The sequence below is a fragment of the Salvelinus fontinalis genome, chromosome 10 (assembly GCF_029448725.1).
Source record: "Salvelinus fontinalis isolate EN_2023a chromosome 10, ASM2944872v1, whole genome shotgun sequence".
NCBI classification, from domain to species: domain Eukaryota; kingdom Metazoa; phylum Chordata; class Actinopteri; order Salmoniformes; family Salmonidae; genus Salvelinus; species Salvelinus fontinalis.
In genome coordinates this window covers 13,410,786-13,482,874 of record NC_074674.1, presented here as the reverse complement: position 1 = coordinate 13,482,874, position 72,089 = coordinate 13,410,786, and the positions used below count along the sequence as shown (strand labels likewise).

General features: G+C 42.2%; 2 protein-coding genes across 4 annotated transcripts; one reads left to right on the top strand and one right to left on the bottom strand.

The window, feature by feature from the left end:
- Positions 1–21,194: 21,194 nt before the first annotated feature.
- Positions 21,195–32,386, bottom strand: LOC129863646 (LIM/homeobox protein Lhx2-like). 3 transcript variants are annotated; one of them, XM_055935773.1, is made up of 6 exons: positions 31,654–32,386; positions 31,175–31,337; positions 29,736–29,938; positions 28,798–29,183; positions 24,119–24,321; positions 21,195–22,104 (listed from the first exon to the last, which is right to left on the bottom strand). In XM_055935773.1, the coding sequence occupies exons 2-6, from the start codon at positions 31,292–31,294 to the stop codon at positions 21,808–21,810; spliced, it is 1,209 nt and encodes a 402-aa protein (XP_055791748.1). In that variant the 5' UTR covers positions 31,295–31,337; positions 31,654–32,386; the 3' UTR covers positions 21,195–21,807. The 3 variants fall into 3 exon arrangements, with proteins under 3 accessions (XP_055791748.1, XP_055791747.1, XP_055791746.1); XM_055935772.1 differs by lacking the exon at positions 31,654–32,386 and having other exon boundaries at positions 28,798–29,180; positions 31,175–31,630; XM_055935771.1 differs by lacking the exon at positions 31,654–32,386 and having other exon boundaries at positions 31,175–31,629.
- Positions 32,387–51,179: 18,793 nt separating this feature from the next.
- Positions 51,180–56,130, top strand: LOC129863645 (uncharacterized). Its single transcript, XM_055935770.1, has 5 exons — positions 51,180–51,555; positions 51,742–51,846; positions 51,937–52,206; positions 52,310–52,414; positions 52,533–56,130. Exons 1-5 carry the CDS (start codon positions 51,540–51,542, stop codon positions 52,916–52,918), a joined length of 882 nt encoding a protein of 293 aa, XP_055791745.1. The 5' UTR covers positions 51,180–51,539; the 3' UTR covers positions 52,919–56,130.
- The last annotated feature ends 15,959 nt before the right edge of the window (positions 56,131–72,089 follow it).

The window sequence follows — 72,089 nt, the reverse complement described above, 5'->3', positions numbered from 1 at the left end:
ACACACCTCTGAGGAGCACATTTTTACAGACAGACGCGGTGCAAAAAGGACTGCCACCCCTGCACTAAAATTTGTCCCATGGCTCAACACACTTGTCCCTTTCCACCAGAGCCCCCAATCAACTTCATTCACCACATCACTATGCGTCTCCTGCAGAAACAACACATGTACTTTTTTTGTTTTACATATTCACCCAAGACACTCCTCTTTCCCGCATCTCTGGCGCCATTTATATTGAGCGAGCCTACCCGAAGAGTCTCCATAAGAAGTGGGAGAAAAGCCAGCAAAGAAAGAGACCAATAGCAAAGCTCAAAAAGCCCTAAACAGTGTCTGAAGGTTATTGTGACCCACTTCCTAAACCGTTTCCTGGGTGAGAGGACACCATGCCCCTCATTTTTCATAACATGTTGTACTGATCTTACAAACTGTCTCATATCAGAAAAAAAAGCCTCAAGATGAACTTTTTCCCCCTTGGTCTCATTCAGGAACCTTGTCAGTTCTCTCAATGTGTACTTTGACCCCTCTGCTTGACTGGCTGTCAGTCCTGGGCCATTTGAAGAGGAGTCTGAAAAAAATAACTCCTCATACTCACTTTCCTCATCTCTATCCCCCATCCACCCCAACTGCCCTTCCTCTCTGGTCAGGGCATCCCCCACAGCAACAGGCAAAGTTTCCATGGTGCCTTTGACCACGCCCTTTTTCTTTTTCCACTTGACACCCTACTCCTCCCCCCTAGTATCTTAAACTTCCCCACTATACTCTCCTCATCCACTAGCAAAAACTGACTAGACCCAGCCTCCGCTACCCCACCATCTCTAGCCTGACTAGACCCAGCCTCATCTACACCACCATCCATAGCCTGACTAGACCCAGCCTCATCTACACCACCATCCATAGCATGACTAGACCCAGCCTCATCTACACCACCATCCATAGCCTGACTAGACCCAGCCTCATCTACACCACCATCCATAGCATGACTAGACCCAGCCTCCGCTACACCACCATCTCTAGCCTGACTATACCCAGCCTCATCTACACCACCATCTCTAGCTTGACTAGACCCAGCCTCCGCTACACCACCATCCATAGCATGACTAGACCCAGCCTCATCTACACCATCATCCATAGCATGAATAGACCCAGCCTCCGCTACCCCACCATCCATAGCCTGACTTGACACAGCTTCATCTACACCACCATCTATTTCTGACTAGACCCAGCCTCCGCTACCCCACCATCTATAGCCTGACTAGACCCAGCCTCATCTATACCACCATCTCTAGCCTGACTAGACCCAGCCTCAGCTACCCCACCATCTCTAGCCTGACTAGACCCAGCCTCAGCTACACCACCATCTCTTGCATGACTAGGCCCAGCCTCATCTACACCACCATCCCTGGCATGACTAGGCCCATCCTCATCTACACCACCATCCCTGGCATGACTAGGCCCATCCTCATCTACACCACCATCCCTGGCATGACTAGGCCCAGCCTCATCTACACCACCATCCCTGGCATGACTAGGCCCAGCCTCTGCATCGCATTAACCCCAGCACGTTGACTTCGATTTCCCCCACTGGCGCTTGTACCCTCACCTTGTCTACGTTTTTTATGTTTCTTATGCCCCAAATCCCCACACTCAAAACATCGTAGACTATCTGTGCTGGCAAACCCTGCATAGAGCCCCTCCCCATGCCTCACTTTAAAATGCACATTTAGCTGTTGCTCATTGTTATTCAGAAACAAACACTTGCCTCCGGAACAAAACCACGTGCTTAACGGCATCTGCCTGAACCTGCCGACAGTACATGAAAACCCCTAGCAAACTTACCAAAACGACTCAGCTCTTTCCTGATTTGATCAGCCGTAATAAACGGATGCAGATTTTCAACTACCACTCTTGTCGATGGGGTAGAGAGGTGAAATTGGCACCAACATACTCCTTACAAATATTCCGCTAGCAATTAGCCTATCAACCAAATTTGCTATTTTCATAAACACAACCACAGCATTGTTCAATCTAGAAGCAGAATGTATAAATTCAGCTCCTACCTGTTATCTGACTGCGAACAGAACCTCCTCAACCTTAACTCCATTCTCAGTAACACACCTGAATCCTTGCCGTATCGACAGCGTCTCCTCCGCGCTAGGCTGAGAAGCCATCGCGCACACCACACCTTCCAAACCCCAGGAAACTTACTCTGTCCTCTTCCACCCTAACTTTGAAAAAACTGTGGATACCGCTAAAACAAATATTGCATTAACCCTCCACCATAGAAAATAAAATTGAAAGAAAATACCAATAAAATAATCAAGAAAGTTAGTTAGGACAGAGCCCACCACACCAAACACTCATACTCCAAAAAACTCCCAGCATGCACTGCGAGAGAGAGAGAGACCCCTACAGTGCCTTCGGGAAAGTCTTCAGACCACTTGACTTTTCCACGTTTTGTTAGGTTACAGCCTTATTCTAAAATTGATTAAATGGTTTGTTTTTTGTCATCACTCTACACACAATTCCCAATAATGATGAAGCAAAAACATGTTTTTAGAAATGTTTACCTATTTGTTAATAAGAAAAAAAACATATCAAACTTACATAATTATTCAGACCCTTTAGTCAGTACTTTGTTGAAAAACCTTTGGCAGCAATTACAGCCTCGAGTCTTCTTTGGTATGATGCTACAAGATTGGCACACCTCTATTTTGGGAGTTTCTCCCATTCTTCTCTGCAGATCCTCAAGTTCTGTCAGGTTGGATGGGGAGCGTTACTGCACAGCTATTTTCAGGTCTCTCCAGAGATGTTCGATCGGATTCAGGTCCGGGCTCTGGCTGGTCCACACAAGGACATTCAAAGACTTGTCCCGAAGCCACTCCTGCGTTGTCTTGGCTGTGTGATTAGGGTTGTTGTCCTGTTGGAAGGTGAACCTTCGCCCCAGTCTGAGGTCCTGCACGCTGGGGAGCAGGTTTTCATCAAGGATCTCTCTGTACTTTGCTACGTTCATCTTTCCCTTGATCCTGACTAGTTTCCCAGTCCTTGCCACTGAAAAACACCCCCACAGCATGATGCTGTCACCATCATGCTTCACCGTATGGATAGTGCCAGCTTTCCTCCAGAAGTGATGCTTGGCATTCAGGCCAAGGAGTTGAATCTTGGTTTCCTCAGAACAGAGAATCTTGTTTTTCATGGCCTCAGAGTCGTTTAGGTGCCTTTTGGCAAACTCCAAGCGGGCTGTAATGTCCCTTTTACTGAGGAGTGTCTTCCGTCTGGCCACTCTACCATAAAGGCCTGATTGGTGGAGTGCTACAGAGATGGTTGGCCTTCTAGAAGGTTCTCCCATCTCCATAGAGGAACTCTAGAGCTCTGTCAGAGTGAACATCGGGTTCTTGGTCACCTCCCCGACCAAGGTTCTTCTCCCCCAATTGCTCAGTTTGGCCGGGCGGCCAGCTCTAGTAAGAGTCTTGGTGGTTCCAAACTTCTTCCATTTAAGAATGATGGAGACAACTGTGTTCTCGGGGACCTTAAATGCTGCAGGAAATTTTTGGTACCCTTCCTCAGATCTGAGCATCAACACAATCCTCTCTCGGCGCTCTACGGACAATTCCTTCAACCTTATGGCTTGGTTTTTGCTTTGACAAGCACTGTCAACTGTGGGACCTTACATTGACAGGGGTGTGCCTTTCCAAATCATGTCCAGTCAATTGAATCTATCATGTCCAGGTGGACTCCAATTAAGTTGTCAAAACATCTCATGGATGATTAATGCAAACAAGATGCACCTGAGCTCAATTTTGAGTCTCATAGCAAAGGGTATGAATATTTATGTAAATGTCATAACAGTTATTTATAAAAACCTGCTTTTGCATTGTCATTATGGTGTATTGTGTGCAGATTGCTCAGGATGAGTTTTTTATTGAATCCATTTTAGAATAAGACTGTCACGTAACAAAATGTGTAAAAAAATCAAAGGGGCTGAATAATTTCCGAAGGCACTGTATACCTATGGCCTTTAAATCTTGTGCACTGTAAAGTTCATGTGTCGCTAGTTCAATTGATTTATAATGGGCCAACAAGCTCCTGATAAACTACCGGTTTTATATGATTCTTGCGATGGCATTTCTTGTAGTTATCTATCGGACTGGCAACTGATTTGATGAATAGAAATGCTTTGTTTCTCCTGTTTGGCATAGAAGAAATCTATAGAAACAATTGTTCATGGTGCATTCCACTAAGCATGAGCAATGCTAGGTAAACAGCTAACAGCTAACGCTATCCTGTAAATACTGTGAAACAACTAAATCTTGACCATTCTAAAAACCTTTGGGTGTATTCTCTAGTGTACACTACATCAAACCGTAGAAAAAAAATTGCAACCAAAATGAGAGTTTCTAATTGGACAAATTCAGGTTGGTTCCTCCATGTTTCGCCCCGTTAGCTTCCGTTTGGTGACTAGAGAATTCATCCGAGCTTGGAACCCCTGACTCATTAGTATCTGAGCTTTGTGTCTGTATTCATAAAGCGTCTCAGACTGGGAGTGCTGATCTAGTATCAGCTCCACCCTGTCCGTATAATATCATTCATTATGATCTAAACTGCAAAACTGATCCTAGGTCAGCACTCCTAATCTGAAACCCTGAGTTTGGGCCCTGGCCTTGGTGATGTCATTCACCCAGTAGACCAGTAGAGGGCATCTCAACACAGCCCAAAGACAACACTACTGCCTGCAGCTACTGGATGATACACCACCATGCAAGAGGAGGCTTTCCACGGCAGTGTTTCTCTACTTCACCACCATGTTGCAACAACAAAAAAATCTCCAGCTCAGCACTAATACACGAGACGTCACTAATGACTGAAGGCAGGGAACAGTGGGAGAACAGAAGAGTATGGACAAGCATAACAACTCTGTGCATAACTGGATAGACACAAACACCACGTACAGTGTCAACACACTTCTCAAACCAATGCATGTGGTATGAACTATTGTGTGTAGAAAGGATTCTAATCTGTTAGCCATACATGCAATGCCAATAATTATGGTATTGCATAGACGTTATTGCGAGTGGACAAAAAAATCACAAGCAAGCAATGTCAAGATCAAAGCATAGCAAGAAAAAACTGTAGCAGACATTCTGATAGCATGCAGATAAATGTGCAAGAATCCACCTCTCCTGTGCAAAAGTGACCGGACCCACACCCTACTGGTTAGCTAGGTATCAGCGTAGTCCAAAATAGGGTGCGTTCCCTTAGTCCCTTACAGGAATGGCCCACTCACCTAATTAGGCATAATTGCCATTAACGAAACACTGCCTCCCCTCCTAGGGTTCAGTCCCACTCGGAGGGCCACCGCGATCACTTGTCCCGCCCAGAGATTGTCATCGATATGACAGGAGGGTGAATCGTAAAACTGCTTGGCTGTGTGCCAAAAACCAATTTATCATTGTCATTTTCTCAAGGCTGTATGTATGCATCACATAACCCTATCGCACGTGTTTGTGTTTCTGGGTTGTAGGTTGGAGCACGTCTGTGTGTGTGTGCGTGCCTACTTGGGGTCTCTAATTAATGAACCCAGGGGTCAGGGGAAACCTTCGGGGGCTTGGAGGATAAGAGTCCTAATCGCCACTAAATGGTCAGTTAATGGCCTCGGCCCCCTGATCTGCATACACCCTCATTTTATCATCACGCATTAGACTCCAGGACCCAGTCCACCCCCTCTCTCCCCTCTTCTATGAGCACAGTCAATTGGGCGGCCAGGGTTTTTAATTGCTGGGGCCATGCTCTCTTTCCCTCTCTCTTTTCCCTCATACTTATATACACATGATTGGGGCCCAGTGGACAGTGAAGGGGTGAAGGGATGGGGGGGGGGGGGGGGGTAGACTCTTCAGCTACATCTGCGTGCTTGACTGACAATGCAGATTTACCCCCCCCCCCTAGTGTGTGTCCTGTAGTGTGTGTGTGTGTGTGTGTGTGTGTGTGTGTGTGTGTGTGTGTGTGTGTGTGTGTGTGTGTGTGTGTGTGTGTGTGTGTGTGGGGTGGGTGCTTCTGTGTGTGTGTGTCTACACTATACCATGGCCCCCATCCGCTACACAAAGCTACACAATGGTAGTAGTGAGCTGAGACCTAAGGCTCAGTGCATTTCTAATGTCCAGTCTGTTCTCCTTTCTTGCCTCTGAACTAGAGAGTTTAACATGACAATAGGCTTAAGGAGATTTGCATTGATTTCATTCTGTCATCTCTTTCACCCCTGCTGTGTATTGGTTTTGAGATAGAACATAGAGCGGAATGGAAAAGCTAAGGATACCTGAAACCATCGAGCACAACATGCTAGGCTAGTTAGAATGCCGTTGAAAATGCGGTGGAAATGTGCTTGATTATCTCATTGTTGCAAATACAAAATTATTGTCATACCCCGATGTTTGGATTTATGGTAATGTGCATATAAGATAAACATATTGTATGTAGCTTAATCTTAGTTAATCTCAGTTACTAGCTAGGTATCAGAGTACTCCAAAACAGGTTGCGTATTGATTCTTTGATTATATCCCAATACATTCTGTAGGCTACCGTTAGCCTACCCATTGTCACATAATTAACGGTGTGAAAACCGATATGCTACTGTGTTTCCCTGGCTGAGTTGATGAGCTGATTTGGGCCATCAGTTGATTGACAGATGTAGGCCTACTGTAGAACGATAAACTCTACTCCGGTGTGGATGCTCTTCCACGTTTTATAGTTAGGCTATGTATAATTTGTCAATATGGTTAAGGATCTTTGGTGTGCATGGCCCTTACAGTAGGTGTAATTTCCATTGCTAAGCTGTTATGCATAGGCCTATTGCACTTTCAGTTTGATGCCTGCATTTGAAGTCATCCTTGTTGCGGATTGAAAGCCTGTAATGGGTGGCTTTAATATTTCATTTCATAAAGGTGGTAAGATGTTTATGCATTTGAGCCATTCCAAAGATGATTTTGTTGAGCTGAGACACCTGTAAATGATCAGACTATTGGTTTTACTTATTAAAAACAGTTAAATAAATGCAATTAACTTGTGGGCCTAATGTAGGCTATAGTCTCTCTAAACTAATTTAGGTAATTATTTTGCTTTTTTTTTGAAGAGACGGATGTTGGAAAGACAGGGGGAGGTGAGTCGAAGGGCAGTGGGCCAAATTCGAACCCATGCCAACTCTGGCATATGTGTAGTGGGGTCAGCGGCTGTAACCGCTAGACCACACAGGCACCGAGGCCACCCATGGTTTGCCTTGAACATACTGTATATTAAAAGTTGAGTCTCCCCTAACGAGAGATAAATCTACCCCCTACAAATACGTGAATTTATTATAATCCACATAAGAATTCACACGAGATGCACTGTAGCCTGCATGTAGCCTAAATATCATAGGAGACTGGTGGGAGGAGTTATAGGAGGATGGACTCATTGTAATGGCTAGAATGGAATAAATGGAACGGAGTCAAACGTAATTTCCATATGTTTGATGCCGTTCCATTCATACCATTCCAGCCGTTACAATGAGTCCCTCCTCCTATATAGCATCCTACCAGCCTCCACAGTTACATTAGCTACTTGGCGCCCAGTGGACTGCTTCCAGCTGCCCCCTGTCGGTGCGTCTAAATATTTCTTCAGATATTCAAATCCTCCTGCTGCAGGATTATTTTCCTCCTGCGACGAAACGGGTCAAATTAAGATCCGACATTTGTATATGATGATACTGAGCAGAAGACCAATTAAATCCTAATGAGAGGTTATATAGCATTTTTCTTCACTGTTGTTCTCTGGATGTTTCCACAGAGTATGCTGATGGACCTATAGTCATATATTACAACAGGAGATGTCAGCCTGGTATCGGTTTACATGCATCACATGTTGAAGCTTTTGAAAATGATATGCCCAGATGTAGGCCTGACAAATTGCAGGTGTCTGTCTTCACCTTACAGCTCTCTACACCTTCAACAAAGAGTGATCCACAGGAAGCTGATACAGAATGTTTTTCAGAATAGAATCCTACTTCTTCATAATCAGTTTACATTTCAGAGCTTACTAAATGGCACCGCTGCCCAAATCATAAACTCCCCCTCCAAAGTCCCCAAGCATTTTAAAACCCCATTTGTGACTAACCGGCTCGATTCGGTCATATGTAGTTGAAACTGTGTTTTTTTTTACTTTGGATAAAAGTAGAGGCTCAGAGATAGAAAATGGTATATCATACACTGCAGTTGAGGAACAATGGGAAAGTAATTCTGCTTTGATAGTTGATAAACTTGTAACTTCACTTTTGAGAAAATGTCCCTTGAATCTTTTGGTACCTACTGGAGAGCACTGTTTACACCCATTCAGCATCGTTCACACCCTTTTAACCTTTAGCCCCACCCATCTCTTTAAGGATTCACATGTGAGGCTATGCACTAAAAAAAACAAAGATTTCAAGACTAAAGGCTGGTTTATACTACGGGTGTGTTTGTACATTTCATCTGGAGTGCCGGAGTGTGCTCTGGGCATTCGTAAACTCAGAGCGTTGTCAGATTGGTTGTTCTTAAATTCAGAGTGTTTCGCTCTCGGGGCGTTCAGAGCGCACACTGGATGCTCTGGGCGAAAAGTAGGATTGATCAGAGCGTTCTGACCTAACAACAGCAGTCAGGCACCGAAGCTAACTGGCTAACATTGGCTAGCTTGCTAGGTACTTCCAGACACAAATGATAGAACAAAACAAATCAAATCAAATTCAAATCAAATGTATTTATAAAGCCCTTCTTACATTAGTTGATATCTCAAAGTGCTGAACAGAAACCCAGCCTAAAACCCCAAACAGCAAGCAATGCAGGTGTAGAAGCACGGAACAGCTCACTAGAACAGCCCACAATGACCATTTTACTTGCCTTAGTAGAGCTGGTAAGGCTGTTTTTATTGTCATGTTAATTATCTCATCAACTAACTTTGTTTAATTGTTACCCAATTAAATTAATCATGTAACAATTAACTCATTAGGAATTTGGGGCACCATGAGAGCGGTTGTTTAAAGAGTTACCATCTCCCGAATTAAACTCTAAAGGTCTTTACTTATCACATCCATTAAACAGTCAACGTATTAATCATAACCTTGTATCATATCATCATTCTGAACAGTTGTAACCTCCTGCATCTGCAAAAGAAACAGCCTTACTTATGATTCAAATCAAGTTTATTTGTCGCGTGCGCAGAATACAACAGTGAAATGCTTACTTACAGGCTCTAACCAATAGTGCAAAAAAGGTATTAGGTGAACAAAAGGTAAGTAAAGAAATTGAACAACAGTAAAAAGACAGGCTATATTGATAAGGGTATTTATATGTTTAAAGTAATAATAAGATAATCTGAATGACATTAAGAGTAATGACTAAAGTATCTCACCCTAATAGTTACAGAAGCTTAGACAATGTGTTTAGACATAATACTAGAATATTGTGAGATTGTGGGAACATTGTGTTTGTGTGTGATAAAGAGGAACTGACAACAGACATGTTTTGGTACTGTGAGACCAAGGACAGGAGATAAAGTTCCTCCACCCAGGGAGGACCAGATGCGCTTGTAGACTTGTAGGAGTTATATAAAAGCCTATGCGCATTATATGATTTTTAGAGCTCTCATGAATAAACTACAACAAACCTTTTGCAGAGTCTTTGCCTAATTCTTATTAACCCTAGCTTTACAACCTAGGGGAAATTGGTCAAAGCTATAGTGATTGTTATCATCATTGGGTTTGAAAATTCTCGTGACATATATACAGTAGGGAGGCTATAAAAGTAGCGAGGCTACACACAGACACCGGTGAGTCAGGCTGATTGAGGTAGTATGTGTATGTAGATATGGTTAAAGTGGCTATGCATATATGATGAACAAGGAGTAGCAGTAGCGTAAAAGAGGGGTTGGCAGGTGGTGGGTGGCGGGACATAATGCAGATAGCCCGTTTAGCAAATGTGCGGGAGCACTGGTAGGTCGGGCCAATTGAGGTAGTATGTACATGAATGTATAGTTAAAGTGACTATGCATATATGATAAACAGAGAGTAGCAGCAGCGTAAAAAGAGGGGTTGGGGGGGCACACAATGCAAATACTCCTGGTAGCCATTTGATTACCTGTTCAGGAGTCTTATGGCTTGGGGGTAAAGACAGTTGAGAAGCCTTTTTGTCTTAGACTTGGCACTCGGGTACCGCTTGCCATGCGGTAGTAGAGAGAACAGTCTATGATTGGGGTGGCTGGAGTCTTTGACAATTTTTAGGGCCTTCCTCTGACACCGCCTGGTGTAGAGGTCCTTGATGGCAGGCATCTTAGCCTCAGTGATGTACTGGGCCGTACGCATTATCCTCTGTAGTGCCTTGCGGTCAGAGGCCAAGCAATTGCCGTACCAGGCAGTGATGAAACCAGTCAGGATGCTCTCGATGTTGCAGCTGTAGAACCTTTTGAGGATCTCAGGACCCATGCCAAATCTTTTTAGTTTCCTGAGGGGCTTTGTCGTGCCCTCTTCACGACTGCCTTGGCGTGTTTGGACCATTATAGTTTGTTGTTGAGGTGGACACCAAGTAGTACAAAGTACTACACAAATTGGTTTAATTATTAATTTACTAACTAAATGGTAACACAGGATAAACATACACAATTAATACATTAAATCAGGTCCCTAGCGGACCGACTGTAACGATGTTCCTCCTCTTCAGACGAGGAGTATGAAGGATCGGACCAATGTGCAGCGTGGTACGTATCCATAATATCGTTTAATGAGAATGAATACAAAATACAAAAAGAACAAGAGAATCAAAATGAAAACCGAAACAGTCCCGAATGGTGCAAACACTGAAACGGAAAACAATCACCCACAACACACAATGGAAAACCGGCTACCTAAATATGGCTCCCAATCAGAAACAACGATAAACAGCTGCCTCTGATTGCGAACCACACCAGGCCAAACACATAGAAAAACAACAACCTAGAAAAAAGAACATAGACTGCCCACCCTAACTCACGCCCTGACCAAACTAAAATAGAGACACAAAAAAGGAACTAAGGTCAGGACGTGACACCGACACAATATGACGGCTTGTTACATAAGAGATGGAGAGGGCAAGAGAGAGAGAGAGAAGGACACGAACCACTGACCGTTTGGAGTAAGAAACCATGCATGTATTTAGGTGTAAATGCCTTAGTTCTCCGTGTCCCGCTGTCGGAACCAAGCCTTCTTAGAAAGGGGTTTGGTTGGGCTTTTCCGTGGCATGCTTGTAATGCTCTGATTGTCCAAAAGGTGTCCCCACCCGTCTTCTACTGTTGTCCTCCTCCGCCGTCATCCGGTATCCGTTGACTTGTCGTGTAGTCCTGAACAGAACTATAGAGCTTATTCTACTTTCCATTTGCTCCTGAAGCTGATTATTGAAGATAGGCTACCCAGCCGTGTCTATGGTTCCCAGTGGGGTGATGAGAGTAGTAGAATATGATGGTTTGAAGATAGGCGTAGAATGGTCCCACTTAAATTCACTTCTCGCCTCTACCGTTGATATTCAGAGTTCGAACAACTTTTATATGTTAATTCTTAACTGACCGTTTATTACAGTTCATTCAAAAGTGGTGGTTCGTGAGGCTGACACACTCTCTGACCTCACTCAAGGGGCAGTGACTACTCACTTGTACAGTGATTGAAACAATTGTTTATAGTTTCCAAGATAACATCCCTCTCTTAACAAAAACACTTTCATAATGTTTAATATTTCATACACAACCTAGAGGATGGGGACTTCGTACATGTAGTGTATATACTTTTCAAGTTACAGTATTCCCTTTATAACATTTTTAATGACATCACAAAATAACAACCGAAAATACATTATTATGCTTTAGATCACCTCTGACCATTCCCCCCGTTCTATTTTAGAAATATTGTTCCACTATTCACTTTAGAGTTTAGGCGGGCGGGCAAACGTCTGTGAAACAAAGGCACATTCCTGTGTGGATTTGGAGAGGGAGATAGCTGAAAGTTCTAATTCTGGATTTACAACAGGGTGTGAGGGGGTCTGGCTGAAGTTATTTATTGCCCATCTGGATCCTCACAGGACAGTCATGACAGTCCCCATCTGGTGGGTTCAATCTTGGAAGGATTCTGCAAGTTGACACGGGGTAACACGACACGATTGACACGGGGTGTTATAATGGCGCCCGAGGAGATGGCTGCCGTTTTACGATCCACTAACCAATTGTGTTATTGTGTGTGATTTTTCGCATTATTTGTAATGTCTGGCCCTGCGGCCTTGTGAATGTTGTTCTGTTTAAAGGTCTTACTCACATCGGCTACGGAGAGCATGATCACACAGTCGTCCGGAACAGCTGATGCTCTCATGCATGTTTCAGTGTTACTTGCCTCAAAGCGAGCATATAAGTAATTTAGCTTGTCTGGTAGGCTCATTTCACTGGGCAGCTCGCAGCTGTGCTTCCCTTTGTAGTCTGTAATAGTTTGCAAGCCCTGCCACATCCGACGTGCATCGGAGCTAGTGTAGTCCTGTATTGATGCTTTGCCTGTTTGATGGTTTCACTAACATTTTCAACCTGTCCTTAACTGACTCTATAATACAAACAAGTTTCAAGCAGATACCACCATTGTCCCTGTGCCCATGAACACTAATGTAATCTGCCTAAATGACTACCGACCCGTTGCACTCACGTCTATAGCCATGAAGTGCTTTGAAAGGCTGGTCATGGCTCACATCCACACCATTATCCCAGAAACCCTAGACCCATTCCAATTTGCATACTACAACTCATCCACCACACTGATCTTCAACACGGTGGCCCCTCAGGGGTGCGTGCTCAGTCCCTTCCTGTACTCCCTGTTCACTCATGACTGGCCAGGCATGACTCCAACACCATCATTAAGTTTGCAGATGACACAACAGTAGTAGGCCTGATCACCGACACGGTGAGACAGCCTATAGGGAGGAGGTCAGAGACCTAAACGTGTGGTGCCAGGACAACAACCTCTCCCTCGACGTGATCAAGGCAAAGGAGATGATTGTGGACTAGAGGAAAAGGAGGACCGAGCTCACCCCCATTCTCATCGACAGGGCTATAGTGGAGCAGGTGACCACGTCAACAACAAACTATCATGGTCCAAACACACCAAGACAGTCATGAAGAGGGCACGACAAAGCCTATTCCCCCTCAGGAGACACAAAATATTTGGCATGGGTCATCAGATCCTCAAAAAGTTCTACAGCTGCACCATCGAGAGCATCCTGACTAGTTGCATCACTGCTTGGTTTGGCAACTGCTCGGCCTCTGACCACAAGGCACTACAGAGGGTAGTGCGTACGGCCCAGTACATCACTGGGGCCAAGCTTCCTCCCATCCAGGACCTCTATTCCAGGCGGTCCCAAAAAAAGTCCCTAAAAATTGTCAGACTCCAGCCACCCTAGTCATGGAATTTACTCTCTGCTACCACATGGCAAGCGGTACCGGAGCGCCAAATCTAGGTCCAAAAGACTTCTTAACAGCTTCTACCCCCATGCCATAAGACTCCTGAACAGCTAATCAAATGTCTACCCAGACTATTTGCATTACACCCCCCCCCCCCCTTTCACACCGCTGCTACTCTGTTTATTATCTATGCATAGTCACTTTAACTCTACCTACTATATTACTTCAATTACCTTGACTAACCGGTGGCCCCGCATATTGATTCCGTACCTGTACCCCCTGTATGTAGCCTCGCTATTGTTATTTTACTGCTTCTCTTTAATTATTTGTAACTTTTTTTTTAAATTTACTTATCTTATTTTTCTTAAACTGCATTGTTGGTTAAGGGCTTGTAAGTAAGAATTTCACCTGCTGTATTCGGCGCATGTGACAAATAAAAATGGATTTGATTTGAATGTTACCAAACTATTACAAGAGGCTGTTGTTTACAGTGTGTAGTAATATTGCATGGCTTCCTCTTTGGGGTTTTAGGCTGGGTTCTATATAAGCAATTTATGACATCTGGTGATGTAAAATGGCTTTATAAATGCATATGATTGACTGATATGGTAGGATGGGTGTTTAAGAAGGCCCTCTCTAAGGATTTGGATCCACTTAAATTAGAAATCTACCTCATATTATGGATACCAAGGAAGTAGTCTATGGACCCCGATTGTTTATTAGACACCAAATGGAAGACTGACTACCTGGACCCTCAATTTTAGTTTCCAGTTGCGTTACCTAATGAACACAGCCTTGGTGAGTCAGCTATTTGTTTACAGAGTGCAAAACAATGGTAGTGGTACTAACACCTGTCTACATTTTTCGGGAGCAGGAAGCTGGTTTAACCCTACTGAAACAACTAGATTATACAAATTAGACCTTGAGATATATCATTGCTGTTCAGCTGTTTGATAGCTGCAGTATCAGCCATTTCATATTAAAAATGTGTTGTTTTGTTTAACATCTCGCTTGACATGGACCTTCATAATTACAACCATTGGTACACTAGCCAATTAAAATGTTGTAATCACGTTTGCTCAAGTATATGCATTAAGGCCAGAACAATTGTGGAGATATTGCTGGATTCAGCACAGAATAAAAAAGAGGAAGATGACAATCTGACCAGGGATCAGAAGACAAAAGGGTAAAATCACAATTTACTGTACGTCCAATAGCTAGACATGAAGACCGCCATTGTGAGGCAAAACACAATGCCATCTAATGTCATTGTCACGAGCCAAATCCAGGTTAGCTAGAACTTTCTGCCTGTATGAAATGAGGCTGCCTGAGTACAGTGGCTGACAATGAAACCAGTAGACCCTGTGGCTCTCGGGGCTCAAATAAAACAACCTACTGTGGTCTCTGCACATTCAACTATTTATGTCACTTTAATGTCAACTGCGACCACATACACACGCATGCACACGACTGCACACAGACATACACACGCATACACTCAGTCTATGGAACGCTGAAAGTTGAGAACCACAATAATAGCCCTCTAAACTGCATCAACCCATCCTCCCGGTGCACCACTCAGGGTGGCATCAAAACACCCTGCACTTGGTGTATCATTCCCCCACAGGAGTGTGTGTGTGGAGCAGGGATCACATCACATTTGCTGTGATCTGAGCAGTGCTTATCACTATGCCCCCTCGCCTCCCCCATCAACCACACTGCTACCCACACCGTCCAGGCCCGGCGTATTCTGAAAATATCTGTCACACGGGAAATGAGGCGCTCCTCCTCCACCCCAATGCCCTTTCACTAGGAATCAAGGGCCAAGGCAAGTGACGTGAAACTTGGACGGGGCTCAAAGTCTCTCCAACCGCCAGTCACCCTGGGTAATTAGAGGGGGGGGGGGGGTTGGGTGATAGTGTGTGTGTGAAAGGGTAGGAGGACCGGGGGGTGGGGTCCTTCCCTCTCTCCCGTTCTTCATCTGCTCCTCATCCTCCTGCCCAGTGTCACGCCCTGACCATAGAGAGCTTTTGTTCTCTATGTTGGTTCGGTCGGGGTGTGATTTAGGGTGGGTCATCTAGGCGTTTATATGTCGATGTTGGCCTGTTATGGTTCCCAATCAGAGGCAGCTGTTTATCGTTGTCTCTGATTGGGGATCATATTTAGGCAGCCATTTCCCCTTTGTGCTTTGTGGGATCTTGTGTTTGTGTAGCTGCCTGTGAGTAGTCCAGAACGTCACGTTTCGTTTGTGCTTGTTTGTTTTGTTTGGTGAGTTTCTATTTATTAAAATATGTGGAACTCTACGCACGCTGCGCCTTGGTCCATTCCTTATGACGAACGTGACACCCAGTAAGATCCCAGCTAGCACATAACGTTCTGAGACCCATATGTTTCTTAGAGCTGATGAGAGAGTGGTTGTCCTATGGTTATTTATTTAGCATACAACCTTCCCTCAACTTTCTGGGAATGGTGGAAGACAGTTGCTTCGTTTTGGAACGTTCTCAGAACATTTAAGCAACTTAATAAAAAAAAACATTTTTGGGGAATTTCATTATCTCGTTCCCTAAATGTTCAAACATGGTTACATTTCACTAACATTTTGGCAATGTTCTAGGAACGTTCTCCAACTGGTTTGACAATGCGATAGCTTGGGACTTAAAGGTGTTATCTGCATTTTGTCAAAATTGTGTTATTGACATAGCCTTGTTCTGTTCAATGTTCTCTACCTACAGTATATAGTACTCTAAACGAGAAGAAACAACGTTCTTCTGTGGGAATTTCAACACTTCAGCATAATGTTTCCTACAGGTTTCCTCATGGTTATATTTAAAGTAATGTTCTCAAATTGCTCCAAGAATGTTAAGAAACAGCGTTTTTCTGTGGGAATTTAGGTCCTTTAGCATAACGTTTCCAAGAATGATAAGAAATTACGTCAAAGACGACCCGAGCCACAGCCTGCTCACCCCGCTACCATCACAAACACAAGCACAACCCCATTTCAATATCTGAAACTTCTCGAGACCACACCCATGTACATTTTGGGGAGGGGGGGGATAATTAATAGTCAATGTTAACTTTTTTTATTTAGGGTTATGGCAGTCAATTGAAAAAAGTCTAACAGTATTGATGATTGTCTTCTCAACTCATCATCACATACTTTTAATGTGGGGCAGTCAATTGCAAATGAGTCTGACTGACATAAGAGACATTATCTCACCACCACTAATGAGATGGGTGTGCTTGATGCATGTTGTGTCGGGCCTTCTCAAAGTCAGGGGATTGGTCAACAGTGCGCACCTCTTCTCTGCTGTCACATCCAACCGGGATCGATATTTTGTTTTAATGCAGACGAGAGCACTGAATCCAGCTTCACACAGATATGAGCTGGTGAAGGGTATCCTACCATGAGTTTCATGGCGCTTTCAAGACAACTGGGCACTCTGAAAAATATGAGGTCAAATCATGACGTCAGTGATCTGTAGGTCGGAAAGTCAGAGCTCTAGAAAGAAGCCTGAGTTCCTGACTTGGAATTCTGAGTTGGATGACCGTTCAAAAATATTTTTCCCAGTCGGAGCTCGTTTATTTCCGAGTTCCCAGTTGTCTTGAACTGAAGTTCGATGTCAGAAATGTCCAAGTTCCCAGTTTCCAGTTGTTTTGATCTCAGCAATAATGCTTAGAGGGAGAGGGCAGAGTATTCCCTTTGAGTCAGGAACCAAAACTCCTCCGTTGTGACCCGTGAATGTGTTGTCCGACGCATTCGGCCATATGAGAGCTCGATCAGCTGTTCGTTTCCCCTAACCAGCAAGTCAACTGAGCCAGGATCACAGTCAAATGGATTGGGAAGTAGGTCCATCCCAAACTGCTCTTCCAAGCATTGGAGGTGACCAGTCATCACTCCGCGGCACACTTCCTGATGCTGTTTTCTGGGATTTTATTTTCATTACACGGAGAGTCAACAAGTCCGTTTTTTTACACATCAATTGTGAATGGCAAGAGTTTCTCTCTCAAAGCGAAAAATCTTTCCAACACTCCCCCTCGATAACCGCCAAGCCTCGGTGCGAAATAGAACATTGTCCTGCTCTGATCCTATACCTCCCACATCGTTTTTCGAACAGGCGCACGCAGTGGATGTCGTGTGATGTCGTTTACAATCAACGTTACCTGCTGCAGTATATCTCCGAGTTCTGCGCTTTGCTCTTTTGTCGGCAGTTGCTCTTGGTGTATCATACAATGGCAGAGGGAGACACATTCATAACTAGAGGTCAGAGACCTGCCCGCAGTCCCGTGATAGATGGAACCCCATCTGTGCAAAAGCCCACCATTCAATCCCATATGGAATCTGTTTTTGGTCAATATAGCCACGCAGCACACTGCACCTCCCCAATGCTGTTTCATGCTTGGGAATTGTGAGACAAAACAATATGTCCTCTTAAATAGCATCCCCCGACATGTATAGCGAACAAAAGTCAATGCATGGGTATCTCGGCCCTCACAACTAACGTCCATTTGGAGAGCATAAGCTGGAGAGCTTTGGAGATGTTCAGACAGAGTTTCCTCTTGATAGCTAGCAATATAACACATTACTTAACTAACAATGGTACTGACGTGAGTTTCTGTGCCTTTGCCTCCCCACACATTGTTTTCAAATCAAATCAAATCAAGTTTATTTTATATAGCCCTTCGTACATCAGCTAATATCTCGAAGTGCTGTACAGAAACCCAGCCTAAAACCCCAAACAGCAAGCAATGCAGGAGTAGAAGCACGGTTTTCACCATATCAATTGGGTCAGGTAATATCAAAGTCTCTGCAATAGTGTGTGATTTCATAGCGTAACGGGCCAAGGCTAGTCATTCACTGTGGAAAAGACGCAACGGTCAAGTGAGACCTTTTGGTTGAATTTTGTCTATTGGATTTGAATAATTTTCATTTTTAAGGTTAACTACACTACAATGATTTTGAGATACATAGACAATATTAGATACAGTTGAAGTCGGAAGTTTACATACACCTTAGTTCAATACATTTAAACTCAGTTTTCACAATTCCTGACATTTAATCCTAGTAAAAATTCACTGTCTTAGGTCAGTTAGGATCACCACTTTATTTTAAGAATGTGAAATGTCAGAATAATAGTAAAGATAATTATTTATTCAGCTTTTATTTCTTTCATCATATTCCCAGTGGGTCAGAAGCTTACATACACTCAATTAGTATTTGGTTGCATTGCCTTTAAATTGTTTAACTTGGGTCAAACGTTTCAGGTAGCCTTCCACAAGCTTCTCACAATAACTTGGGTGAATTTTGGCCCATTCCACCTGACAGAGCTTGTGTAACTGAATCAGGTTTGTGGACCTCCTTGCTCACACACGCTTTTTCAGTTCTGCCTACAAAATTTCTATAGGATTGAGGTCAGGGCTTTGTGATGGCCACTCCAATACCTTGACTTTGTTGTCCTTAAGCCATTTTGCCACAACTTTGGAAGTATGCTTGGGGTCATTGTCTATTTCGAAGCCCCTTTTGCGACCAAGCTTAATCTTCCTGACTGATGTCTTGAGCTGTTGCTTCAATATATCCACATAATTTTCCCTCCTCATGATGCCATCTATTTTGTGAAGTACACCAGTCCCTCCTGCAGCAAAGCACCCCCAGAACATGATGCTGCCACCCCCGTGCTTCATGGTTGGGATGGTGTTCTTTGGCTTGCAAGCCTCCCCCTTTTTCCTCCAAACATAACGATGGTCATTATGGTCAAACAGTTCCATTTTGGTTTAATCAGACAGGAGGACATTTCTCCAAAAATTACGATCTTTGTCCCCATGTGCAGTTGCAAACCGTAGTCTGGCTTTTTTATGGCGGTTTTGGAGCCGTGGCTTCTTCCTTGCTGTGCGGCCTTTCAGGTTATAGCCATATAGGAATTGTTTTACTGTGGATATAGAATCCTTTGTACCTGTTTCCTCCAGCATCTTCACAAGGTCCTTTGCTGTTGTTCTACAATTGATTTGCACTTGTCGCACCAAAGTACGTTCATCTCCAGGAGACAGAACACGTCTCCTCCTGAGCGGTATGACGGTTGGGTGGTCCCATGGTGTTTATACCTGTGTACTATTGTTTGTACAGATGAACGTGGTACCTTCAGACGTTTGGAATTTGCTCCCAAGGATGAACCAGACTTGTTGAGGTCTACAATTTTTTTTCTGAGGTCTTGGCTCATTTCTTTTGATTTTCCCATGATGTCAAGCAAAGAGGCACTGAGTTTGAAGGTAGGCCTTGAAATACATCCACAGGTACACCTCCAGTTGACTCAAATTATGTCAATTAGCCTATCAGAAGCTTCTAAAGCCATGACATCATTTTCTGGAAGTTTCCAAGCTGTTTAAAGGTTCAGTAAACTTAGTGTATGTAAACTTCTGACCCACTGGAATTGTGATACAGTGAATTATAAGTGAAATAATCTGTCTGTAAACAATTGTTGGAAAAATTACTTGTGTCATGGACAAAGTAGATGCCCTAACCGACTTGCCAAAACTATAGTTTGTTAACAAGACATTTGTGGAGTGGTTGAACATTGAGTTTTAATGACTCCAACCTAAGTGTATGTAAACTTCCGACTTCAACTGTACATGTGTGCGTTTGTCATATGATCATATCCTATAGGTATTAACTTTTTTTTAAACAACAGAGACCAGGTCAAGTCTTGCTCACCATTTTACAATTTGAAATAAATGAATGTGTAGCTGCACATCAAAAAGTTGCAACTCTACAAGAATGGGAGGACAAACAAACAAGAGACTGTGGTTAAAGGGATGATGAATCCCAAACAGCAGTTCTCCATGTACACAAGGGTAAAGATTAAGTAAGAGCACCCTCCTCATCCATGAGTGAAGGTGATCACAGTCAAAAGGAAGGCAGCTTTATTCTCCATGTCAGAAAACCTCATAGTCCTACAAGCTTCCAGGGTAATATTCTGTAGGCACCAAGCGGAAGAAAACAGTTTGAAACAAGGAGGTACTATCTGAATTTGTCCAATAAGAAACACTCATTTACGTTTTCCATTACAAAACATGTTGCTACTGTACGGTCCTAATGAGCATGACCCAGGTAAAGTTGGTTTATTTGCCAACTACACAAATCGCTGATTAGTTTCTCTGTACCAACACCAATATACAGGCAGGTCCCCACAAGGAACAGTTTTGTAGGGACAATTCCAAATAAGTATTTAGAAGTGGTCTCTTGGATTTATTTTGGATTGCTGGTACCATTGCTGGATGCTCCCATACAGCATCTAAGTTTTAAATGCATTTATTTTGTGTTAAATTCCTACATTGTATGGACTTTTAGAATTTCAAAATGTGATACCACGCAAACAGAGCCATAACCTTGGTATCAACCCAAAATCAGAGTGCTGGGTTTCAGAAGCAAGAACATAGAAAGACATTTAGACTGAGGTAAGTATGGTGTGTGCGTATGCGTGCGTGCATGACTGCCGTGTAGAACTGCATCTGGTACACAAGTGCTGAAACAAACTACAAATGCAGTAATGAATGTGACAATACTCAAATAGCCAGACATTATTCCACAATCTAAATCCATATGTTACTCCTATCAATTCATAATCCAAACAGTGTGATGCTCGAAAAAGCACTAGATATGTTGTAATAGATATTTTTGCTTAAAATGTATATGTGTTACTGAGATATTAAATGGTGACTGCAAATAGAATCAACGCAATTCCATCAGCAATGAGTCAGATATCAATATATATTATATCTCATTTCTGTGTATGACAGTTTATTGTTACAAAATATTCAAGCAAAGTCTGAGTCTAAAGGATAGTGATCATGATATCTTTATATTAACTGTCTCCGTTTAATTCTAATTCTCATCTATGCTATCTCTATCAATATACATGTTCTTGTTGACATCAGCCCCTTACTCTGTACAGACTGCATTGTAAAGTAGATCAGCTTTGATGGCCACGTCGTAAGCAAATGCAGTTGTCAGTGGGGCAACCGTCCTTTCACAAAATCCTTTAAGAAATATGCCACCTAGATTAGACATTTATCAGATCAGGGGTTCCTCAGTGTGGTTCAAATGTATAAGGCACGCTAGAGTCTGCCGGATAACCTTGCTACAGTACTTTGCATCTGCATTTTACACTCCCCAATGCTTTTACCTTTTTTTTTTTTTTTTTTTTTTTACAAATCCCTACCTAGAAACAGAATGGTCAGGATGGAGTGACAGGGTAGAAGCCTAAGGTCCAGGGTCCAGGGGGAATATCATTTATATAAATGACTCCCTCTTGAATGAGCTGTTGGATGGGTTTAGGGGCGGTTCGGGTGGGGTGGGTGACATCAGAAAAGGCTGGTAAGGGTGTTCTGGGAAGGGCTTATTCTCATGGAGTCATGGGGGTCCATGCCCCCCGGCACGGCGGTCAGTACAGGGTTAGCCGATGTCATAGAGGGGCTGGTCAGGTCCGTGAGGGTGGTATGGGTACTGGAAGGGCTCATTGAGGAGTTGGACAGCTCGGAGGGGGGGCCTGAAGGCGACCCCCCTGATAGAGTGGACCCATCCAACAGCTTGTCCAGCCCTGTGCTCTCCTGACGTAGAATGTTCCGTCGAAACTTGGCCCGGGCGTTTTGGAACCAAACCTTCAAAGAAAGAAAGAGAAAAGATGCTCAATAGATAGTGTTAGTGTGGTGAACCGAAGCCTGGGCTGTGGGGGGAAAGGTTTAGAAACAGAGAAATACCGAAGGAAAGGGGGGTTCAAATCAAAATGACAAACATGAAAATGGAATTCATCAAAGCAATTTCAGTTTGTTCATTAAATCCGTGTTTTACGTCTGTTTTTTTCAATATACACTGCTCAAAAAAATAAAGGGAACACTTAAACAACACAATGTAACTCCAAGTCAATCACACTTCTGTGAAATCAAACTATCTACTTAGGAAGCAACACTGATTGACAATAAATTGCACATGCTGTTGTGCAAATGGAATAGACAAAAGGTGGAAATTATAGGCAATTAGCAAGACACCCCCAATAAAGGAGTGATTCTGCAGGTGGTGACCACAGACCACTTCTCAGTTCCTATGCTTCCTGGCTGATGTTGTGGTCACTTTTGAATACTGGCGGTGCTTTCACTCTAGTGGTAGCATGAGACGGAGTCTACAACCCACACAAGTGGCTCAGGTAGTGCAGCTCATCCAGGATGGCACATCAATGCGAGCTGTGGCAAGAAGGTTTGTTGTGTCTGTCAGCGTAGTGTCCAGAGCATGGAGGCGCTACCAGGAGACAGGCCGGTACATCAGGAGACGTGGAGGAGGCCGTAGGAGGGCAACAACCCAGCAGCAGGACCGCTACCTCCGCCTTTGTGCAAGGAGGGGCACTGCCAGAGCCCTGCAAAATGACCTCCAGCAGGCCACAAATGTGCATGTGTCTGCTCAAACGGTCAGAAACTGACTCCATGAGGGTGGTATGAGGGCCCGACGTCCACAGGTGGGGGTTGTGCTTACAGCGAATTTGGTCGGGTGTCCCAAACAGTTACATGTTGCAGCTTTAAGTTAAGTATTACTGTAGATCCTACAGTCAGTTGCATCGTTAGCATCCAAGCTGTTTCCCAAAAGGAACATTGTTACACTAAACTAATTCCTTTATTGTTATACTGATTAATCACTTTCTCTCTGTGTGAATGCTGTGTGTTAGTAGTTAAAGGGATAGTTCACCCAAAACTACAAAATCACTGTAAGCAGTCTATGGACAAGTTATGACAGCACTCCATGCGTTGGTTTTGTTTAACTGGACATTGTTTCCAAATACTAACTTTGCTGAGATACACAATCCATTTTAGATACTTAGGGATCAATTGGACATGAAGTGCAAAAAATGCTAATATAGTGACTTGCATTGGATTGTAATGATGTAATAAAAAAAATTAAATGGTATATTTAATTAGATGGAATTTTGCACTAAACCGAAACATACAGATATCCAGAGCAAAAAATGATGATTTACAGTATTTGTAACTGGTGAAATGCGATGCAGATTTCATTTATCCAAATGAGCATCAGTGCAAGTATTCGTCTCAGAGTAGGACTGCTGCTCTAGGATCAGGTCCCCCCTATCCATATCATCTTATTCATTATTATCTAAAAGAACAAACTGATCCTACTCTGAGACACTTTTTCAATATGAGCCCAGAAGTGGGCAATAATATACAAAAATAATAGAAACACCAAAATAAAGGAAACACCAACATAAAGTGTTTTAACAGGGCGTTGAGTCACCGTGACCGAGAACAGCTTCAATGCACCCTGGCACAGATTCTACGAGTGTCTGAAACTCTATTGGAGGGATGCGACACCATTCTTCCACAAGAAATTCCATTCTTTTGTGTTTTGTTGATGATGGTGGAAAACGTTGTCTGAGGCACTGTTCCAGAATCTCACATAAGTGTTCAATTGGGTTTAGATCTGATGACTGAGTTGCCAATGGCATATGGATTACATAGTTGTCATGCTCCTCAAACCATTCAGTGACACTCGTGCCCTGTGGATGGGGGCATTGTCATCCTATGGGGACATAGCTATGGTAGCCATTATTTTGGCAGTTACCATTACCTGTGGGTAAATAATTATCCTTATGGAGGGAATCTTCTTTCTCACCTGCAGCACGCGTTTGGAGAGACCCGTCTTCTGGGACAGCTGTTTCAGGTCCTTGGCGTCTGGATTGTGGTTGATGGCAAAGTAGGACTTCATGGTCCTCAGTTGGTGGTGTTTGAAGGAGGTCCGCATGCGCTTGGACTTGGCGCTGGAGGAGTAGTGGGAGTCCCGGTCCAGGTGGTCCCCATCCTCATTGCAATTTAATGCTGGAGGGGAGGGACAACACACACGGGTTAGTTTCTGGTTAAGAGATGATACAATTCATTACGGTACGATACAGTACAATATGACACAATACTTTGGTGACCATTTTCATGGAATTTAGTTTAGGGTTACGATCATGTCGACATTGGGATTACGTATTCAGAGTATCCCTAGGTGTTGTTTTGTTGCCGTTGTGAACGCTATGGCAGACGGACCGCGTGTCTTATTTGTTGACAGGAAAGCTCATGACGGATTGGACTTTACAAGGTTGTGGTTAATGGAGGCTAAATGGACACATTCATCAAACTGAAATATTTTTGATTCTTGTGCGATTAAAATGTAAAATGAAAATGTAAGTCAAAATGAGCAAGTGATGCATTAAAGGGGTACTTTTACAGTGCAATCTATGCACTAGAATATTTTCTTTCTAGCTAATCAGATTATATTATTATCATTATTACTTGTATTGGTAACAGTACAGTTATCTATATCTATAAACTGTTGTGCTAATTTCAATGAATTCATAATGACAACGTTTGTATCAAATTGAATCAAAGCAAGAGCATGACCTATATGTTTACACTCTGTAGTTTACAGCAGGGGCAAAACTGTCTGCAAAACACTGACAAAACATCTGACAATCTACCAGTACTCCGGAAGCTCGAAATTAGCAAGCATGTTAGTTGCAAAACTGAATGCAAAAAGAATCACAATGTGATTACTCCTAAATACCCACAACACTGAGTGAAAATAACAAAATAAATCAATAAAATGTGAACCCACAAGATTGACTGGACACAACAAATACCTTACCATTAGTGTTCTTATTACTTTGTAAGTAGTGCAGTGTTAAAAGTATCGCATTTGCTCATTATTGGAACTCACTTTTTCCCTTTTTTGCTTCTGTAAGTACAGTAAGTATTGTATTTACTAGAATAATGACTCTAAAGTGTTACTAATAATTCCTTAAAAAACGGGGACAACAAATTCATATGTCAAAATATTCAAGTGAGTAAAAAAAAGAAGTAAAATGTCAATTGCATGTCAAGAACTTTTGCCAATAGTTATGGATGCTGGAATTCACCACACTATGAACAGAAAAGCACTGGCTGGTTCCCCTCTCTCCACCGGGATTCTCTGCCTCTGACCCTATTACGGGGGCTGAGTCACTGGCTTACTGGTGCTCTTCCATGCCGTCCCCGGGAGGGGTGCGTCACTGGAGTGGGTTGAGTCACTGACGTGATCTTCCTGTCCTGGTTAGCGCCCCCCTCGGGCTCACGCCGTGGGGGAGATCTTCATGAGCTATACTCAGCCATGTCTCAGGGTAGTAAGTTGGTGGTTTGAAGATATCCCTCTAGTAGTATGGGGGCTGTGCTTTGGCAAAGTGGAAGGGGTTATGTCCTGCCTGGTTGGCCCTGTCCGGGGGTATCGTCGGGCGGGGCCACAGTATCTCCCGGCCCCTGCTGTCTCAGCCTCCAATATTTATGCTGCAGTAGTTTGTGTCGGGGGGCTAGGGTCAGTCTGTAATAACTGTCTTATCCGGTGTCCTGTGTGAATTTAAGTATGCTCCCTCTTAATTCTCTCTCTCTCCCTCCTCTCCCAGAGGACCTGATTCCTGGGACCTTGCCTCAAGACTACCATGCCTGATGACTCCTTGCTGTCCCCAGTCCACCTGGTCGTGCTGCTGCTCCAGTTTCAACTGTTCTGCCTGCGGCTATGGAACCCTGACTTGTTCACCGGACCTGCTACCTTGTCCCGGACCTACTGTTTTAGAATGTCTTTCTCTACCGCACTTGCTGTCTCTAACTCTGAATGCTCGGCTATGAAAGGCCAAATGACATTTACTCCTGAGGTGCTGACCTGTTGCACCCTCTACAACCACTGTGATTATTATTATTATTTGATCCTGCTGGTCATCTATGAATGTTTGAACATCTTGGCCATGTACTGTTATAATCTCAACCCGGCACAGCCAGAAGAGGACTGGCCACCCCTCAGAGCCTGGTTCCTCTCTAGGTTTCTTCCTAGGTTTTGGCCTTTCTAGGGAGTTTTTCCTAGTCGCCATGCTTCTACACCTGCATTGCTTGCTGTTTAGGGTTTTAGGCTGGGTTTCTGTACAGCACTTTGTGACATTGGCTGATGTATATAGGGTTGTATAAATACATTTGATTGATTGATTGCATAATATATTATATAGGATAAAATTGGCATGTATTTTCACAGTGTTATGCAGTGCAGTCAGGGTTTGATAGAAAACCTGCCATTCCAGATGATAGTGAAAGGAATGCCAACACATGCCCTCAGGTGGCAGCAAAGCTCCAAAACAGACAGAAAGGAAGGTGAAAGAAAGAAAGAAAGAAAGAAAGAAAGAAAGAAAGAAAGAAAGAAAGAAAGAAAGAAAATGCAATATGTTCCTCTCCATTGTGCCTTATTCAATATTTTATAACACTGCAGGCTATAATTTAATTCGAATTTCATTAGATATGAGATTTTGGAAAAGTGGGTAAAAGTTATCTTGGACAATGCAAAATAGTATGCGAAGAAAGATAGGTCTAAGCCTATATACAGTATTAGTTGGTTTAAGATTGAAATCCTTATTTTATTTGATGTAATTAGGCTTTCTTCTTTTATATGTCGTTTATTTATGTTGGCTATTTTAGATTTGGAGGGAAATTGTGCAATTAATCCTTCCCATTTGTGTAACCATTTACCAGACAACCCTGTCAAAAAAGGAAGTTGTTTATGAAACAGTCCTTGACAATAATGTATAAATATTGTAATTACATTTGCATGCTCATAGTTATTGAAGCACACTCAGAACGGTACATTTCTAAATGTTTATGAAACGATAATCCAATTTCTCGTTCCCCAAAGCGGAATGCAGAGAACGGGCCTAATATTTTAAATATTAGCCGTACCATTCATGTTTAACTCACGTGCTTACTAAAGCTTTCTGCCATTCGCCTTTCTTATTCAAATCACCATATGCCACCACAATATGGAGCTATAGCGACCTGGAATTGTATCATTAAATCCTTTATTCTCGAAAAACCGACAGGTTTATACCAATCTAGCCCTATCCTTATTAGGCCTATCCTTGCCTACTCCTACTCATATTATTAAAAGGAATGACAATACGCCTATAACAAGTATAAACACTGCTTAATGCCTAATCATAATACCAAGATGTCAAAGTAATCTAGTGTTTCTCTCGCACAAAAGTACTACACACCAAGAGCTTCTCGCTCAAGTCGGTCCTTTATTTATGACGGAATAACATATTCCTGGCGGCGGGAGACTTTCTCTCGAAACCTCACAGGGGAGTGTTTTATTCAGGATTCTACACAGGTTCTCCCATGTTTTACAAGGAATCCGTCATTGATTTCCCGACCCCCGATTTTTTTTTTTACCCAAAAACCAAACAAACTGCGAGACTCAACAAGTGAAGTGGGACTGGGGAAAATTCGATCATCTCTCTCGCTCATCATTTTTGAAGTCCTAGCCCCCATCTGAGCTATTTTCCACTTGTCTGCTTCTGTCGTCTTCTAAAAAATCTTTCAGTACTCTCTTTTTCTATGTAGCCAAGTTCTAAGTTTTGAGATGGGTTTGACAAGACTAAATTGACTGTGTATGTGCTTGCAAATGAAATGTTCAGTGGGAAAAGTGAAACTTTTTTTTTTTAAAGAATGAAATGGAGTGTTTCAAGAGATGTTGTTATTACGCAAGCCGTCTCTCTGTAGCCTATAATGGGACATGCAGAGTTGGGTAGACAGTCAGAAGCAGGTTCTTCTTGAATGCGTTAGTTAGTGGTCTGTGCGTGTTCATCTAGCATATTTCTCTTATGATATGTTATCTAAATATATTAGATTGGAAGTGGATCAAGCGCTCCCATTCCACAAATCAACAGAGGCCTCCATTGAACTTCTCACTTTTCCCTCACATCTTTGAGCAAACATTAAATCTTGTTAAAATGACGCTGTCTCAGAAAGGTGAATTATTCAATAAATCAACATATACATATCGATCCGTTTTAAAAACATGTCAGGCCTAGTCTGCGCATAAACACGTCCAAAGCACAACGTTGCGCAATACATTTGCTATGGCGTAAAATATTTTTGTTTTGAAAAAATAAAAAGTAACCATTTAGTTTATCAAACTGATTAACTTTGTTTAAAAATGACAAAAAGCCCATTCTAAATTTCCCAAAACGGTGCAGACAAAATAGGCCTGTAATTTTTGATCGAAAGTAAGTAACCCAGTCCTATCGAAATAAGGGTAGATTTAGAATCAAACCAAACTATTTGAAATTAGTCCAACAATCCACTATTTTGCGCGTTATCTTTCATTCCAATAGAGATATCACACACACTGTGAAATAAAATAGGGTCCTACAATAGTGAGATTTTATTTTCGTGGCACTTTTTGTAGATTTAAATGACCATAACCATTAATGGCTAACCGGTACAAACTCGTCCTACCTGCGTTGTAAGCCACGATATCTGCTCCAGGCCCGGGACTTTTCCTTTTCCTCGGCCTTCCTTTCTGCACCGTCCGGACGCCGTTGTAGTAGGGCAGCCCCGGGGAGTTTCCCGCGATGCCCGCGCAAAGTCCTTTGCCCGAGTCTACATCCCCCGCGTGATTGAAATGCTCTTGATATTCCCCTTGTATGAGTGTCTCAAAGTGGAGCCGGCAGTACACAAGACTGTCCCGCATTCCGAAGTGGTCTCCGGTCGTGAGCATTTTGTTGCAGCTTGTACAGGTGAAACAGCTCAAGTGATAGACCAAGTCCCTCGCCCGCATGACCATCTCCGACGCCGAGATCCCGAGATGGCAACGGGCGCACCTCTGGACGGAAAACCTCCTGCTTGGGAGAAGAGAGCGGATGACACAAACACGTACAGAATATAGATTCAATCCAGGGTCAACAAACTGTAATTCGTGCACATTCTGACGAAGAACGTTGATGTAAAGCTGTTATTAAGCAATACAGGCATATTCATGATCACGCGTTAAATGCTAAATGCCTTCTTTTCTTCATATTTTTTTTGTTTCATTCTTGTCCTTTTGCCACTTCAAAATATGATGCTTTGGTTTAGACTAAGTAGAGCATCAAAAACAAGAATAGGCCTACCAGAGAAATGGAATAGTAGCATATTGGCTAATTTGTTGTAATTTGTAAATAATGTATGGCCTTCGTGCATAACAAGCTACCATGTTTTGGGAAGATTAGCCTACCAGCACTGACTATCTGAAATTGGTTTCAGGATTGTAAATGGAGTAGCAGCAGCTGGGGAGTTGCAATAAGTAGCCTAGATAGGTCTAGGCCTACAGCTAGTATTCTAATTGGATATCTCTCGTTTCTATGCTTGCTTGGCCAGTTGTTGTTGTTATAGCTGTAGCCTTGTATCATGGTTACCTGTAGTAATCTTCTTTGCAATAGATGCTGCCGTCTTTACTGAAACAGGTAAGCTCGGACTCGAGGTTGAGTTTGCACTCGCAGCACTTGAGACAGCGCATGTGCCACTGTTTGTCAACCGCAAGCAAGTAGTAGCGGTCAGATATCTTCCCCCCGCAGCCCGCGCATAAGGCCACACGGCCGCTGTTGATGGACCTCATACCCTGAAGAGGGAAAGGGAAATCAGTTGTATGTTTACAATAAGAACACTTTCGATAGTATGCCACCAAGAGACGTCAAGGCTAATACTGTACAACAGTGGATATTTTGCGCACACATATTCCATACGTCTGTCTACTTGCAGTCATGAAAGCGATAGATAAAATGGGAACACTCGATAGAACCTAAATGTGGCATGACGTAACACGTAGGCCTAACGTGTAGCCGCAATAGAAACCTTAATTTTATTGAGGCATGTCCAACATGTATTATAACAACTAAATAAAAGGAAAATGTCAAATTCAAATATTTTTCCTACGCGCATTTATTCACGTGAAACACTTAATATTATCATCAATTAATGAATCTTGTTGACAGCCAAAATATTGCAAAAACGTATTTGATTAGGCCTAATAAACGAATAAAAAAAATCATCACAGATTAAGCATTATAATTCTAATGCTTCTGTGAAATAAACGTATTTTTGAATGGACATGAGCATGTCCAACTTTAAGACATGTTTTAGTGGACAATCGACGTGAGCTAGGCCTATTGAAAAACGATTTGTTCGTTTTTTCACAACAAACGAGAAGCCTGTTTATGTTTTAGAAGTTACGCCTATATGTTTCGTGCCCTGCTAGGTTCCCCTTATCAATGACAGTGATTGCCTGTATCCTGCGATAGCAATAGGCCTAGATAACATACATAAATAGGCTATCGAAGTGATCAAGATTATCTGTTGGAATGAATTATTGGGTTATGAATGAACATGCATGGCCTTAAAACGGGCAGACATATACAGTAAAAACTCCGAACATTTGATTTTACACTGCATGGTATGTCTGTCTGCCCGTTTTAAGACCATGCATGTTCATTCATAACCCAATAATTAATTCTAACAGATAATCTATGTCTATTTGTTTTGTTATCTAAGTGGGCCTATGTAGTCTACATGCATCTGAAAGGAAACTTCGTGAATAAAATTCTAAAGTTATTGTAACATGTTGTTTCGTAGGAATACGAAATAGTAGCCAGTAGCCCATGAATAATTACACTTTACGCACACACGGTTAGCACACGTGAACCCTAACATGCAAGCAATGTACTGCTTTCTAGCTTATGAATAAATATATTTGAATCGCAGTTTACTTTCTGACCGTAGTGCCTCGAAATGAACGTTTTATTTGTGCTTTCACATGTTTGAACAGCACAGGTCCTTCTTTAATAAAGCATTTACCCACCGTCTCCGTTTCTCCCATGTCTATAGCCGAACTGATGGCGGTAGAATCGCCCTTCGCCCTCCGGCCCATCTCGTAGATAACCCCCTGCATCTCGCCTCCGAGCAGCCCGTGGAAGAGCATCGTGGAGGCTGGAGAGCTACACTTGCAAGCGTCTCCCTCAGATCTGCAAGCCAAAACTTCCATGAGACGCAAATCTCGCCCATGCATTTAAAGTGAATGGCTCCCATCTACTGGTTTAGGAAGTCAAAAAATCCAAGCCAAGAAAGATGGTAGGCTACAAAAAACATATTTTCCTTTCCAACACTGTGATTTCGATTCTTATTCAAATATAGGCCTTTAATTTCAGACATGATTATAGTAAATATTACGTTTTCTATATGGCGTATAGGCTATAGTTTACACCATATTTGAACAAGCGATCAAATACAAAATAGCCTACTATTTACAACCAATAGATGAGAAGAATTAAATAAACATACCAGCAAACCCCAATGTGAATTCTGAATCAAATAATCTCTCTCAATTTGCAGATTTCAGGATGCACAAAAATGCACCAATTTCACTCTGTCGTCCGACAAAAGTGGTCGAGAGCTATTGCAAGCGTTCAACTTGCATTAGGACAAAATGAAGGAGTAAATAAGTATTCCAAGAAACAACAGAGAAAGAGGGGGACTAAAAACACGGCAGAATTGTAGATGACTTGTGGTGGGTATCCTGGTCTCCACTCTTGAGTTGCTCCAAGCCTCGAATCATAACAGCGACGTTCAATGCTACACGTGGATGCTGACGCAAAACACCCAAAACGAATGTCAATCGAAAATAAAAGAATAGCAAAGACGACGAACGAATGCATAAAAACACACAATTGTTCGAATCCAAGGGCTATTGCAAAACATACGTTGTTTTCCTACGGGTATCCAGCTCTTCAGCAAGGCGAGCACTGAGCCCTACGTGTGTGTGCAATTTAGGGGGAGGAGTTCACTATTGATTCGATGTGTACAAATCCCTTGTCAAGACTCACGGAAAGCGGTCTCAGCTTCGTTTTGCTTCGCACCTCCGTACCTATAACTACACTCCGCGCCTTTCTACCGGGACTCGTAGACTACGTCACGTAGCCCTTTCAGTCGTTCATTGGTTTACAAATGTCACCAAAACGATCCTTATTACATGTGCTGTAGCTCGAGCGGCTGAATCAAAAGCGACTGAATCGATAAAGCAAATTCTTCTTTTGAAAACAGCCTATGTGGTGGCATCGATGAGTCAGAAACCTTTATTAGGATTTCTATAATAGCATAAGGATCATTGTTGTGTTTTGACCATTTTCAAAAACTTGTAATTTCATGAAATTTAATCTCAGGACGTTTAGACTAATGTTTACATTACAATGAATACAAGTTAGCAAACATTAATAACCTATTCAAAACATGTATTTTGCGCGTAAAATATAATGGTGATGTCTCGTTCACTTATTGGAAATTGTGTGGCGTCAGAACATATATTTGCAACACTTACAGCAGAAACAATGTTTGTTTATTTAATTATTTGTTTAGATATGGACTGTACACTGCAATTCAGCTCGTATAGATCGCCAATGTGTATACCGCCATAACGATACACTAAACCAAAGGCTATACATATTAGTAATTTATAGCTGCTAGAATTCAATCACACTCCCATTTGTGTCTTTGTCTAACTACACTAGAGGCATATGAGGGGTCTAACTAGTCTAGAAATAGACTTACGAACAATTGTATTTGACTGAAAATAGAATACTGTTTACAGTGAGTTCATATCAAGCCTACTGATTGAATTTGAACCCAGAAGACTCTGATTCAAATTGGATGTTATCACGCTTTCTGAGCTTATCATCTTGGACGGTGAGTGCACTATATCATGGCTGGCACAGTGCCGTGGACCGTGTGTGTGTGTGTGTGTGTGCTTGACTTTCGCTTGTCTTGTTATGTCATTGTAATTCATATTACCGCTACATTATTAATAACACCATTGCTGTTTGAATTACTTTAAATAATGATGCCTATTTGTACCTTTGTAGCCAACTGATTGTGTGATAGAAGACTGATTCAAAAATCGAAATTCAACTATAGGGCAGATTACACCCCAGACAAACGGCCAGTGTCTGACTCCACGGTGGAGCGCCATTCATCTCAACAAAAAGAAAGTGACAGGTGAACAAATCACAGGTCTTCCATTACCTCACTGCACCTCTTAGCAACGTCATCCTCTCGCTGCAGCCGCTGACTCCTGTACCATCTGTTAGCAACCCCGACCAGCACATTGGACAACACAATGCCTGGACCAGCGCCTTCGCTACAGCCGTGACTAAACTCTAACAAAGAACAACGCCTTCGGCCGCAGGGGACAGGGCTCTCTGTCACCCCAGACATTTTACCACCAGCGCGGAGGCTGCAGCGGAATACTTTGTTTAATCCATGTAATAGCCATTGAGCGTTGCCTTACACTGGTTTTACCTCCATATTTCTTCATCTGTCAGAGTGGCTATATTGGTGAACTTTTTGGGACTCATGGCCAAATGAGTCAATGACATTAAAAACGTTTTTTTAGTTTTTTTTATTATAATTTACATTGGTACGTCAGTATGCAAATTAACTTTCATTTCATTTGATGCACATAAACATTGCCTATAAGCCTATTGCCTGTTAATGTCACTGTCATGTTGTCTCTATTGAGGATTATTGCAGAGGAAGGCCCGAAAAATGGCCAAAGACGTCAGTCACCCAAGCCATCACTCTGCTACCGTCCCGTCAAACGGTACAGGAGCATCCGCTCTCGGACCGACAGGCTCCGAGACAACTTCTACCCCCAAGCCATAAGACTGTTAAATAGTTATCCCTCCTGCTGTGTTCCGGTCGAACTGGACCGATTTACAAGTTTTCTCTCTGAAAAATGTAGTTCATTTAATGTGATTGTCATAAGGTTCCATGACTTTGTACACACGGAGCATCTGAACACACAAAATACATTTGGATGATTTTCATTACATTTTGAGTGTTTTATTTAAATTTTGTACACCTATGGAGTTCACGGTCAAAAATGACCAGTCATTAGAAATGAATGGGTGAGACTACAATTAGTGTATAAAATTGAGTTCAGGCACATGCCCATTCATCAGATGGACACACTTCCTCTCCCAGACCCTCACATGCATGTGTGTTTGAGCGCACACTCACACACCTCACTCCCCTTCTTGGCTTCCATGGCAACCCCCACGGGAACCTTTCCCAAATATACTCTTTCCTCCACTGGAACCATTCTCACAAACAATTGCAACATTGTTTCAATAATATATAGAACTTTTCTCGCAGCTCTGGTATATAAAGCTTTTTTGAGGCCTTGCTCACAATTCATTCTGTGGCAGCACAATGACCAAACGATATACTGTATGTGAGGCTCTTGATCATATCTTTGATCATGACACTGGTGAGGAGGAGAGAGTCCTTGTTAACTCTGACACAAAATAGTCTGTGATATATAGCACAATATATTTCATCTGAGTATTTGTTATACTCAAAATAATGCTTTTTTTACTCAAAAATGTGTTGTATGAGCTCAGGTCAATTTTTTAAAACAAAAAATAAAAGATCAATGTGGCCTACAGGCCATAAATAGCAAATAGAAGTTGAAAACTTGTAATGTTCACAAGAACTTGATAAGTTGATAAAAAGATCTAACACAACATTAGGTGATAATATATGTATTATTATGGATACATAATCAGCTATAATAGGGTGGTCATTTTGGACAGGAACACAGATTTAATTAACATGAAAGGAACACAACAGGAGGGTTAATGAAATGGTTACCCGCACTGGCTGCATTGACCCTATCTCGCACTGACTGTGCACACTCACAATACTATATATACACACTATGCACACTCACTCACACACACTTCACTGACACGCTCACACAAAACCCACACACATTCACATGCATACCGAAACACACGCACACACACACACACACACACACACACACACACACACACACACACACACACACACACACACACACACACACACACACACACACACACACACACACACACACACACACACACACACACACAATGCTGCTGCTACTCTGTTCTTTATTTTACTGTTATACTGTATTAATTGTCCATCCTGGTGCCTAGTCACTTTACCCGGGCCATTATGTACATATCTACCTCAAAAACCTTGTACCCCTGCACATTGATCGGGTACTGGTATACTCTATATACTCCCTGGATATAGATAGCTGCATTCCTGTGTATTTTATTCCTCTTTTGTAACAGTTTTAATTAGTTTAAAATCTGCATCATTGGTAAGGGCAGGTAGCAAGCATTTCATGACAAGTTTACACCCGTTATTTTCGGTGCATGTGACAAATAACATTTGATTTGAAGAGTCCTATCACTCAACCAAAAGGTGTTACTTTGCTTGATATGTGAGGATTAGTTTTGTTTAGTCACGTGAGGCTGGGAGCCTACGATTGACACAAACGCGCTCGTGTGCCAATTTAGAAAAGTGTAGTGAACAAAAATATAAACGCAACATTGAAAGTGTTGGTCCCACTTTTAATCAGTTTAAATTTTAAAAATCCCAGAAGTTTTTCACACACACAAAAAGCTTTTTTCTAAAAATGTTTTGCACATATTTCTTTACTTCCCTGTTAGTGAGCATTTCTCCTTTACCAAGACAATCCAGCCACCTGACAGGTGTGGCATATCAAGAAGCAGATGATCATTACACAGGTACACTTTCTGCTGGGGACAATAAAAGGCCACTCTAAAGTGTGCAGTTTTGTTACACAATACAACGCCACACATGTCTCAAGTTTTGAAGGTTCGCAATTGGCATGTTGACTGCAGGATTGTCCACCAGAGCGGTTGCCAGAGAATTTAATGTTCTCTTTTCTCTACCATAAGACACCTTCAGCAGTACATCCAACCGGCTTCACAACTGCAGTCTAGGATCTCCACATCCACTTTCTACACCTGCAAGCTCTGCCCCAAATATAATTTAAATTGTACTACATATATTAAAAACGGATTAAATGTTTTCTCTCTAATCTTTAGGCTCCCCTAGCGGTATATATTAAAACATATATTGATCTAACTTCCTTAGATAAAGATATATATATATATAACTTTTTCCAAATGACAAAATATAATATCAGTGTACCTCAAAATCGTTTTGTTGGAGTGACTTAAAATGTTGAGATGAGACAAATTCCATTTTTAGACTAGTGGCATCCAGGGAAAGTGTTGAAAAAAATGTTGGTGACATAATGTGGTTTCTGTGAGAATTACAGGAGGGAGGTTGGGCATTTAACCCTAAGCCATTCTAGCCTATACAACACCTAGCATCAACTACAAACCAAAATGTACGACTTTTTTTTTTTTTTTTAGAATTGTACTGTTTGCATTTTGATTGCCTTGTAAGGTAGGCCTATAGGGAAGATATTCTTCAATATCAACATCTTCACATGGCCTATCTTCTTTTTAAGTTCCTAACTTGTTTTTTAAGAATAGTACAGATTTTCTCAGGGAACGCCAAAAAAAGACCCCGAGTTTGCGATCCACTGTACAAACCTCTCTCTGCTTGCGTGTAGCTTGCCTCAGCGCCCCCCCCCCCCCCCCCCACCCCTCCACCCCCCCTGTTGTAGCCTACTCTCCGTAAAGCAAAGTTATGTGAACTTAGTACAGTAGCATATTTTTTGCTCCTGCTCAGATAGGAGGCTCCGTTTAATGTCAACTTTAGCTTCTTACTTCGTTCATCCTTCTAGCTGGCTAAGTAAAGCTAGCCAGACCCCTCAACATTACTGCAATAGAAGTCTCTGCCGGAAGCTAGCCACCTGACTGACATACTGTATCTTTAAGCGACTATTTACCAGTTGTGCACTCATTCTCCGAGAGTCGGTTTTTCTTTGTTTAGGGGATGTCTGTAGCCATGGCAGCAGTCGCAGTATGGTTTTAAAATTGTCTTTTGTCCAGCATCTTGCCAACAAACTCTCACCAGCGTCTCAAGGTATTGAGCCAACCGCAAACTGGGGTTGTTCGTTTTACATCTCAGGCTCTCGGTCTGTGCCGCGAGAGGGCGGAGTAAACCGTTTGAGAGAGTGGTGAATGTGCTGCAAAAAAGGCCAATCATCCGCAGGGGAATATAACGAAAAACCACTGATCATGATATCCCTTGTTTGCAAAGGCAGGCGCGATTAGTACTGTCAGATTGAGAATATAAGCGTTCTGAGTTTTGATCAACGCTGGGAGCAATATTTTGATGTTGTCCCGTCATTTATTTTCTTTGTGTACAAAATATATAGTTATATTATTATTTATATATATTTTTAAATTAGAAACAATTACAAATAAATAACATGTTACATTTCAGTAGATTAGATAGATTAGGTATTTCTTTAGTGTCTGATTTTTCACAGTTCTGCTATTTGTTTTACGTACAAGAAAATGCACTGCGATAGGAAACGAATTCATGACATAAAACATTCACATTCATGAACAAACAAAAACAGAAATTGACATCTCAAGGACTTTTACCCCTCCTCTCCCTACACCATAACTTATTTGTACAACCACCATTATTTCATGTGCTCAATACTGCAGTCCCTGAACATTGCACATACGGCTACTTCACGACCCTGCTATCTCAATATCCATGACCTTGCATACCCTTTAAATTGCAATTAGTTACATTTCACAGAAGCGACCACAGTCAACACAACGACTCATAAAGATAATAGTTTCAGCATACTAATCGCTGATAATATCCATCATATTCTACTAATAGCTAATAACAATTTTGTTATAACAAAATCTACTTAATGAAACATCGGCTTTCAATAGCCTATAGTAGTAGATTATATTTATGTATTTCCATGTTATAGCCTATTTATTTGCATGGTTATGCTATAACCAAACTTATCGGCTAATTTGCATTATTTTCTTACAGTTTCGTGGTAAATAAATTAACAGCGAGGCATAGTTCGTATTTTGCTACTTCATAATTCTCAAATTAATCGAATATTTTGAAGATACCCCATCATCTGCCTTATACAGAATCTAGGTCAATTTAATGTCACATTAAATATCATGTCCTATCATACATCTAGCGGAAAAAAACACACACGAGACATTTTCCCTATATCACCACTGTAATGACTTGCTCCAGTAGGCTATCAACATTCAAGTATTTAATGATGTATAGTATATCACGAGCGTATCAGGGAAGCTATAGCCTAGACTACAACATGAGTTTCTAATTGGGGTCATTTTCATATTTACATCGTCCATGTCATGACATTAAGTGATTCTTGAAGGATATAACTTATAAATGCCTCATGAGTTTAGCTCAACTGTTGTAACCCATCAGAACCCCAAATATAAGCTGGTTTTATTCCAATGTTTCTAAACAAAGTAAATATAAACACGGTGAAAGCTATCATTTTAATTGCATGGCTAGTTAGTCCTTGTATCCTCTATGAATTTGAGAGTGGTTACATTTCTCCAGCTCCAACGCTCAGCTTTTTACCAAAACAGTGGCAGTGGCAGTTATTGTTTAAAAATGCAGATTGCCACTTTAAATGTGGATTAATGTCAGTTATGTCCACCACCTTGTTTACGTTTCTTCTACTCTCTTCAAACTCAGAAACGTCACCTCTCAGACAATATAAGCTAGAGCTCGAGCCTCCTTAGTGGCCTGTGTGCCGCTCCGGTCCTTATTTATCAGGTCTCGCGCTTCAAGCAGGATCTGTGATCTTGCGGGGAAGTGGGGTATTAACTTCCTGCATATTTAGTCAACGTCGATCTAGGGAAGATTTCCCGTCTGTGAAGAGAAAGAAAGGGCGGGGAAACGCAATATGACGTTTTGCCAAATCACTGAGGAAAATGTTGCTGAACTAGCCTATTTGTTTGGTTGAGCCTATTCAAGTAGGCGTGGTCGGTGTCAAACGAGAGAATTGGTCTGTGATGTGAATGCATTGATAGGTTACACGTGTTTTTGATTCTGTGTTGCTCCGCAGGCATAACATTTAAGCATGTCCAACACATTCACTTTGGCAGGCTTGGAGTCTTTGCGCTTGCCAAAGGGCGCTAGTGCATGCTGCCAGTGCCAAGACTAGCGAAGCACATGCCATATTTTAGGTCGTATATTCAAAGGATATGTTATTGTGTATCACTTAACCTCCCCCGAAGAGTCTGAGAAAATAACGGCGTTGGAGAAGGATAAAACAAACAAAAATAATGACTCGTGAAGCTTTTATCCAACCATTCAACACAACAAGAGTTAGGCCTACCACACTTTACTTGGGTTTTGATGTAACAATGATGTAGTTTTGATGTGGCAATACATTTTTTGGAACTAATCCTTAAACAAACAGCTTGATGCAAATTACACTTATTTTTTGCCCTTAATATGTCCTGTGTCTTGAGGTTTCCAAATCGACGTGAACTGACGTCTTTTTGTAGCTTATCATTTCCCTCTTCATTGAATACTTCAACCACTCGTTTCTGACATGAATAATTACTGCTTGTGTGTGTGTGTGTGCGTGTGTGTGAAGCAACAGCGTCACCCACTGAACACAGGGGTGAGCCCTGGCATAGGAGGCTGGCATCGGAGACCAGATCTGCGGGGGCCAGCGGCTGGATTTCTCGCTCATAAGGAGTGATATTGCGGAAATAGCTGGCTGCTGCAGGATGCCAAATGACACAGCATGGATTATTTAAATTATTGGATTTGTTTCAAAACATAATGCATGTTTGTTTGCATGATCGAATATTCATTTCATCCTACTCTGTATGTTAATTCCAAGACACGAAACGTGTGGGTCTATATCGCGTTTGTGGTTTTTTCATTGATTGGCTAAGCCTTTGAATGTGAGATGTTAAAAGTCATGTGCGTATTTTCAGCTATCAACTAGTCTACTCCGTAGTTTAAAGAGGGGACAATAAACTAAAATATGGAATAATGTCAAGTTTGACTTATTAGGATAAAAGTTGGCCTTGGAAAGACGTTGCAAAACAACAAACAAAAACCACTTGATGCACGACGGATTTTTTTTTAAAGCAAATCTCTGATTAAACTGAAATAGCATTTCGAATCCTTTCCACTTGTTTGAGGTAAAAGGGACCCGGATATCACTTGCTAATGAATTAACTCTATGTTCAGTCAACAATATGTAGTATAGCCTATTACAACAGCTTATGCAGGCAGGCTTAACAAAGAACCCAATGAAGAACAGTGGAATACATTAACCTGTAACAATGAAACGAGAACAGTTTAAAAGAAACCGTCACAACATTTCTAAATGACTTTACATTGAATACCTAAACTCAAATACCTCGTGATTTCGACGTGTATGAAGGTGCACCATGGTAGGATGTAGTTACACATAGAGCCTAGAATCTATTCAATTAAAACAGCGTGGTGCAGAAAAGGCCCCGTCGCAGCACAATCACGAAAGAGCCTTGGTACGTCCTAAATCCGTATGCAAATAAAAACTCATGTAATACCCTTAATTGAATAAATGCATATTTATCAACTACGTCGTCTGTCTGGAATAAGCTCATGCATTAAACAAAGCGTTGCCCAGCACGTCTGTGCTCATGGATGAAATATGATATTGTGAGGTTCACTTGAACAGAGTTTAGTGGTATCTTGTATCCTCGCTTTCCGACATTTGCTCTTGTCTTCTTTAAATAAATAATCACCTGTGGATAAACGAGAGACTACCTCGGTCGACCTTTACACACGTCACCCCAGCACCACAGTAATAGCTTCGTCTCCTGTTTGTCAGTTCATGTGTTATTGGTAAAAGTATAACGTTCTTTCAAAAACCGTTATTCATGTATTCTATGTATTCATGTTGCTGTTTATCTCTAGTGATATTGCTTTGTTTAATCTCTCAATGCGTGTGTTCAAAAGGCTTGCTCTGATCTCCTTTGCGCTAGAAGTCAAAGTCAATTTTGATTCCCTTCGCGCGTAATTTGCGATGCACCTTGGCACCAAGGCTTTAGCAAGGGGTCTGTGGATTCATGATGACCGCGTGCGCGTTTCCACTCCAGATATGGCACAGTGGCAAGGTCTGCGTCGAGTGTATTCGTATGTCAGTTGTACTATTCCGATGCTAATATATACTTTATATTTCTTCATATGGAGATTCTAATTAATAATAACATACTCATAACATACGGAATATTCAACGATTTCAAATGGAATAAAAAATACATCAATTAAATGTACTGTATTATCAACGCCGGGAGCCACCTTTTTTTTTGCTATAAACTAGCCTAATTTGCTTAGGTTACAATCAGGAATCAACTCAACTCTTTTGTTTGTAGGCCTAAATGACATTGACTAGGTTACATCCAGATATCGTTATTCGATATGTATGTTTTCTTTAATTGATTAACTCGTTTGTGAGTGAATCTAAAACTGAAATGAAGGAACCGTTGGATTGATGTATCTCTCTCTGTGTGTGTGTGTGTGTGCTGTGTGTGTGTGTGTGTGTGTGTGTGTGTAAGAGAGAGAGAGAGAGAGAAAGAGAGTGACATCGTAAAAAACTAAACAATGCATGCAGAGCACAGTTAGGCCACTACCCGCTAATGATCAAAATCCAGAAAAGAGCTGTTCAATTCTACAACCATCTAAAAGGAAGGGATTCCCAAAGCTTCCATAACAAAGCCATCACCTACAGAGAAATGAACCTGGAGAAGAGCTCCCTAAGCAAGCTGGTCCTGGGGCTCTGTTCACAAACACAAAACAGACCCCACAAAGCCCCAGGACAGCAACACAATTAGACCCAACCAAATCATGAGAAAAAAAAAAGATAATTATTTGACACATTGGAAAGAATTTACAAAAAAAACAGAGAAAACTATAATGCTAATTGGTCCTAAACAGAGAGTACACAGTGGCAGAATACCTGACCACTGTGACTGACCCAAACTTAAGGAAAGCTTGACAATGTACAGACTCAGTGAGCATAGCCTTGCTATTGAGAAAAGCTCCAAAGGCAGACCTGGCTCTCAAGAGAAGAAAGGCTATGTGCACACTGCCCATAAAATTAGGTGGAAACTGAGCTGCACTTCCTAACCTCCAGACAAATGTATAACCATATTAGAGAAACATATTTCCCTCAGATTACACAGACCCACAAATAATTAGAAAACAAATCCTTTTGATAAACTCCCATATCTATTTGGTGAAATACCACAACGTGCCATCACAGCAGCAAGATGTGTGACCTGTTGCCACAAAAAAGGGCAATCAGTGAAGAACAAACACCATTGTAAATACAACCTATATTTATGTTTTTTTATTTTCCCTTTTGTACTTTAACTATTTGCACATCATTACAACACTGTATATAGATAGACATATGACATTTGAAATGTCTTTATTATTTTGTAATGTTTACAGTGTATTTTTTATTGTTTATTTCACTTTTGTTTATTATCTATTTCACTTGCTTTGGTAATGTAAACATATGTGTCCCATGCCAATAAAGCCCCTCATATTAAATTGAATTGCGAGAGAGAGAGAGAGAGAGAGATTGCGAGAGACAGGGAGGGAGAGGTAGGGAATGGAAAAAAGAGAGATGAGAGAGAGGGACTAATGGAGAGAGAGGGGGCATCTTGGGGGTGGTGGGTGGGTATAAGCGCACAAACAATGCATTTATTAAGGGTTAAATATATATGCATATGTTTAATTGTTTAACGTGACGCTCCAGAACATTTGTATCATTTCAGCCAGTAGTTTTTAAAATGGAACTCATTAGCCAAAACGGGTCATCTGACTCATATGATATGTTAGGAATTTGTTGTGCTTAAGATCCCGGACTGCATCGTTAATATAAGATAAAAGCCAATTAAGTATGATCACATCCCATTTGTACTATTTTTCCCTGATTTGCACTGTAAAATGATCTAATTTACGTGCAAGTACTAAAAAGTATACATTTTCATCAATAAACTGGCATTAGAAACAAGGTCCTATATCCCTTCATATGAAATGTGCATCTTCAAAGCCTATAACCAATTTACAGTTGAATTCATATTCGGACAGAATAACAGACTGTACACCAATGTCGATTAAGGCAGCCCCCCCAGCACCTCTCTGATTCAGAGGGGTTGGGTTAAATGCGGAAGACACATTTCAGTTGAACGCATTCAGTTGTACAACTGACTAGCTATCTCTCTTTCCCTTACCATTTGCATGCCACAAGAGTAGGCTACCAAGCCACAATTGCAGAATATGGACCAATGTGCATTTGATTTAGATGTTGGCAGGGTAAAAAAATTCAGCCCTGGCATTTTAACCACGCCAGCCCACATCACATCACCCCCGGTATGGAGACTAGTGAAAGTAAACAAAGACAGTGGTTAAGACAGTAAAATAGAATCAGTCAATGTCACATTTTATTAGTGTTAACAGTATGTAAATGGTAATATTAGTGGCTTTCAGATAGCACTCTAACAATCCAATGCTTTAGTAATTTGAAGAAGTAAATGTTTCAATGCAAGGTCACATGACGAACAGAGGGATTGAGAATCGGGACTGATATAATTTTAGAGGCTGCCACCTGGTGTTTCGGGTTAAACCTCTTAAATGTAAAGTCCCCATTTTTTGGGAGGACCCTATTATATATTTTTGATTCAATTCAGTCTGGTATGAGAACGGTAGCCCCTGTCTGCAAAAGCAGGTTGTCTGCGGATAGCTGAATATCTTGGCTTATTGATTGGGGCCTTCAAATCTTTCGTGTGACGTACTATCATATATGGGCATATGAATGTATAAGGGCAGGCCGAGCCAATGACCTAATTTCAAGATAGCTGCTACCTACATTCTGGTTAGCGTTGTGAAGCGTAAACAAAATAAACACGGAATAGTTTGATACACACTGAAAGCCGGGCCTCCACAGATCATGAGGATATCTTATTCATCTGCCTGTGACCTACCGTTATTGATCCCCAATAGTCAAAATGTTTATTTTACACAATGTTTTCACCAAAGAGCAAACATCTTACAAGGTAAGCTTCCATTTGGTCTGTGTTTGAGATATAGATACAGTGGGGAGAACAAGTATTTGATGCACTGCCGATTTTGCAGGTTTTCCTACTTACAAAGCATGTAGAGGTCTGTAATTTGTATCATAGGTACACTTCAACTGTGAGAGGCGGAATCTAAAACAAAAATGCAGAAAATCACATTGTATGATTTTTAAGTAATTAATTTGCATTTTATTGAATGACATAAGTATTTGATCACCTACCAACCAGTAAGAATTCCAGCTCTCACAGACCTGTTAGTTTTTCTTTAAGAAGCCCTCCTGTTCTCCACACATTACCTGTATTAACTGCACCTGTTTGAACTCGTTACCTGTATAAAAGACACCTGTCCACACACTCAATCAAACAGACTCCAACCTCTCCACAATGGCCAAGACCAGAGAGCTGTGTAAGGACATCAGTGATAAAATTGTAGATCTGCACAAGGCTGGGATGGGCTACAGGACAATAGGCAAGCAGCTTGGTGAGAAGGCAACAACTGTTGGCGCAATTAGAAATTAGAAATTAGAAAATGGAAGAAGTTCAAGATGACGGTCAATCACCCTCGGTCTGGGGCTCCATGCAAGATCTCACCTCGCGGGGCATCAATGATCATGAGGAAGGTGAGGGATCAGCCCAGAACTACATGGCAGGACCTGGTCAATGACCTGAAGAGAGCTGGGACCACAGTCTCAAAGAAAACCATTAGTAACACACTACGCCGCCATCAGTCTTTGAATGATGCTGTGTCTGCACGTAGGCCTATCTATTATAATGATGCACTTCTACCGTGTTTACCAATCCTTGCCCTGGAACATCATTGATTACATATTGTAACTCTGCAGTAGACTAGAACACAGTGGACTATAACTAGTTAAAGGCTGATTTGTGATGGGGAGAGTGTGAAAGAGTGTCAAACACAGACAAAGGGAAAGAGGTAAGAACAGAGGAGCAGGGAAGACAGCGTATGAGGAATGAATCACAGTGCTACTAAACTTCATATTCTCTCAGGTCATCACAATTACATAATAGTGTCTCTAGAGGTGTCTCCTAACCAGCCTTAGGCCCCCAGTTGGCCCGAGGGTTATCTTTGGTGGCGATGACAGGACTGGGGATTGGCATCATCCACATCAAAACACACCTGCAGATGAGAGACAGATGGAGAGAGCTGGCATGATTAAGCCTTCATTAAGCTGTCACTGTCAGTCATCATAATCATCACAAGGTGCACAAATGCAAAACTCACCTTGGACATTAACTCTGGGACTATTACATCTCTATTTGTATTTCAATGTAAAGCATCTCTTTTTAATAATACTTCCTGTTGGACCAAACCAAGTGACCTCTGACCTCTGATCATGCTGTGCCCTCTATGTGTCAGGCAGTTCAGAAGCAATAGGGGTTCACCGACACAGCTGATATAATCTAGAGGATTTAGGGAGAAAGGGGGAGAGGGATGAAAGGAGGGGTGGGAGACTGTTTATTGAAAAAGGTAGTTAAAGTGTGTGTGTGTGTGTGTTTGTGTCCTCACCTGGTGTCCACAGTGTCCACATTGAGTGGCTGCAGAGTACTTTATACTGAAAAACATACACAGACACACACACACATACAGCATATGAACACAAACAATATAGTTATATAAATAATGGAGTGTCTTACTATTCTCCATGTTTGGTCCTCTTGCCTATTCTTGGAAGGTGGAAGAAGCCACAGCCCACACACCTGAGCCTCTTAAAAGAGCCTGTTTTGTTTTTGTGCAGCATCACCCTTACCTGAATGCGATGTTTAAAACGATGAGAAATCGCAGAATGGTGATTTTACTAAATGACTGAAGAGTTTGACTGTGTGATATTAGGTGGCTTCTTGTGTAAATATTTTCCGTCTGGATTTTAATGATTTGTATGTCAGATGGGCGCACCCTCAACTGAGAAGTAAAAATCAAAGGGAGGGAAACTGGGAATTGAATAACTGCAGTTGACATAGCATTCTTCCATGTACTTAGCTATTTTATTGCAATGTGGGTGGCTCTTAAAAGAGCCTTTGGTTGTGCATAGTGTAGTCTATGGCCTGACCAAAGGCAGAGTTGGCCAGAGTGCCTGCGTCACTCGTCCTTCCGTAGCTGCCGAGATCCACTTCCTGGAAAAGGTAATTGGAATTCACAACCGCCAAGAGGACAATGGAAAATGTCCCCTTGTAGTTGTGGAACAGGGAGCAGGAGTTTGGGGGCCTTGCAGGAACACATTCTTGCCATCCACTGATTCCAGACAATGAGGAAAGTTCCACCATTCTTCAAAGCCAGCAGCGATAGCCCTCGAGTCGTCCTTGGTTGGTAAAGGCATGAATTCCCACACAAGGCAGTCCCAGACGCCCATGGTCACACTCGCAATGAGGCACCCAACTGTGCAGTGCCATACATGGTAACTGTAGGCAATCGTTTTGAAGGAATCTCCAGTTACAAGTTACAGTGCCCTTAGAAAGTATTTATACCAGTGGAGGTTCCTCAGATGAGGAAGTGGAGGACTATCTTCCTCAGTGAATTTCATACAAATAAAAATGTTAGAACATTGAAAAAGTTATCATTTTTATATAAAACTATAAGAAATATATTCACGTCACCAAATTATTGATTAAACAGTACAGTAGCCTCAACAGCACTCTGTAGGGTAGCACCATGGTGTAGCCGGAGGACAGCTACCTTCCATCCTCCTCTTGATACATTGACTTTAATACAAAACCTAAGAGGCTCTTGGTTCCCACCCCCTTCCATGGACTTACATAGTAATTATGACAACTTCCGGAGGACGTCCTCCAACCTATCAGAGCTTTTGCAGCATGAACTGACATGTTGTCCACCCAATCAAAGGATCAGAAAATGAATCTAGTACTGAAAGCATAAGCTACAGCTAGCTAGCAAAGCAGTGCATAAAATGTGGTGAGTAGTTGACTCAAAGAGAGAGAAAGACAATAGTTGAACAATTTTCAACAAATACATTTCTTCAAAAATGAAGGAGAAGCAAGAGAGAGATAGATTTTGTCATTTTTTCACTTTCTTTTTCACTTACTTAGCTAGAAAATGCAGCTGGCTAGTTTAGTTACTAAAACACCCAGCTTAAACAGAGGGATGCTATGTTAGCTACTGGCTATGACTATCCAACCCCCCACTGGAACTCTTCCAAGTCAAGGTAAGTTTTTGGTTTTATTAATAAATTGCCACCGAGGATTGCCGGTGTAACTGCTAACTAACTATACATCCTACTGTTACTACATGATTGTAGCGGGTTTACTAACACATTAGCTATGCTGACTAGGACATTACTTTAGCTAATATGGGGACAACGATGTAGGCTGTGTGTAGCGGTTATGACATGGTTTGGCTTGGAAAGGTGTTTTCACCTGGTAACATACAGCTGATGTGTTGTGCATTGAAGTCCACAAACAAAAGGAAGAGAAGGAATACAACCTGGCTGTTATGAGAGTGAACTGTGTTAATGCATGATCAGGGTTGTATTCATTCCATCGATTCTGTTGAAAGACGCTTTTTAAACGAAAGCAAACGAAACGGAGATAAAAACAGCCGAATTTGTCCAATAGAAACTCTCGTTTGCAGCTGTTGGACTAATGATTACACCCTAGATCAGCTAGATGCAGGCAAGAGTGTGCAAGGCAGTAGTGAATGTGTCACTGTCTGTCCATGTGTCACTGTCTGTCATCTCAAATTATTCCCTCGGCCTGTGTGCACCTACGTTGTAAATTTTCATTTATAGGCTAGGTGGTAGCAACCTCATGATGGGTATAGGGAAAGTTTGAGTATGATGTAGTAGCCTAACCCTATCACTGTTACATTTAACTGGGTAAATGGAATATGAATGAGAGTCATCCAATATGCTGCAATAGAAATAAGGCCATGCTCATGAAAAACAAATGGTCCTCCCTCATCATAAACGGCACTGACTGATTTATATCCCTTGACATACTGTATTTCACATTTGGTTGTGTTACAGCCTGAATTCAAAATGGATTAAATCGATTTTTTTCTCACCCAATCTACACACAATACTCCACAATGATAAATTGAAAACATGTTTTTAGACATTTTTGCAAATGTATTAAAAATGAAATACAGACAAATCTAATTTACAGAAGTATTCACACCCCTGAGTCAATACATGTTAGAATCCCCCGGGCAGCGATTACAGCTGTGCGTTTTTCTGGTTAAGTCTCTAAAGCTTTGCACACCTGTAGTGTACCGTATTTGCACGTTCATCTTTTTAAAATTATTCAAGCTCTGTCAAGTTGGTTGTTGATCATTGCTAGATAGCCATTTTCAGGTCTTGCCATAGATTTTCAATCCGATTGTCACGATCGTCAACGGGACTGAGAGAGGACCAAGGCGCAGCGCGTGGAAAGTACATCTTTTATTTTAAAGAAGGAAAAAACAAACCAACAAACAGAACACCGTGAAGCTATACAAACATAAGTGCTGACACAAAACACTTCGACATAGACAATTCCCCACAAACAGCTAAAGCCTATGGTTGCCTTAAATATGGCTCCCAATCAGAGACAACAATAACCAGCTGTCTCTAATTGAGACCCAATTCAGGCAACCATAGACTTTCCTAGAACCTACACTCAACCATAGACACAGCTAGACACATTCACTCAACACAAACCCATACACTACACCCAACACCCCCTTTACCATATAACCACCCAAAACCGACAAAACACAAACATTCCCCATGTCACACCCTGACCTAACTAAAATAATAAAGAAAACAAAGAATACTAGAGAGATTAAAGTAGATGTCACACGTCAAGATTTGATGGATGACCCTATGTGAGCCTATGTGACCGCTATGTGAACCTAAGGGGCTGCCTGTCATGACATCCTGGCAGGGGTGGGGGCTGGTTGGGTAAGGGTCCAGTTGTCAGGTCAACCGGTAATGATTTATGACCCCAGCCTGATTTATGACCCTATGTAATGATTTATGACCCCCCTGATGGTTAGGTGGGGGTCTTTGGGTAAGGGTCCAGTTGTCAGGTCAACCGGTAATGATTTATGACCCCAGCCTGATTTATGACCCTATGTAATGATTTATGACCCTATGTCCTGTTGTAGCAGGCATGCCCATATTTGGGCTTCCGGTCAGGACATCCTGGCCGGGGTGGGGGTCTTTGGGGTAAGTGTCAAGTTGTCAATGTCGTAAATCAGAAAAAGATCATGATTTATGACCCTATGTAGTGATTGATGCCCCAATGGTTTGTAGAATCTCGGATCTCCCGGGTGGCGCAGTGGTCTAGGGCACTGCATCGCAGTGCTAGCTGCGCCACCAGAGTCTCTGGGTTCGCGCCCAGGCTGGGCTGGGTTCGCGCCCAGGCTCTGTCGCAGCCGGCCGCAACCGGGAGGTCCGTGGGGCGACGCACAATTGGCATAGCGTCGTCCGGGTTAGGGAGGGTTTGGCCGGTAGGGATATACTTGTCTCAGTATGTAAAATGTAATGAAATGTAATAAAAAATGTATGCACTCTACTGTAAGTCGCTCTGGATAAGAGCGTCTGCTAAATGACTAAAATGTAAATGTAAATGTAGAAGGGGGGCATGCCCATATTTGGGCTTCCGGTCAGGACATTCTGATGGTTAGGGGGGGCTTTTTGGGGTAAGTAAGTGACCAGGTGTCATGTCAAACTGTTCCTGGATGTCTAGTGTTGGGGGTTGTTAATGAACATTTCAAAGAGGCTGGCTTTGCAGAAGCCTTATAAAGCCCCAAAACAATGCATGTTTAAGATTGTACAAGATAAACCCCCTGAATATTAAACAAAAATGACCCAACTGGCAATTTATGGTATGTTATGCTCGGCTTGTCATGAACCCAGTGAACAAAGCATTGAGGAAGTTCTGTGTGAAGCTCCAGAATGTTTTAAAGGATTTTTGGGTACGAGTGAGGGCCATATGTCTTACATATTCCAGCCGGAGGATTCTACGGTAAAGATCTTCAACGCCAGTGGCCCCAAACCCGTTTATCAGGCAAAACCTGGGAGTTTTTCTCCTGCTCTGGGCATGAGAGAATGGCTAAACATCAGGCTGGCTCTTTGTAAAATTGAACAGGTCCTGAGTGGCACAGCTGTGCCAGGCTATGCGTTGGAAGAACAGGTCTTCGGACGCAGTGATCTCAAGGCTCTAAGAATTGCTTCAATGGACTATAACCCGGACAACAAAGTGACAATTTTAGCCTGTCAAGTTTATGATGCGGGTAATGCTACAAAGTCTGTCAATTCTCCAGTAGCATCCAGAGCATGCAAAGATGTCAACTTTTTTATTCCTGTGTTTAGTTTTAAATGGGTGGATTATCCAATTTTCATAACACTTATGAATAAGCTGGACATTCTCTTCAAAAATCGCGAACAGTTAAGGCGCTGGCCTCGACTTTTCTTGAGACATAGCCAGGACCAAAAGGCCCGACGTAGGATGTACCCCTGGAGTGAAAACTTACCAAGTGTTGATGAGCCTGGCAAGAGATCCCGGCATTTTGATGACCAACTGGACACTGACAATGGGGGGTGGTTGCATCAGATCCCTGGATCTGTAAGAAAGGCTTCGTAAAATACCTTAAGAATGTAAGGCTATAAAATGTATGTACTAAATATTTTGAATGAAATAAAATGGTTTTAAAAGCAGAATCTCACCACGTTATGAACTCTCGCGTTTGTTCACTCTTAGCGCAGTCTGTCCCTGAGAAAAAAAAAAAAACTTGCGCAATGTGCGCGCGTATGGGCGTGCGTGTGCTGTAGTGGCTGTGTGTGTGTGTGTGTGTGTGTTTCAAAAACAGAAAAAGGGGGCGATGTGTTTGTTAAAAAAATACCCTTGCATCTGCGCTCAAGGCTCTCTCTCTCTCTCTCTCTTTACACTATCAGGCCAAACAGATGTCTAAAAGTCATTCAGCCCAGCCCTGTCGAGACCTCCCCACCCCAGCATCTAGATGCTAGCCCCCGGAGATTTTAGAATATCAAAAGATACCTAATGTTTAGACACCACCCAATACCCTATGTTTGAACCAAATGGCTGGTGTTTGAACCACATGCCTTAGGCTTCAAAGATAACTTTTAGGCTGTTTTTAGCGCGAAAAAATACGACACCACGCGAGTCATACGGCTACAAAAGCTAAGCAAAACAGGTCCCCCCTGTTAGCTTCGTTTTCGCGCATTTACCCTACAGCATTCCCCCAGGAATAGTTATCGGACGGACCCCGTTAAAAAAGATCATCTGGTAAAAACCCTCCTCATGGATATTTCTCAAGGTTAGTTCTTGAAATAAATATTTACATATGTTATATATTAGATTTGTTTGTTCTTGGGAATTGTTTGAAAACGTTGTATGTTATAGAAATATTAAACAGGCCTTAGGGCCCGGATTCTTAACGTATAAAATGTCAATATTAGCTAAAATGATTAGAGCTTTAATATTATCTAATGTTTTTTTTTAGATTCTCAAACCTTCACTCAGATTCTCCGAGATATAACTGAACTCGAACCGGCCGTAGGGTCTCCGGAACAAATTGCTTACATCCCAACGCCGACCCTGAATTGTAGTAAGATTCAAGAATTCCGTAAGAATATTTATACCTTAAAAACAAAAAGTATCGGCATCTTATATTAAAAGTTATTTTATGTGTTTACAGCGGAAATACCTCCTAGAACGGGTGCCATAGGGAGTCTACACGGTTTCTGTGAAGGATATGCCTACGAGACAATTGTGCCCTACTCCCAGGATGTATTTACACACAAGCCGCAAACAGAGACTTTAAACGGCCTGTCAACTCCCCTGACCCAGGACCGCTGGACGCCCCCTATTAAACACCAACGGACAATCAGGGCCCAGATCCACAGGTCCGCTTCACCCGAACAATACTACTGGGAGGGTATTCACGAGACAGCGTTACAAGGACAAGGTATGAATCAATTATAATTTATATATATATATTTTATTTTTATGCCTGAATATGTTTAAACATGTACTAATGATGTTTTTTTTTTTTTTTTTTTAAATTTCAGGCTCACAAGCTACAGACCAGGCAGATGCTATAATTAGGGTTGCCCAAAGACATGTTCCCGAGTTCTCAGAGCTTCTTCAGAACAGCCCTCTTCAAAAAAGCCGAGGTATTTAATTAATGTATTGTTAATATATAGGCTTATATCTGAAATGTATTTTACATTTTTATCAAACATATTTTAGGGTTAATAACCTATTTTTCTGTATGTATTATTTTTAATGCAGACTCCTCGCCTGCTTATAAAGACCTCCAAGAAGCTACACATCTAGATCCCGAGGAGGCGCCAAAGACCCCAGTCACCAGAACAGCGAAGCCTGATGATTTCAAAGTTTTAAATGACATTTCTGAGGTAGACGATTTGATGTTCTGTGAAGTGGCCAACCTTATTGAAGCGGCCAATTCTGGTGGGGCAACAGCCTCTTGTGAAATAGACCAAGCCGTGCTTTTCAAGGCTTTTACACAGGGTTTAAAATCACGAAAGGCTTTACTTCAACGTCGTATGGGTATTCTATTCGAACATCAATACAATCAGGATGTGTCATTCTGGCGTAGAGAGCTTCCCCGCATGTTAAACAACAGTAGGGTTAAAACAAGCAAATACCTCCGTTAAAAAACACATATGTAAAAAAACACAAGCACACACATCCTTAAGTAGAGAAATGGCGCCCCCTATAGACCTAAGCGAGACAATTGAAACCCTCTTAGCGGAAATCCCTACAGAGCTCCAAGATATAATTAACCATATGAATGATTCTGGGCTAATTGACATAGGGGCTATAGATGAAAACCTATTATCACAGATTCCCTCCGAACTCATTGAAATTATTACACGTATGAATGAGTCAGGGTCTGCAGATGAAAACAGGTTATCACAGATACCCGAATCAATCATATCTTTAATTACCCAGATGAACGAGAGCCCAAGGTTTAATTCTGCACCCCCTACACCTCTAAGCCATCCTTTAACACCCTTGTTCGAAGAGGAAACCCAATACGATGTTTTTGAACAGCTGAACAAATGTCTATCAAATCTGGAGCGGGAAGGTCTTGATCACAATGTACAGAACGAAAGCCCTAGGTTTAATTCTGCACCACCTACACCTCTAAGCCAGCCTTTAACACCCATGTCTGAAGAGTCTGAAACCCAATACGATGTTTTTGAACAGTTGGACAATTGTCTAGCAAATCAGGATGGGGATGGTCTTGATCGCAGTGAACATGTTTTGTATCGAAATAAATTCCACAATATTGAGGTTCGACAGTTTTTCAATTTCGCATGGGGGGGTCAGATTCGGGAATATGCTGTGTTTTACGTAATGCTTATGGACACTTTGAATGAACTGGTAGATAGAGTTAGAGCTTATAGCCAACCAAGGGATACCTTACAGTTGGAAATCTTTGGAGACAGTCTGCAGAGCCGTGTGTCGCTTATTTTAAATAGGGGTGAAGCAGATCTTGAACAATTTGTTAACCTGCTAGAACGCCTTGTTCAGTCAAATTTAAACGTGCTAGCAGATAGGACCCTCGAACTTGTAGTACAATTAGTCCGGCCACCACAAGGGGGCGGCGGGCAGAGACGTAAACTCGATAGCCTGATGCAGTCCGAAATCATAAGCAATAAAAAGGCCTACCTCATAATCGTTCACAATCATGGTAATAAGCTATGCTTTGCCATAGGTTTGGCCCACTTACTCAGCCCAGGATGTACAGAGCGCGAAGCGTTACAGAAAGCTCAAGAGCTACAAAAGGCTGTGGGTTTAGGTATACAGGAGGCTGTGGCTTTCTCCGACATAGGCAAATTTGAAAACTTTCTGAATATCAAGATTGTGGTTTTGTACCACAGCAGGGCTAATGACGCGCTCCTGAAGTTCCAAAATATACAAGAGCCACACCCTAAGACTATGTACTTTTATGTGCAAAATGAGCATTACTATGCCGTAACTAACATCACAGCATTTTTAGGCGCCCCATATGTCTGTCCAGCCTGTCATACCGGCTACACCCGCAAGGGGGGGCACTCGTGCCGTTATAACTGTTCAGTATGTCTGGATAAACATTGCCCTATGCAACCGCTAAACTTGACACCCTGTGAGGATTGTCACCGCACATGTCGTTCGGCCTACTGTTACGAAAAACACAAAACTGAAACATGGCACCCCAAGGCCTGTAAATCTGTAAGCATTTGTGACATTAACAAGAAATGTCCAAAATGTCATTGCAATTACAACCTTAAAATAGACAGCCCTAAACCCCATGTTTGTGGAATCATACATTGCCCAATCTGTAAAGGGCCCTTGAAAAGCAGAGACGCAGAAGTTGTTCAAGAAGTACCACATGAGTGTTACATTCAGCCCCTGGCTGAAGATGAACATACAGAGAAATATGTTTTTTATGATTTTGAGACAAATCAGCAATCAGGGGTTCACTTGCCTATTTTTGTATCTACCATGACTTTCACCGGTGAAAAGTGGTCGGCCGAGGGGCCCGATTGCGCCCGACTCTTTCTAAAACATTTTAGAAAGGCCCAGTACAGAAACTTCACGTTTATAGCTCACAATGCGCGCGCCTATGACTCCTATCTGCTTCTGAACCCTTTGATACAGCAAGGCGTGGCGCCCAGTGTCATTGCTCAAGGGAGTAAAATCTTATGTTTTGTTGACCACGCCTTCAAACAGAGATACATTGACAGTTTAAGCTTCTTACCCATGAGATTGGCTCAAATGCCAGAGGCCTTGGGTTTTGAAAACTCGGTCAAAGGCTATTTCCCCCACTTCTTCACATCTGAGGAGAATCTACATTATATAGGAGCTTATCCAGCCCCCGAAATGTACGGTTGTGATCAAATGTCTACCAAGGAGCGTGAGAAATTCATGACTTGGTACGAGACAGTAAGACATGGAACTTTTGATTTTCATAAAGAGATGGAATCATACTGTGACAATGACGTGGTTATACTACGTGAAGGATGCCTCAGATTCAGAGAAGAGGTTATCAAAGATGCAGGCATTGACCCCTGGAGCTGTACAACTATTGCATCCGCGTGCATGAAAACCTATCGTACACACTATCTAACTCCAGCATCTATAGCGATCCCATCGCCAGACAACTACCGACGACAATTCAAGGCCTACTCTAGTGGCTCCATTCAATGGTTGGAGTACCTAGCCCAGGATAAAAATGTTTTTATCCAACATGCTTTGAATCGGGGGGAGAAGGCTTTTGGGCCTTACCATGTAGATGGATACACACAGATTGACGGTGTTGAGACAGTGTATGAGTACAACGGTTGTTTCTTCCACGGTTGTAAATTATGCTTTGTCCCCCAGGCCATGTGTGTCCTAACCCAAAAGACTTTTGGGGAAATGTACCAAGAGTTTCAAGACAAACTGAATTCTTTAAAGGCTACATACGGGTTAAAAGTTGTGGTTTTGTGGGAACACGAATGGACAGCCCTGAAAAAGGCGGATCCTCATGTTCAGGCCTTCCTTACCCAATATGACCCTCCAGAGCCCCTGGAACCGAGACAGGCCTTGTTTGGAGGCAGGACCAATGCTTTGACATTGCGTTATGTAGCTCAACCCGACGAGACAATAGGCTATGTAGATTTTACATCCCTATATCCTCATGTAATGAGTTCCTCATGCTATCCTATAGGGCATCCTGAAATTATTCACAGCGACTTTGACGAACCCCAAAATTATTTTGGTTTAATCAAAGCGACTGTCTACCCTCCTAGGGGTCTGTTTATACCTGTGCTGCCTTACAAGGGGTCTAAAGGAAAACTTTTCTTTCCCCTTTGTCGCACATGCTGTGAAAACAACAACCAGGAAAATCCATGTGATCACTCAGATCAAGAAAGAGCCCTGACAGGTGTCTGGGTCACCGTTGAATTCTCTAAGGCTTTGGAGAAGGGATATCGTGTGGCCAAAATCTTTGAAGTGTGGAACTTTTCCAGGAAATCAGACACACTTTTTAAAGAGTACATCAAGAACTTCTTGAGATGCAAGCAGATGGCTTCAGGCTATCCAGCATCGGTCACAGATCAAGAAAGTAAAGAGAAGTACATTCAAGACTACCATGACAGAGAAGGCATACTTCTTGACCCTGACAGAATACAGGTCAACAAAACCAAAAGAAATGTTTCGAAATTGTACTTGAACTCCCTTTGGGGGAAGTTAGCGCAGAGAAGCAATATGCTAACAACTTCGATCATTAAAGACCCGGAAGAATTTTTGGAATTTGTTTTTTCGGACCAATACGAAATTTCACATTTTTCATTCTTGAGTCAAGACATTGCCTTGGTGCAATGGCGTCGCAACCCAAAGTGGGTTCTACCCCCAGGTAATGTAAATGTGTTTCTTGCAGCATTTACCACAGCCTATGCCCGACTTGAACTGTACACCCTCATGGAACAGCTTCAGCGGCGGGTTCTTTACCACGACACAGACTCTGTGGTCTATGTAAGCAAGCCGGGGGATTGGAACCCCCCACTTAGCAACTATCTTGGGGGTTTAACTAGTGAACTCGCCGAGGGTGACCATATCACAGAATGGTCCTCATGTGGGCCCAAAAGCTATGCTTTTAGGACTAAAGACAATCACGTGGTGTTGAAAGCCAAAGGCGTGACTCAAAACTACGAAAATGCACCGCGTGTTAACTTGGAATCAATCACGCGTTTGGTCGACGGGTTCGTAAATGACAAGAATAGTGACTTGGAGATTTTGACCTCCTACAACAAAATAGTGAGGGATAAAAAGGGGTTCCATCTAAGAAACGCCCCACTCACTAAAAGATTCAGGGTAGTCTATGACAAGAGACGGCTATTGCCTGACGGTACCACATTGCCCTTTGGCTACTGACTTAGGCTACAAGCCCCAGTGTGTCTTAAAGCTTAAGATATAATGACGGCTGTCGAGGATTTTGACCCCCGTTTAAAACTGCCCTTTTCGGCCTTAATTGCAGGCCCATCAAACAGTGGTAAAACTTTTTTTGTAAAAAGTATTTTAGAGAATTCTGAACATGTGTTATCTCAAAAGCCTGACAATATTGTATGGTGTTATTCCTGTTACCAACCTCTGTATGATGAATTATTGAAGACAATAAAAATCAAGTTTGTTGAAGGAATACCCGATTCTCTGTCTGATGATCAACTTCTCCCCCCACATATACACAATCTGCTTGTTTTGGACGATATGCTATTTGCTGGTAGCGAACATCCAGAAATTGCAAGAGCTTTTACCCAATATACTCATCATAGAAACCTGTCCGTGCTTTACTTGGTCCAGAATGTGTTTCACCAAGGTAAAAATAGCCGTACCATTAGCTTGAATGCCAACTACATGGTATTGTTTAAAAATCCTAGAGACAAACTGCAAATTAGCACTCTAGCACAGCAGATGTACCCTGGAAGGAAATCATACTTTATGGAGAGCTATGAGGACGCTACCAAAGAGCCATTTTCTTATTTAATCGTGGATTTAAAAGCAAATACTCCAGAACACCTTAGGCTACGTACAGGTCTGTTTCCGTGGGAGCGGCCTGCTGCATACCTTCCTAAAAAGTAAACGCTATGTCTCTGCGTTTAAAAAGAAACCTGCCCCTCTTGACAAGGCTAGTTGGGTCTACAGCTAAAGGACGGAAGGCCATCTTGGGTAGTTGTTCTTCAGATCTCATATTAGCCTTATGTGAGATTGCTTTGAATCTTCTCAAAGGACGCATTCCACTCACCCTGAACCAATTGAAAAAATTAAAGAGACAAAAGACCGCGATCAAACTCTTTGCCAATAAAAGGGCCAGTCTTCAAAAGAAAAGACATAGTATACAACAGTCTGGAGGTTTTCTTATACCTTTACTCAGCATAGCTGTGCCCTTCATCACCAGCCTTATTGCGGCCAGACGTGGGGGTTGAACACGCGGTGTGATGGCCACTAAAATGTACTTGGTGCCACAACAAGAGTTGGATAGACTTAAAAATCAAATGCAGGGTCCTGAAAATATCAGACAAACAGCTGAAAATGATTTGGATACGGCCATGAAGGATGTTTTGAACCGAAAAGGATTGAACCCTTATGATAAGATCCAAAAATACACAAACCTAATGCAAAGATATTTGACTCTGGTAAAGCAAGGGGAGAGAGAGACCAACCATTTAACACTTTCCCTACCGGACCCTTTAACAGATGTCGAACCTAACGATAGCCAGGCCCCGGTAAGGCCTGTACCGGCGCTCTTACCTAGTGAAGATCCTATGTCTGGTGAAGCTCAAATGCCTTTTGAAGATAAAGTTATGCATGACCTACTGACACATGTGCCTTTACGTAACCGGAAGAATGTTAAATACATTATGAACAAGATAAAAGACTCAAAGGGATTAGCTGCTTGGAACGATTCTGGAGAGTTTATACTTCAGGGCGCTGTTGTTAGGGGTTCCCATATGGTGGACTTACTTAAAAGTACCACGGCTGCCCACAAGGTTGCTGATGACCGAAGGCCTCCCGGCTGGCGTCAGTTTCTTAAGGCCCTGGCAATCCTGAACATTCCCCTCTCGGGTGTACCCAACCATAAGCTTCGTCAACAGATTCAAGCTTTAAATCAAAAGCCTTTAACGAGATACAGCACCCCTAAAGATGCCCCAACGACACCTCCCCCCTATGAAAGCGATGATGCTAACTCATTTACACCCATGAACGTCTCAGGACCTTTTCCTAATCCCGATCTCTCGGCGTGGTTAGACTTTTGAAAATGACTTTTGAATGACTATGATTAAATTCAATAAAATGTTTTATTTGAAAAATAAGCAATTTAACATTTGTGGCATTCTTGAAACATATGACGTGAGCATACGCCTTGATTACGCGTTCTTAAACGACACACATTTGAACACTTTTGATATTTTCTAACAAAACAAGATACAAAGTTGTCATTACTTCTTAAATCATCCTTATAAAGAAACATAACATCTTCAAAAGAAACTCCCCGGGCTCTTTGGCACAGGTAAAATACACAGTGGTGACCGCATGTAGTGGAAAGGTTATCTTGCACTTGTTTGATGCTGTAGTAGATCTTTGAACCGTTTAGGGTCAAAAAATCTTTAATAGATTTAGGGAAATGTGAAAAACCGGGGGGAAAGCCATAGGAATCAAAAAAAGTTGAGATTTTTCTTCCACCTTCCTGTTCTAATGTCATAGCTAGCCAATGTTCACCAGGCATGTGTTTAGGATGGGTATTGACAATAAACATTGCAGGCCTCTCAGGCCATATCTCAATAGGTAATTCATCACAAGCCATCACTCCACAAAATTGTTTTCCAATCAAGCGGCTCATGAGCCCTTCCAACTCTTGGGTATTCATGTCTTTGCTCAAAGGTCCTTAATAATAATCCACTAAGACCTGTCTTCGGGCATTCACTTCCAAGATTGAATCAGAGCATGCGTAAACAATCATGCTAACTGTACAGGTTAAAGGTGTACGGAAACGCATTTCCAGCCTGAGGTTACCTTGGGACATCACAGACAGATTTCCTGAGGTGTCATCATCAGGTGATAAATTGAAAGCATACAAAGTGTAACCCTCTGCAAAATCATTTCTGTCAATAGGCAAAGAGAGATCTTTTAGATGCCTCCCTGTGGCCAGGAATAGATTGTAAAATTCTCGCACAGATATGTTGTTGTTAAATTGGGGTTGGAAAGCCTTAGCAGGAACCTGACGTCCGTCCTGACAGAGAGCTACATACTCTGCATTGAAGTGTTGAAAATTAAAGTTTTTTTTATCTAAACTCCCCGTATTAGAGGCGTGATCAACCAGACCTATAACCACATATCTAGGTAAAGGGCCTAGAAATAGGTTTTCTTGACTGCAGATTCTACTGCCCACAGGTATGCTAAAGGTTTTCATGGTAATTCTTTGGAGAGGGTAAAGGGCATTTCCTTTCATCAAAGCATGTGAGTGACCCAGGCGTACTGCCGGAGATACAGACACTTTTTTAATAAAAAGGGTGGCCCCCAACACTTTCAAACTAAAATCCCCGTCTAGGGGAGACATCAGGCAAAACTCATCCTTGGCCCTGGTTAATTTTAATCTTAAATCAACAGAATTTAAGAGCAACCGTTCTTGAAAGAAAATGTCAGAGTGTATAGGGCCTAGCAAATGAAACTCTCGAGATTCGGCGCAGTAGCGAGCGCGTGCCGCCAGGCCTTTGTTCGCCCCGGTGGAAGGGTCTGTCGATTCCATAGAGACTCCTGCAGTATCCTTGCTAAACAACCCGGCGCTAAATTGTGTTTTGAGAGTGTCTTCGGAGTAGTTTAGCAAACACTCCATGATGGCTCGGACCCTATATGGGTATGTGGCGCTGCTTTGACTGATTAGGCGTTCACCCAAAGTCACATCCACTTGGGAGAAGATGGTGGCCAAGGGGTAATTAATGAGACTCACTTTGGCATCGCCTGCAATATTAGACCCATCTCTTTTGGTCACTTTTAGACGTAAATGCACCAAGGTGTTGTTGAGGTCCAGATAGTTGTCACCGTGGCCTGGTATGAAAAATTCGATAGGCCCGTTATCTGTAATAGCCGAGAGGGGGGCTATCTCCACATAACTGGACCTGTCTATTGAATGCTGCGTTAACGGTGCCGTGAAAAGATCGAGTTCTGTCTTTATAGCTTCAGAGGACATTCGGTGTAAAAGAGCCATGTCACTTATTCTTTTAGAAAATACTTCCTAGTATTCTTTTTGGTCCAGACCTCCTCACTTTACCACGTCTTTGACTTACTGAGGTTCTTTTAACAGTTAACCTCCGCTTTTTAGGTGCAGGCCTGCGTCTTAAACCTGGGGGTCTCTTTTTAGGCCTTCGAGACAATATCATAAGACCAGAGCCTTCTTGATGCTCCACCTCTGGTGACGCTCTGCGGGTCATAGCATTTGCTACAACCTCACTTACTATATTTTTAGCCGCGGATTTTAAGTGGGGTTTGGCTATGCTGAAGCCTCTCTTCATAAACGGTAAAACCATCCTAAAGAGGTTACGAAATATACCCCCTATCCCCGCACCATACATTGTCGGTGCTCCATGATATCCTGGTAGTCCATTACCAACTTGATCCACATAGTATGAAACATAACGGTTGGGGTCGAGCTGAGGGGGCTCCATAACCCTTTTATTTGGTATTATGTTTATAAATATAATACCAAATATTATATATGTAGAGAGGTTTTGGTGGGTCTAAAGTGTAGTTTTACAATCGTTTTACCATAAGTAAATTCAATGTTTTCGTTCTGATCCGTTTTAAGCTCAACCAGAATGTTTTCAATATATTTCTTGCTGACGGGTACGTAGTGCGGCTTGTCATAATTGACAGTGACGATGTCCCCATCCTTTCCGTCTATATGAACTGTTCTCAGGAGGGGCACACATGTGTCTCCGACCCTTTGATAGGTTATGATGTCGGTATACACAAATATGTTGTAAAAGCCTGCATGGATATCCGCAGGGAATGGGAATAATTTATCTTTCACATACGTCCATTTATTGGGACCCATCCCCAACATGTAGGATAAATTACCGCTGGTCTTTATACCCCCGTTAGCAGGCCCTGAGATTTGTATCCTTTTATGGATTGGATTGTAGAATAGGAATATTTCCATCTTGTTTAGGGTTAGGTGTTCATTCAACTCTGAGACGATCCTGTCGACGGTTCTATAGAAACCTTTTTTAAGCTTAATAAGTTTCGCAGGTTCCGATAACTTTTTGCAATAAAAATCACGGTCCTTATCTTTGATATTATACCAACTATGGGGGTATGTAATCTCGCTGAGACCTACTTCCCAAGCCTCTGATAACTCTATAGGCTTTGGAAAATTGGTTGTATAATTCGAACTCTGATTATTACGATATATATGTGCAGACGCATTACTGGGGAGAGTCAGGTAGAAGCCGCTGTGTTCCATGATGCACTCGTGTGTACACGAGAATGAGGAGCTAGTTATCAGGACTGTGGGTTTAAGTTAATCCCCGTTGCCTCCACCACATCATGCTCCAATACCCAACTGTTGAACTTTTGGGGCCAGTTTTTCCAGCGGACCAGCAACCATTTTTTACCCTTTTCTCTCTTCTGATCTAGAATCTCCTCCACGTGAAAGACTTTGTCTTTACCCAACTGGACCTTCTGTAATTCCTTTTCATAAAAAGATCCCTCTATTAGCTCCCCGTCATAATCTTGTAATTTGTAGACAGAGGGTATGCGTGGCAGACATTCTGTAACGGTGAACAACTCAGAGCTAAAGCCTTGTTCGTATTTTTTGTCGAAAACACCCCTCAATTTAGATATACGCACCAAGTCACCCACGTTGAATTTAAAGTTAATTTTTTTCTTACGGCGAACGGGGAACAAACCATACAGATTTTTAAAGACTTGAAAAGAGTTTTCAGAAGACACCTCCGACGGCTTCATCCTTATACTCTTATGATAATTGTTATTGTAGCCCGTTACTAAATCCTGAACTATATCGAGATATCGGTGTGTGTTGTGAGCTGTAAAATATCTCCACATCCGCTCCTTCAAAGTCCTATTAAAGCGTTCCACAACCGAAGCTTTCAAATCCGAGCCTGTAGCAAAATGTATTATTTTATACTTATTCATCAGCTTCTGAAATGTTTTATTGAAGAATTCTTTTCCGCCATCAGTCTGCACTTTATTGGGTGCTCCTCCTGCCTTCAAGATCGAGTCAAAGGCCCTGGTTACCTCGGCCCCGCTCTTATTTTTTAAAACCCTTACAAAGGCTACTTTAGAGAAAATATCTATAACCGTTAGCATGTAGCGATTTCCATCATTTTTATCGGCAAGGGCCTGCATGTCGCATAGATCCGCCTGAAATTGGGATAAGGGATGCGTAGAAAAAACTATATTTCTTGGAAAATGTTTTCTTACAGATTTATGGAGAGTATAGGCATCCTGCTCTGATAACCACTCACTCACTTTAGCATCGCTTAACAGGCTACCTGTTTCTTCGGCTATTGCTCTCTGTAAACGCTCTTTACCACCATAAGACCCGGGGTTAGCGGGATTATAATAAATGTTTTTCAACAGCTGTTCAGCCATCCTTCTTGCCTCTCTGAGGGACAATAACGTTAATGAGCAACTTTCAAATAACGACAACATTTCAGTTTGAGAATTTTTATTTTTTTAACACCAAGTATTACGTATACAACCAATTCAGGATTTGTTGCAAGATACAAGTCCCAGTTTTCTCAACAATCACATCATGCAACACCTTGTATATATGGTTTAGATTTACAGGTTTGTGTCGCTGAATTTTTAAAACACACACGTCGGATATATAAGTATATAAACAACAAATATGATACACGTTCACATTAAATGGGGGTTCAAACAAATAATGCAAAATCTTAGCCAAAGTTACTTCTAGCTCTTCAGACTCATCAACAATTCTTGATACCATTTGTGTCCATTGCAAACTCCCACCCGTATGTCGTACATGATTCATGATTTGTTCCATTTTCAACAAACGCTCGACATTAGCCCAGGTATTGTGTGTCGTGTAGAACGATACATTATTCACTTTATTTTCAATAATCTGATGCATAACATTTGTAAGGTCTCTCAAAAGAAAAAATGTATTTATTCGCTCCAACATCGTAGACACATAGTTACCCATAGCTCTAAATAACAAAATGTCACTCGGTCTCTTGGGATTTATTGAGCCAGAAAAGCACCACATCAGCCACCACAGCTTCCCGGTATTTGTTGTCGGTCACCAGGGTGTGTCGGATTTCTTTGAGTTTCTCGTGGATGAAAATTGCCTCCTTCAGTTCATGTAGGAAGGCCTCGGTTACCCCGTAAACTCTAGGGATAGACGGCACAAGACCCATAGACTCCAGGGCGCTGACCAGCGATGGTATAAACCTGCGGGACCACAGTCTTTTCACCAGCTCCTCAAAATGATTGAAAAAGTAGTATCTCGGAGGGTCGTATAGGCAAGGATGACGACGCTGGCTGGGATGATTGATCTCACAGCCGATGCATTTTTCTCTTATATAGTCGCCAATCACCAAGTCTAAAAGTGTAGCTACAGAGGCCTTGATGGTATCCACAAAAATAGTACTGACCACCCCATCAAACACATCCTCAGGCTGGGTACATGTAGGGGGTGTCGCGGGTCTTGCCAGGGGTGAGTAGAGTGTAGGGCTGCGAGGCATTGAGTCCTTAGTTTCGGGGCCCCATGACGTAGCGGAGTCCTCGTAGAAGGTAGGGATATCCATGGTCTATGATGAAATGAAGAACCGGCTGCTTTTGCTTTTATTGTAGAACCCCGCCTTTGGGTATCTGGGCGTGGTTAAAGACTCCCCGTACTTAGTTTTCTTCTGAAGTTGTATCTTCTTGAGGCTTTTTTGAAACGTAATCTTCAAGATTCGTATATATTATGCACTTCTTTAAATGCACAAGGCTCTGCCTCTGTTGGCTCTGTACAAAGAGATCATCCAACGCCTTCAACATGTTCAATTCCAGTACATCCCAACTTTTAAAAGGAATAAGCAGACGCAGTCTGGTATCCCCAGTATGGCCCCCCTCCCGAAGGTTTTGGTTTCGGATTTCCTGGGTGCCGATATAGAACTCCACGCCGCAGGGACGTCCATTCTGTCTTTGTATTTTCACCCTGTGAAATATTCGTCCTGAGGAGTCAGGGGTACCTTCCCAACGGGTCTCGTGCCCCGTGAACACACTATACCCCTTGGTGATAAGGCGCAGTTCAGGACACACAACCTTGCGAAAAACCGACCAGTCTTCAACACCATAGTCCAAGCCTACAGTCTGGTCTGTATATTCTTCTCCTTCAGCGACCGTATAGAGGGTCACTCTACAGGCCACGTAATCAAACCGATACCCCCACAGCTGTCCATTAGACATCAACACTTGATCTTTCAGCGCATTTGATGGAGGTATTTGGCTTCTATACACATTTAAAAAACGTTTTTTTGGAGCATCATATATTGCGGGTTGATACTTGGCCCGTGCTCTATGTACCAACCGAGGACCCGCTTCAGTTGTTACAGTCATCACCGCTTTGCCACCGATCCCAAATTCCATGGTTATTCTTAAGATCTTGTACAGTCTTAAACAGGAATTGTTTTGGGGCTTTATAAGGCTTCTGCAAAGCCAGCCTCTTTGAAATGTTCATTAACAACCCCCAACACTAGACATCCAGGAACAGTTTGACATGACACCTGGTCACTTACTTACCCCAAAAAGCCCCCCCTAACCATCAGAATGTCCTGACCGGAAGCCCAAATATGGGCATGCCCCCCTTCTACAAACCATTGGGGCATCAATCACTACATAGGGTCATAAATCATGATCTTTTTCTGATTTACGACATTGACAACTTGACACTTACCCCAAAGACCCCCACCCCGGCCAGGATGTCCTGACCGGAAGCCCAAATATGGACATGCCTGCTACAACAGGACATAGGGTCATAAATCATTACATAGGGTCATAAATCAGGCTGGGGTCATAAATCATTACCGGTTGACCTGACAACTGGACCCTTACCCAAAGACCCCCACCTAACCATCAGGGGGGTCATAAATCATTACATAGGGTCATAAATCAGGCTGGGGTCATAAATCATTACCGGTTGACCTGACAACTGGACCCTTACCCAACCAGCCCCCACCCCTGCCAGGATGTCATGACAGGCAGCCCCTTAGGTTCACATAGCGGTCACATAGGCTCACATAGGGTCATCCATCAAATCTTGACGTGTGACATCTACTTTAATCTCTCTAATACTAAGGCCAGGGCGTGACACCGATTTAAGTCAAAACTGTAACTAGGCAACTCAAGACCATTCAACATTCTCTTGGTAAGCAATTCCAGTGTAAATTTGGCCCTATATTTTAGGTTATTGTCCTGTTGAAAGGTGAATTTGTCTCCCAGTGTCTGTTGAAAAGCAGACTGAACCGAGGGCCACGAATAGTCCTTTTCGCCTCAGGCCTAAGAACAGCCCTTAGTCTGAAGTTATTACACAATAATTCCCGGGTTCGATAGCCTTATTGCTTTTATAAAACAGTTGGCAACAAAAAATTAAATATGAATGACATGTTTTCATGAAAAAAATTATTTTAATGAGTGAATTTGTAAAATGTAATCCTTTAGATGATATAGTCCAGGCAAAGCCAGTTGTTAGTTCTGAAGTTGCTAACCAAAAAGTAAGTAGCCTTGCCTTGCACTTACAAAGCCTATCTCCTGTTTCTGTAGCATGGGGCAGCTTGAAACATCAGGTGACATTGTTACAGTCTTTGATAGCCAGGGATTGAACTCACAACACTCCAATCTCAGGGCTGACTAGCTAACCACTGAGTTGGTTTACCAAACAGGCTGGTCGTTAACCCTTTCATGGTGTTCGGGTCTGTAGGACCCATACTCAATGTTTACTAAAATAAAAATGATGCAATTCATTATTTTTTCAACCTGAGACTCATTGACCTTGGCTCATTTTCTGTGAAGAACATGTATTTCCGTACTACCGTTCAAAAGTTTGTGGTCACTTTGTTTTTGAAAGAAAAGTACATTTTTTTGTCCATTAAAATAACATCACATTGATCAGAAATACAGTATAGACATTGTTAATCTTGTAAATGACTATTGTAGCTGGAAACGGTCGATTTTTTGGTGGAATATCTACATAGGCGTACAGAGGCCCATTATCAGCAACCATCACTCCTGTGTTCCAATGTCACGTTGTGTTAGTTAAAACCTTTTCTCAATAGGGGGGCGCCATTTCGACTTTGTAAAAAAACGTTCCCGAATTAAACTGCCTCGTACTCAATTCTTGCTCGTACAATATGCATATTATTATTACTATTGGATAGAAAACACTCTCTAGTTTCTAAAACCGTTTGAATTATATCTGTGAGTAAAACAGAACTCATTTTGCAGCAAACTTCCTGTTAGGAAGTGAGAAATCTGAAATCGGGCACTCTGTTCCAGGGTCAGTTTATTAATTTGCATGTAATCTATGGGTCGACATGCACTGCATACGCCTTCCCGTAGATGTCAGTAAGCAGTGAGAATTGGAATGGGGTGTCTAGGTAGATCTGAGGCCGTACAAAAGCTCTTGGAACCGGGTGTGCAGTCTTTTCAACGTTCGTCATGGCGCAAGACAGACCTCAGGATTGCATTCGGAAAAGCTCTCGTTATAGGCGTTAGATATATCCGGCTCTGGTTTTATTCGATATAGGTGTTAAAAACATCATGATGTAGTTATTTTAAACCGAGTTATATCAGTTTATATCAGTATATTGCGATTTTCTGATATTTCTTTGTGCTGCGTTATAGTGAGTTGGACACGTCTTCGCCACATGGCTAATGTTTACTGCTAATTCCAAAGTTGAAGGCGACAATCTACAACCGAGCAACGATTCTTCTGGACAAAGGACAAGTTGCCCAAGATTCTGATGGAAGCTCATCAAAAAGTAAGAACTATTTATGATGTTAATTCGTTGTTCTGTTGAAAAATGTTAAACTACTATTCCGCCATTAATTTCGGTGCGGTCTCGCTTTAACGCACGCTGTATGTCGTAGTAACGTTAATTTTAAAAATCTAACACAGCGGTGGCATTAGGAACTAATGTATCTTTCATTTGCTGTCCAACCTGTATTTTTTAGTCAAGTTAATGAATAGTTATTGCTTATATTAGGTGCCTCTCCCAAGATTTCTCCCGACATTTTGTTTGCATTTTGGCTACTATTCATATTGTATAACCACGATTTGTGCCGCTAACAGCCACACAACTACTTACCACAACTACTGACCACAACACAACTACTTACCACAACTACTGACCACAACACAACTAATTATCACAACTACTGACCATAACTACTGACCACAACTACAAACCACAACCACAGAACTACTGACCTCAACTACTGACCTCAATTATTGATGTAACAGTATAACTTTAGGACGTCCCCTCACCCCGACACGAACAAGGGACCCTCTGCACACATCAACAACAGTCATCCACGAAGCGTCGTTACCTATCACTCCACAAAAGCCGCGGCCCTTGCAGAGCAAGGGGAAACACTACTTCTAGGTTTCAGAGCAAGTGACGTAACTGATTGAAACGCTATTAGCGCGTACCCGCTAACTAGCTAGCCATTTCACATCCGTTACACTGAGCACAACCACACAACAACTGACCACAACCACACAACTACTGACCACAACAACACCACTACTGACCAAACAACTTCTGACCACAACAGCACAACTATAGATTATAACTCCTGACCACAACCACACAACTGCTGACGACAACTAATTACCACAATTACTGACCATAGTTACTGGCCACAACTACACATGTACTGACCACAACCACAAACTCCTGACAACATCTACTGACCTAAACTATTATCCACAACCACACAACTACTGACCACAACGACACAACTACTGACCACAGCCACACAACTACTTACCACAGAACTACTGACAACAACTCAACTAATGACCACAGCTACTGACCAATATCTACTGACCACAACCACATAGTTACTGACTACAACCACACACATTGTAAGCACACAACTACTGAACCACAGAACTCTTGACTACAACCTCAAAACAACTGAGCACAACTACAGACCACAATTACTCACCACACACAACTACGGACCACAACTACTGACCACCCAGACAACTACTGACTAGACAACTACTGACAACAACTACATACCACAATACAGGTACTGATCACAACTACTGGCCACAATCACACAAATACTGACCACAACAACACAACTATTAACCACAACTACTGAAAAAGACATCTACTGACCTCAACCACACAACAATATTTTCATGTGTTTGCATGTGGGGCGCTGTCCTCAGATAATCGCATTGTGTGCTTTCGCCGTTTTGAAATCTGACACAGCGGCTGGATTAACTTCTCTAGGATATGTGGGACGCTACCATCCCACTTGGCCAAAAGCCAGTAAAAATGCAGAGCGCCAAATTCAAATATATTACTATAAAAATCTAACTTTCATTAAATCACACATGAAAGTTACTAAATTAAAGCTACACTGGTTGTGAATCCAGCCAACATGTCAGAATTCAAATAGGCTTTTCGGCGAAGGCAAACGATGCTATTATCTGAGTTAGCACCATTGTAAACAAAGAGAGATAAGCATATTTCAACCCTGCAGGCGCAACACAAAACGCAGAAATAAAAATATAATTAATGCCTTACCTTTGACGAGCTTCTGTTTTTGGCACTCCAATATGTCCCATAAACATCACAAATGGTCCTTTTGTTCGATTAATTCCGTCGATATATATCCAAAATGTCCATTTATTTGGCGTGTTTGATCCAGAAAAACACCGCTTCCAAATTGCTCAATTTGACTACAAAATATCTCAAAGGTTACCTGTAAACTTTGCCAAAAAATTCAAACTACTTTTGTAATACAACTTTAGGTATTTTTTAACGTTAATAATCGATAAAATTGAAGACGGGATAATCTGTGTTCAATACAGGATTAAAACCAACTATAGCCAGCTTTCTGGTTTACGCACTTCTATCTAAAAGGAAACTTAATGTGACTCTCGTTCAAGATGGCCGTACTTCTTCATTACACAAAGGAATAACCTCAACCAATTTCTCTAGACTGTTGACATACAGTGGAAGCGGTAGGAACTGCAAGCAAGTCAATTAGAAATCTGGTTTCCCAATGAAATCTCCTTGAAAAGAGAGTGACCACAACAACAAAAAAATTCTGAATGGTTTGTCCTTGGGGTTTCACCTGCTAAATAAGTTTTGTTATGCTCACAGACATGATTCAAACAGTTTTAGAAACTTCAGAGTGTTTTCTATCCAAATATACTAAACAATATGCATATCTTATCTTCTGGGGATGAGTAGCTGGCAGTTGAATTTGGGTATGCTTTTCATCCAAACGTGAAAATGCTGCCCCCTATCCTAGAGAAGTTAACAAGAAGTTAATCTTTATTTTGATGTATTACACTTATATTTTCATGAATGTTGAATATTGATATTTCTGTAGTTTGAATTTAGCACTCTGCAATTTCCCCGGATGTTGTCAAGTCTATCCCGCTAACAGGATTGGCGCTTTAAGGGATCCCTTTTAAAGCGCCATAAAACAAACTTACTGTCACAGCCCTTGTTGAAGGAAGACCAAAGTGCAGTGTGGTGAGCGTACATTACTTTTTATTTGGATAATGTCGCCAACAAAACAACAAATGAAAGAAACAACCGTGAAGCTTACAGGGCTATAGTGCCACAAACAATTTGTAAGTCGCTCTCCAATTTGTAAGTCGCTCTGGATAAGAGCGTCTGCTAAATGACTTAAATGTAAATGTAAACAAATTTAACTACCCACGCTGAAAGGAGGGAAAAAGGGCTACCTTAGTATGATTCCCAATCAGAGACAACGGTAGACAGCTGTCCCTGATTGAGAACCATACCCGGCCAAAACATAGAAATAAAGAAACATAGAAAACAAAACATAGAATGCCCACCGCACCCTCTGTGCGGGCCCTGGATTGGGCACCCTCGTTGCGGGCTTCGTGCCATGACTCCTCACTGAAGGCTTCGTGCCATGGACCATCACTGAAGGCTTCGTGCCATGGATCATCACTGGAGGCTTCTTGCCATGGATCATCACTGGAGGCTTCTTGCCATGGATCATCACTGGAGGCTTCTTGTCGTGGATCATCCCTGGAGTCTTCGTGCCATGGATCATCACTGGAGGCTTCTTGTCATGGATCATCACTGGAGGCTTCTTGCCGTGGATCATCACTGGAGGCTTCGTGCCATGGATCATCACTGGAGGCTTTTTGCCATGGGTCATCACTGGAGGCTTCTTGCCATGGATCATCACTGGAGACTTTGTGCCATGGAGCATCACTGGAGGCGTCTTGCCATGGATCATCACTGGAGTGAAGAGACCTATGGGCCGTCTGGTACGTGGAGCAGGCACAGGACTCACCAGGCTGGGGAGACATACTGGAGGCTTGGTTCTTGGCGGAGGCACCGGATACACTGGGCCGTGGAGGCGCACTGGAGGTCTCGAGCATAGAGCCTGCAAAACCCATCCTGGCTGGATGGTTATCTTCGCCCTGCAAATGCGGGGCACTGGCACAGGACGCACTGGGCTGTGCAGACGCACCGAAAACACGCACTGAAGTCCAGGCGCGCTGAGCCGGTACCATCCGTCCTGGCTGGATGCTCACCCTAGCCCGGCAGATCCGGGGAGCTGGGATGTAGCGCACCGGGCTATGAGAGCGAACTGGAGACACTGCGCTTTACCGCATAACACGGTGCCCGACCAGTACCACACTCCTTCCGATAAGCACGGGGAGTTCGCTCAGGTCTATACCCTGACTCAGCCACTCTCCCCGTGATCCTCCCCCAATTTTTCTGGGGGCCTGCCTCTCGTGCTTACTCCGCTGTGCCAACTCCTCGTAGCGTCGCCGCTCTGCTTTAGCTGCCTCTAGTTCCTCTTTAGGATGGCGACATTCACCAGCCTGTGCCCAGGGTCCCTTGCCTTCCAATATCTCCTCCCATGTCCATTCCTCCAGATAGCGCTGCTCCTCCCGGCCACGCTGCTTGGTCCCTTGGTGGTGGGTAGTTCTGTCACAGCCGTTGAAACAATTGGACCAAGGTGCAGCGTGGTTTTCATTTTCCTTTTTATTTATAATGTTGCCAACAAAACAACAAACGAAAGAAACAACCA

What these genes read in the sequence shown, in the direction of transcription:
- LOC129863646 (XM_055935771.1), bottom strand. Translation starts at nt 31,381, where the DNA reads ATGCATGGGCGAGATTTGCGTCTCATGGAAGTTTTGGCTTGCAGATCT. An exon ending in TGCAAAGAAGATTACTACAG is followed by an intron (nt 29,184 to 29,735) that starts GTAACCATGATA and finishes TCTTCTCCCAAG; the next exon opens with CAGGAGGTTTTCCGTCCAGA. An exon ending in TCTCCAAACGCGTGCTGCAG is followed by an intron (nt 22,105 to 24,118) that starts GTGAGAAAGAAG and finishes CTTTCTTTGAAG; the next exon opens with GTTTGGTTCCAAAACGCCCG.
- LOC129863645 (XM_055935770.1), top strand. An exon ending in AACGCCGACCCTGAATTGTA is followed by an intron (nt 51,847 to 51,936) that starts GTAAGATTCAAG and finishes ATGTGTTTACAG; the next exon opens with CGGAAATACCTCCTAGAACG. An exon ending in GACAGCGTTACAAGGACAAG is followed by an intron (nt 52,207 to 52,309) that starts GTATGAATCAAT and finishes TTTAAATTTCAG; the next exon opens with GCTCACAAGCTACAGACCAG.